Source organism: Puntigrus tetrazona, chromosome 5 (assembly GCF_018831695.1).
Source record: "Puntigrus tetrazona isolate hp1 chromosome 5, ASM1883169v1, whole genome shotgun sequence".
Taxonomy (NCBI): Eukaryota; Metazoa; Chordata; class Actinopteri; order Cypriniformes; family Cyprinidae; genus Puntigrus; species Puntigrus tetrazona.
Window position 1 is genome coordinate 5,486,957 of NC_056703.1, and position 61,766 is coordinate 5,548,722.

The 61,766-nt window shown below is 38.4% G+C and overlaps 1 protein-coding gene across 3 annotated transcripts; it reads left to right on the top strand.

Moving 5' to 3' along the window:
* Window positions 1-16,351: 16,351 nt before the first annotated feature.
* On the top strand, window positions 16,352-60,628 carry LOC122346030 (protein unc-13 homolog B). Of its 3 annotated transcripts, XM_043240679.1 has the most exons (37): window positions 16,352-16,783; window positions 21,282-23,701; window positions 24,341-24,363; window positions 25,336-25,379; window positions 25,484-25,559; window positions 25,766-25,771; window positions 28,125-28,199; window positions 29,255-29,474; window positions 30,039-30,266; window positions 30,427-30,568; window positions 31,696-31,865; window positions 32,568-32,683; window positions 33,120-33,283; window positions 33,938-34,088; window positions 35,689-35,757; window positions 36,624-36,713; window positions 37,084-37,224; window positions 37,984-38,177; window positions 38,258-38,343; window positions 43,739-43,865; window positions 44,128-44,224; window positions 45,163-45,306; window positions 45,764-45,841; window positions 45,949-46,026; window positions 51,885-51,902; window positions 53,319-53,345; window positions 53,498-53,536; window positions 56,276-56,364; window positions 56,484-56,630; window positions 56,868-56,991; window positions 57,312-57,356; window positions 57,443-57,514; window positions 57,822-57,969; window positions 58,078-58,134; window positions 58,399-58,491; window positions 58,639-58,798; window positions 58,899-60,628. In XM_043240679.1, exons 2-37 carry the CDS (start codon window positions 21,346-21,348, stop codon window positions 59,182-59,184), a joined length of 6,180 nt encoding a protein of 2,059 aa, XP_043096614.1. In that variant the 5' UTR covers window positions 16,352-16,783; window positions 21,282-21,345; the 3' UTR covers window positions 59,185-60,628. The 3 variants fall into 3 exon arrangements, with proteins under 3 accessions (XP_043096614.1, XP_043096615.1, XP_043096616.1); XM_043240680.1 differs by lacking the exons at window positions 51,885-51,902; window positions 53,319-53,345; window positions 53,498-53,536; XM_043240681.1 differs by lacking the exons at window positions 25,766-25,771; window positions 51,885-51,902; window positions 53,319-53,345; window positions 53,498-53,536.
* Window positions 60,629-61,766: the final 1,138 nt, after the last annotated feature.

Below are 61,766 nucleotides of genomic sequence, written 5' to 3' on the forward strand. Positions count from 1 at the left end.
GGAACGCCAATAACATCAACTAGGAAACTTCCTGTAACACCAGCAAATTTAACAAAACAGGATGGAATTACACAGCAGAGCTCAACCATTACACAACGAGTATTACCTACTACACCGACCTCGGAACAAGTCACAACAAGTATTTCTTCTAAGCTTTCTTCAGCATCTCAGAAACACAAACTGGCAAGACAGCCATCACAGTCGACACAGTCTCCTTCATCAGAGAAAGCAACACATTTTGATAGCTCTAAGACTGAAGAAGTTCCTTTGAAGCCAAAACCTTTAACTGTGATGTCAAATCAAAGACTATCATTGCCACCACCACAGAATTTACTTTTTAACAAGCCTCAAATGCCAGTTGACTCTCTTTTTTGTAGTAAACCTATGGATTTCTCTGGAACCTTGAGCAAAAAAGACAAAGATAATAATGAGAAAACTCCAACAGATTCTAATGCTGAAAGGTCTATTCAGGATATCATTGACTTTACCACAACAAAACTAAAAGTTAAAATAGAGAATGAAGAGACTTTTTGCACGGGTGAGACAGCTGCTGTAGATCTGACTGTTGAGTTAAATGAGGGAGTGAAAGAAATCAATGTCACATTTCCAGCTCTAGAGGTCAGTAATTTCTCCATGACAATGTCTGATGTGCCTCAGGGAACTATAACTGTTCCGGCCTCTTCAGTAAGAACACCACAGTACTTTCCTCGAGACAGTGGATTTCCCATACAAAAAGATGGCTGTGGTAATAAAGCGCCAATATCACCAAGACAGAAAACCCAGATTGCAAGACAAGCCTCAGATCAAGTGTCCCAGGCAAGCAGTATTCAAGTAAGCCCTGAAAGAACCCTGGTAGATCCACCTTTAAAGGTAGCATCAAAGTCAGCCTCAACACCAGTTAAACTTGATCACCTCGAGGGAGGCCCAATTAAGAAAATTTCCAAACCCAGCCAAGCACTAACTTCCATGCCTCAGGCACCATCACCTCAGATATGTCCTGAAATCAAGACATCACCTGTGTTAAGCCCGAGATTGCATATATCTGCTCAAAATAAACAAATTGGCCTCACAAGACAGACTTCAGTTGTTAGTGAATCCATCAGAATGAATCACATGACTAGACAGTCATATAATGAGAATACAGCTCCAGCTAATTCAGTCAAAGCAACACTGGATATGACTTCAAAGACAGCCAATAAGCATATGGGGACAGTGATCACTGAGACTTCAGCAACTGAAGCAGTACCCCTTGTAAGAAGCAGACGGGCATCAGTCACAGAAATTAATACAGATTCTGTTGGTTTGCCTTTGCTTGTAGAGTCCTCATCACCAGAGGGAAATTTTATCCTACAAAGACATCAGTCATTACCCCAGCTCTTATGTAGCAAATCCCGTTTTTTTCAGGAAGGTGCTGTTTTACACAGCCAAAACCACATTTCCAAGAGAATGTCAGGTTTACCATTGCATCATTCTGATTGTCATCAAACAGCAACTGCTCCAGCGAATGCAATAAAAGCTACATTAGATATGTCTTCTAAATCAACTACTCATTCGACTGTGGTTACTGAGGCAATTCAAAAGGAAGCACTGCCACTTTTGAGAGTAAGATCAACATCACTCTCAGATTGCAATGAAGAGATTGTTGGATTGCCTTTGCTTACTGAGCCATCAGTGCAAGAGAAAAGCCTTATCCCACAAAGGCGTCAATCGTTACCACATCTCTGTTCTAATGACTCTAAATTTTTCCAAGACCCAGTTTTACCCAGCCAAAATCGCCCTTATAGTAGAACTGCAAGTTTGCCAGTGCAGCTTACTTATTGTCATCAAATAGCAACTGCTCCAGCAAATGCGATTAAAGCTACATTAGATATGTCTGCAAAATCAACAGCTAGTTCAGTTGTGGTGACTGAGTTGGTTCAAAAGGAAGCTGTGCCACTTGTGAGAGCAAGATCAACATCCATCTCAGATGGCAATGAGGAGGTTGTTGGTGTTTCTTTGATTGTGGACCCGCCAACACAACAGCGGAAAAATCTTGATTCACAATTGCATGTTACACAAAGTGATTCTTTACAGCATATGGATGTGAAAACATCCAAGTTAATTCCAGTCTTAAGCCGACAAACACCTAGTTGGCAAGCACCTTCTGCTCCAGCTAGTGCAGTTAAAACAATTGTGGATATGTCCCCAAAGCTGATTGAAAAAAACTTAGAGGAAACGCAAGAATTATCTCCAATGCCATTGATGAAAAGAAAAACATCTGCTACTGTGATTGCCACAGGAACATCTGCTGGTTTACCTTTAATTGCAACACCCTCTAATTCCCAAGAAAATCATATTTTAGAGTCTTCATCTTCATCACAAGTGCAGGAAGCTCTAAAAGAAAAGAACAGCCAGCAGACCTCAAGCCTGCAGTCCCGTGAAGTTATCTCTGCTAAAGAGGGCTGCTTTCAAAGCAAAGGTTCTACATTACAAATAACATGGCAATCGTCTGTTTTAGGACAGCCCAACAGAATACCTACAGCACCAGCTAATACAATCAAGGACATAGTGGACATGTCGCCAAAACTCTTGTCAGATACACCAAAGGTTTGCGGAGAAGTTATGAATGAAGCCGGTGTGCTGTCACTTGTAAAGACAAGACCAACCACTGATGCTGAAGTATTAAAAGGGCTAGCTGGTGTACCTTTACTGGTTGAACCTCCTTTGCTTCCTAAAGTAGTTCAAGGGCAAAGCAAATTGCCTGAAAAAATGTCATCTTTCTCTTTGAAATCAACTATAGTTCAAGGAACAAATGGACCTTCAGCACCAGCTAACACAATTAAATCCACTATTGATATGTCTTTGAGCCGATCAACATCTAAAATGTCTGAAGGATCAGCAGGAGAAATGCTACCAAGTGGAGTAATGCCTCTTGTCAAAGATAAAGCAGCCATCAACAAACATTCAAGAAAAGACTCAATAGGAATGCCATTAATAGTTGATTCTTTTCCATGTTCTGAGGTCTCTCAAAAAACATCACCTTTTATATCATTACTAGATGAAAAAGGTAAACCACACCAAATGCAATTATTGAATGGACGTCATACTACAGAACCTTTGTTGTGCCAACAGATCTCTAGCCATCACGTGAATGGAATCCTCTCAATCTCAAAGATGCAAACTGTAGAAGCTCAGCCCTTCAGCAAACCAATAGACTTCTCAGTCACTGTTTCACCTACAAAGCGTGGCCACTTGACTGTTCTGCAAAATGGACATCCTGTGGATTTTACTAAAAGTGAAGAAGAGAAATCAAGGATTGGAAGCAGACATCCAAAACACTGTAGTAGCACTTTAAAGAAATCCTTTGTAGGGGCTGTTGATCTGACTGCTGACATAATAATTGACGTAAATAGAAACAAAAGTGATGATGATGTCAAAGATCTTTCATCTCCAAAGACTGCTAGCATGTCCACTCAGAACACCTCAGCATGTACAGTAGTTATGTATGCCACCACAAAAAATAAAGATTCTTATCAACTGTCAGGAAAAGAGGTCACATTGGTCCACCAATCAAAGACTGTAGCTAAATCTCAAGAATCATATCCATCTTTTCAGTCCAGTGTGCCTACACAAAGGGAAGATATATCCAATCAGATGAAAAGTAATTTGCACAGAACTGATTTGCATCTCTCTAAACCTTCTGTACAACAAAAGAAAGAACAAAGTGAACCTGCTGAACCAAAGAAAACTCATATTTTGAATAAAGAGCTTCCATTTGCAAGCAACACTGATGTTGATCCACATGGCTCTCATCTCTCTACACAAATCAGTAATTCGTTTAAGACGGTCACCTTCAGTGACCTGCCCGCAAAGTCTATGCCTCTCATATGTTGTTCAGAGCATACAACTCATCAGCAAGTAGCTCAAAGATCTATCATCAGTACACAGGTGGTAACACACCAGTCAGTTCCCTTGGCCTTACATGAGAATATAGCTACTAAACAATTTTTTACTTCAGCTGCTGCTGCTTCAACTATAGTCTCAAGGCCCAAAGGTATTATCAAACAATCAACAGTGGAAAGCTTTGGAGAAGATTCCACCTCTCAGAGTGTGACATCTACTTTCATTGAAAAGCCTTTATCATTAGCCAGTACACTTGTTCAAACTTCAGTTGTTCCAGTTGTATCAGTTCAAGATGTAACCACACCTGGCCATGGTTTGTCACCTAATATTGTGTCTACTGCTGCAAACCTGCCAATGTCAACTTCTGCCATTGTACTAGAATCAGTGGTTGCTGTACCCACATGTACAACAAACTCTCAAGTTTCTATGGCTTGTTCAAGGCTACTTTCAACAAGTCCTCCTGTCAAACCAAGTGTTATGGATAGTTGTCAGCTATCTTCAGATCAAGTCTCAAATTCAAGCTCAGCCCCAAAGATGTCAGTCAAAGGTTTGATATCAATGTTCGATGGAGCAAGCTCACGTCCAGCAACAACTATCTCACAAGGAAGTGATACAATGATACAATCAATTGTCAAACAGTCACAAAACGTTTGTATTGAGTTTAACCAAGAAATTAAAACTTCTCCAAACAGGTCAGTGACGAAAACAGTTGACATGTCAGTGATCAGTGGAACCGTACCATCTCCTGTTAAAGCACATGCATCACCATCCTTAGTTGATCCACCGACAGTGCATCTTCCAAGTCCAGTAATTACTACACCACCTTCTATAACAAGTTCACCTGTCAAACTAAATGAAGTTTCACCAGTTCCAGCTCACGTTTTTCCCATTGACCAAACTTTAACAAGAAGTACTCTCATGCAACATAATAAAATAGCTGTTCCTCAGACTGAGCCATCTCCTCAAAGCCCGCCTCCAACATTTAGTGCCACAATTTCTCAGCCAATTAATGTTTGTGCTCTTCCAGCAGAGACAGAGTCTCAAGAAAATACTTCTGAAAGGATCTCCTTTCATGAAGTTTCAATCACAAGTGATAAATCGATTAGCCCTTCTACATCTTCCTGTGTATCTGCAGTTACTCCCTTAGCACTTAAAACACAACTGAAAGAGATACCATTTATGGTTATGTCTGGCAACCAGAGTGATGCAGGCCAACCATATGAAATGTCAACTCATCATCATTCTGTTACAGTCAGTGGGTGTGATGCCCAGCATATGTCAGTTCAAGCCACTTCACAGTTCTCTGTACCTCAGACAGCAGCAGTGTATCAATCTGTTTCAACACAAGATACTGTGGTGGACAGTGAAGTTAGTCAAGTAGATACTCCCCAGCAGCTTGTTTTGTCTGAGATGATGTCTATTGAAGAGACACCATATTTCATTCAAGTTTCACCCACTGAGCTAGAGGGACGATCATTAGTCCTTTCTGGTTTGGGCCCAAGAAGGATGCTTATTCCTCAGATCATGATTTCAGAGGCTAGCAGTCCTGAAGACTGTCCTAGTGAGGAAGATACCATGACAGATGAACCTGATACAATAGAGAAAGATGATCCTGTCATTGACAAGACTCCTACGGAAAACACTGATGGCTCTCAAGACTACCAAGCTAACAAGTTTGTGGGATCTCAAGAAATTGACTTTCAGAGCATAAAAATGAATGTCTCTAATTTGGTTGCATCCCCAGAGGTTTCAGAGATTAAAAACGGTAACTCTATTGATGTACTGACCAATTCTGGTGTATTTTCAACACCATTAATACAAAGTACTGTTGAACAAAACGAAAGTATCTGCCCTGGGGCCAGCTCTTCTAATCTAGAAGATTGTGCAAACACAGAATCAACAATATTTGAAGAGAAAATAAAAGATCACGAGGTGTCCTCTAAAGTAATGTCTGACAGATTGAGTTTCATTTCTGTACCAGTGTCCTTGGGTACAGAAAAGCTTCCATCAGAAGACACTCTAAAAATCTCTGAAGTAATATTTGATGAACTGAGTATCACTTCTGGACCAGTATCTTTAGAAACAGGAAACATACCATCAGAAGATGCCCTGACAACCTCTAAAGTAGTGTCTGATGAACTGAGTATTACTTCTGAAACAGTATCCTCAGGAACAGAAAACATACCATCTGAGGACACCCTAAAAACCTCTAAAGTAATGTTGGGCAAACTGAGTATCACTTCTGAACAAGTCACCTCAGGAACAGAAAACATACCATCCGAGGACACCCTAAAAACCTCTAAAGTAATGTCTGATGAACTGAGTATCAATTCTGGACCAGTATCCTCAGGGACAGGAAACATACCATCAGAAGATGCCCTAAAAACCTCTAAAGTAATGTCAGATGAACTGAGTACCAATTCTGGACCAGTATCCTCAGGTAAAGGAAACATACCATCAGAAGATGCCCTAAAAACCTCTAAAGTAATGTCCAATGAACTGAGTATTAATTCTGGACCAGTATCCTCAGGGACAGGAAACATACCATCAGAAGACACCTTAAAAACCTCTACGGTAATGTCCGATGAACTGAGTATCAATTCTGGACCAGTCGCTTCTGGGACAGGAAACATACCATCAGAAGACGCCCTAAAAACCTCTAAAGTAATGTCCGATGAAGTGAGTATCAATTCTGGACCAGTCGCTTCAGGGACAGGAAACATACCATCAGAAGACGACCCAAAAATCTCTAAGGTAATGTCCGATGAACCGAGTATCAATTCTGGGCCAATGTCATCAGTAGACACTCTAAAAACCTCCATATCAAAATCTCAACCAAGTACAAATGAAGTGGAAGGGCAGAGTTCAGGGCCTGTAAAATCACATGAAGAGGCAACACCCACCAGCACTGAACCAGTTTCTTCTTCCACACCTGTTGAAGAGCAATCTGGCAAAGGCATATTCTCACTTTTTGGCACTTCATCTTTGGGTCAAACTCAACCTCAGAGTGGACAGTCCATACTAGGAGGGATACTCCCTGGGTCCTCATCCTCTAAAGAAATGCCAGGAACAGGATTATTCTCAATGTTTGGAGGTTCTGGTCCTCAAACAACACAGACCCCATCTGCATCTAAAGATCCACCTGGAAAGGGTTTATTTTCAATGTTTGGTGGATCTGTTGCTCAGCCTCAACCTGACCAGAAAAGTTCACCTTTGTCTGGCCCAAAAAATCTGCCTGTGGGACCAAGACTACCACAAATGCCTACTCCAAGGATGGCTACAGGACCCGGACCAAGAGGACCACCAGGACATGTTCCAAGAACTATACCGGGACCTGCCCCAAGGGCTCCAACTCCAAGAGGTCCCACTTCCAAAGAACCACTGGGCAAAGGACTATTTTCTGTGTTCGGTGGGTCTTCTCAGCCAACAGCACCAACGGGGGGAACTGCTGCAAAAACACCTGCATCTGGGTCCTCAATACTTGGAGGTATTTTGCCTGGTTCTGGGGTCAAGGAAAATAGTGGCCCCGGTTTATTTTCCATGTTTGGTGGAGGTAGTTCTCAATCCCAAGCACCAAATGATGCTACTGCAGCTGAATCTACCAATAAGGAATCAACAGGTAAAGGATTGTTTTCCATGTTTGGTGGGCCAAGTCCAGTTGGAAGCTCTGAACCAGACAGTCTCTTTAAAGTTCCTTCTGTGTTCTCATCAGATAAAACAAAATCTACTGGATTCAGCCTCATGTCTTTTGTGGACGATTCAAAACCTGCAGATGCATCAACTGTAAAGACAGATTCTCTGGCATGCAATATAACAACCCCGCCTTTAACTGATGCAATTAAAGATGAAAATAGAACAGTTGACTCTAAAGAAGTGGTTCCTGCAGAGATCACATTTGAACCTCCTGGCAAGAAGGATGAGAAACTGAGTGATGAAAAGAAGGAAGAATCTACGAATGATACAGGCAGTACTGATGGAATGCACTCTGCCATAAATGATGATACAAAGTCTGAAATGGTGACACTAATAAATAAGACTGAAGAGGTTGCACCTCCAGCAGAGAAACAAGCTGAAAAGGAAGAAACTTTAGCAGTTGACAAAATACATGAGGAACAAACCATTAATGAGAAACTTAATGAAGAACTGGACATGCAAAATGACAAAGAGACTATAGCCACAAGTTTGGAGAAAAGTGATTGTGTGACACCAATAAATGAAACTGAAGAGATTGTACCTGTGGCTGAGGTGCAGTCTAAAAATGAAGAAAGTTCTGTGGTAGACAAAACGTGTGAGGAACAAACCAATAATGAGCAACATAAAAATGAGGAACTGGATATGGAAAATAACAAAGAAACTTTATCCACTGGTCCAGATTATGGCAAAGATGTAAACCAACACATGCTTGAAAATTTATCTGAGCAAGAGAGAGTTTTAGAGTCTTTTGAGCATGAGAAACCATCAGAGGTCTCTTTAGAATCTAAGAAAAGTGAAGAGCCTGACAAATCATCTGAGTCAAAGGACCCAGAGCAGAAAAAAATGGAAGCAGAAGAAAACAGTCAGGAATCTAATAAATCTCTGGATTCTGAGAAACCTTCAGAAAATGAAACTCTTACCGAAGGAAAAGAGAAAATTGATGATGTACAAATAGCTGACAGAATTTCAGCTGAATCTGAAAAAAACACTGCATTGATAATTTCTGACAGCCAGCAAGCAGACATTAAGGAAAAACCAGATGAAATCACAAAGTCACATGAAACTGACAAACCGTTAATAGTGACAACCACACAACCATCTTTAGATCCACAATTGATTTCTTCTGTTCAGCAGCAGCAACAGCCTAAACAAGACACTATTATACCTCAGCCAGGTAAAATGGGTTTTCCTGCTCAGCCAGGACCAAGAATGGTGGGACCTTTTTGTCAGCCCAGACCTGGAATGCCTCAACCAAGAGGACCTAGACCTGTCATTTCCAATCAACCAAGACCAAGAATGCCTGCATCTCAAAGACCCCCAGAGCCTGCTGCATTTTCTGGGTTTATGTCAATGTTTTCTAGCCCAAGTGCTCCTAGCAAACCAGCGACTTCTAGTTTCTTCTCAGTGCCACAGACCTCTTTCTTCAAGTCATCGCCACCTTCTGCTCCAGCACAACCACAACAGCAGAAGAGCTCATTTTTCAACCTTCCAACCAGCTTGCCAACAGACTCCATCACAGGTGATCTGTTCGGATTGTTTAAAGGTACAGAAGCAGCAAAATCAGATGAAACTAAGCTGCCAGAGAATGTAGCAGAAGACTCTAAAGAGCAGATTAGCATCAATGTTAGTAAGTCAAGTGCCGTCTCTGAACCGGAGTCAACTGTGGCAAGCACTGAATTAGTAAATGAAAAAATGAAGCAAAATGAAGCAGAATCCTTAAATCTTGTTGAAGAGCAAGAGGTCAAATCTCCAGATGAAGCACAAAATGAAAGCAAGTACATCACTGAGAAATCTGAAACTATTCACGCAGATACCTCTGAATTGATTTTACCCTCAAAGGTACCACCAGGAGACAAAGAAACCCCACCATCAACACCCAAAGCAGTAGTTGAAGATAAACTACCAACCTCACCACCTTCGAAAGGTATCTTTGCTTTACCTGGTTTGTCAACATCCTCTCTTGGTGGTTTGATGTCTGGTGCAGCAGCAGAGACAGCCAAACCTTTCAGCTCTTTTTTTGGCTCTTCCACTCCTGCCTCTTCACAGCCACAAACAGAGAGCAGTGGTCTGCTTTCTGGTTTAAAAGGGTTGTCTGCAGGTCTCTTTCAAGAAGAGAAGTCAGCTTCTGCAACGGAAGAGACAATGTCTTCAATGTTTGGAAGGAAAATAGGCTTCCCATGGCAAGGTTCACCCCCTCAGAGCCCTCCTGCCACCCAGTCTAAACACCCAGACTTGAAGCCTGAAGAAAATGATGAACCAGAGGCTCATAAATTGTCACCTGAATCAGAGGTCACAGGAAGTGCAGATCCCAGTGATACAGAAGGTCCAAGTGACAACTCTTCACATAAGCAGCCAAGCTTTGACACAAGTCCAGAGAGCCCAACAGCATTTAAACAAGGGGCAGCCTGTCTGGAAGTAGAATATATGGAAAAATCGAACATTTTTGAAGATTACATAGATAAGGACCCTCCTGATACTGTTTCCAGTGCAGAAAAGCCACCAGAGAGCCTTCAACAAACCTTTGATAAAAGGCTAGTAAAATCATAATAAATTGCTATTCATAGGCCATTTATTATGGTTTGTTGTGTACATTGCCTCCCATCTTTGTAGTATATATTGTTTTTCATTAATTATTATGAATTTTATTTTGCTTTCTTATAGTCTGTCAAGACTATACATAAACCAAATAACATTACAAGAACATTGCTTATTCCTGTAATCATTAAAAAAACACTTCTTTAAACTGTACTTCCATTTAAACATTAGAATACACTGCTACTCATTAATTGAATATTCAACAATACCACACTGAGCTAATCAGGTCTTAAACCTGTGCACTTATTCTAGAATTCATATGATAATTGAATTTTTTGTGTTTCTTCACCAGCCCGGTGGACAGTTCTCGGTTTGGGTCTTCTGGTAACCTTAGCCAAGCAAGTTCCCAGTTCAGCTCTGAGCCAGAAGAACAAAGCTATTCAGATGCTCAGATCAAGCCTTCTGTTGTTGCTCAACCTCTTCCAGCCTCAGATGACACAGAAAAAGGAGAAAGAGAGATATTAGCAAATGTGGAGAAAGAAGTACAGGGAGAGAGTGTACCCAAGCCTGTTGCTAATCAAGGGAGAAAGCCAGAGAGGCAGCAGAGGTAAGTGTTGAATAGAGGGTGGGTACTAGGTAAGCTAGTATTTAAATGAATGTAAAGTACTAGTAAAAGTGTATTGTTTGACATTGACTGTAACTTAGTAATAATGAAACATTTGTTAATGCTATCAGAATGATGTTTTAAATGTTTGTTTCTGATATCCATCTGATGTAAATGCAATTAAATACAATCTTTTAGCCTTGAGACCATCTGTATGCTTCAAAGGTGACAAATTAAATGTAAATGCGTAATTTAGACTTCCGGGACATGAACCAAAAATGTCATTACACGCAAGTGATTTTAGCTACATGATTTTATGTCATTTTAATTGTGGTTTTTTTTTCAGTTTCTATGAGCATGGACCACCTCCTTTCTCTCCTTCCCGCCTGCGCTGGTTGAAGGCCATCAACAAAGTCAGAGCGAAGCTGCATGAGGTAGGAGGGAGAAAACAAAACATCTCTCACCTTTTTGAACAGTTAAAAAATAAATAACTTTTGTTTTTTGTCCTCTTCTTCCTCATCCTTTCACTTGCTTGCTCTCTTGATATTTATCTAAGCTCAACAATTCCTAGATCTTTGCCCTTTTCTTGTTTGGTTGATTGAGATTCACATGACAAATTCAAAGTCACAGACAGCTGCTGGGAATGAGAATAATGACATTTCAGTTATTTCTAATGTTTATTCTATTTAAATTAAAAAATAAAAATGTATATATTTATTTTTGAAAATTACATTACAGGTATAGAATTTATAATTTTATAATTTTAACAGCTCTTTGCTGTTATCATTTTTGTGTCTTGTATTTGTTTAGACTGATTCAGACTGATTGTAAACAGCCACTGAATGCATGTGTCATTTTAAATGTCTACCTATTTTCTTAAGCCATACTCTGGTTTGCTTTGGTAATTGAAAAAAAAAGTGTGCCACAGTATGTTCTACTGTTGTTTACCTGTGGAATTTGGATATGAGTTTAATTATTTTTTATTGTTAAATGTGCGCTTCTGGAAAGGCTGTAGGGTGCTTGTTGCTGTGACAATCCCTCTGTACTAGATGATTGTTAACCTTGTAGGAAAGGCTTTTTTTTCATGCAGTGTAAGGACTGTCAGGAGTTCCCTAACCCATTATACAAAATATGGATATTTGAGACACCTTCAAAAGGTCATTTTGAAGAATCTCCAATGGCTTCCACCAGTGTGGCATTCTGAGAAATGCCTCCCTTTCTCTCTCTTTCTCTCCTTTACTAGAGAATAACATTGTCAGTGCAGAGGCTGTCATATAGAATTAGCGTTGTGTCCTTGAGTGGTCTTTGGAGACAAAAGGTGGAGAAGGCAAGTTCATAGCTGTAAGGAGAGAGGAGAAATGGCAGTGACAGAGATATATCAATATTTAGCAACTGAAACCCAGTTTTAAAGCAATAGCAGTGTCAATAGAGATATCGGATAATGGGAGAGAAAAAATAGGATAAAAAACAATCAAACAAAATTCCATAAAAACTGTACAATAAATCTGTCAATATATTAAAGTGCCCTATTATGGATTTTGCACAGTGTAACAATTCTGAAACATCCTACAGAGGCTTAAATGTGAATATGCACAATGTATAAAGTTGGTTTCTCTCCAGTAAGTAGTGTGAGTAATTGACATGAGTCGTTTTTAAAACAATTGGTTTCATGTTGACATCAAAACGAAACATTAGCATATTGCCCGCCCACTTGTTTTTTTCCATTGGTCTAAATGAAAATGCAAATTCATTCTTTGCCACTAGGTGCTGCTTTTGGAGCGTTAAAAGCTCACAAACACTGCCTTAAATGAAAGTGTTTTTGACTTGGTAATCATGTCATCCTGGGACTCCCTGGGACTTTTTTTTGTTAAACAAACACAAACTAAATGATAACGTCGTTTTACCAGTAAAAAGGTAAAGTATTGAATAATAGACTGATAAATGTCCGTCTTGCAATTATTTGATATCACTGATTAGATAATCCACTAATCAGTGATGTTAATATCAAGGTCTTAAGTTAAGTACTAGGGGCACGTGTGAAAAAGGGACAGGCAAGATATCTATACATAATCCAAAGTGCTGAATAGTGCGTTTAAAATAGCCATTCTATCTCAATGAGAAATAATTTGCCATGGCAACTAAATGACATTACTATGGAAACACAACTTTGATTGTTGCATGTGGAGCCGCCCTTGGGCGCCTTTTTATGCATATTTCTTATAGTTTGACTCAATCCAGACAAAACCATTGATCATACTACATTTCTCTTTTTTAAGGACATTAAATGCTGGTTGAAATTGCTTTCAGCTGTCTCGAGAATGAGTTGAACCCGTTATTAACAAAGCTTAGCCATAGTGTTTTATTCATGTGAGTAATTTCATCCAAGATTAGGCAAGTGAATTTAAATATTCCTTTTTAGATAATTTGATAGATGTCATTATGCTGTCAACACATTTCCCCAGATTTTCATATTGAATTTATTATGCAAAGTAGGAGTCTGTGTGTTTTCTATGAGGTGACCTGAACAAAAGAGACTGGCAATGAAATTAGCCCGACGTAAGATTTCATGCTAATTAAAACTGAGTATCATCACTGTTGTTGTGGTAACCATTAGTATCCAGCTTTTTAGGTTTAATGCAAAGATTCAATGCGATGGCTTAAAATCACACTGTTTGCAGTGACCGAGGTTTTGTGGAAACATGTTGAATAATGAATGAATTAGTGCTGCTTTAATTTGAAAACTCTTGTGTGTTCAAATTTGTTAGCTTTCATTTAACAGGTGTTTCCAAGGCAAACTGCCATTAACTGATTGCAGGGACGCTGCAGCGACCCTAGGTTAAGGATCTTGTGCAAGGACAAAATACAACCGTAATAAATCTGGACTGGCTAATACTGAATGCCATTGTTGCTCACAAGAAATTCTTAAAGAGCTGTTTCACAAGGAGTTAGCGACTGAATTTCGTCATGAATGGCCGTTAGCATAGTGTACATTGATCATTTAAAGGAAGAAATTTTGTCATATGATCTTGTATGGCACATTGCTGAGATTAATTTTGAAACCTGACATAATTTAATTCCATTTTAAAGCCTGGTTAAACACCATCATATTCTTTTTTTTTTTTTCACAAACGACCTGTGATGAGATTAATACAGCAGCTAAATAAAGCTTTTTTTACACATCACACTTCATTGTAACATTGTGAGGGAAGGAGCAGTCTTTGTTGTCTTAAGGCATTTTTGACTCGAGCACATTCAAAATGATTGTTCTTTTTATATTCATGACTATATACGAGGACAGGAGAATGGAAAGATGACGCGAGCTGAAAGATGATGGGATCAGAATTGTCCTACAGGATTAAAACTGAATTTGAACAGCGGAATGATAAAGGCTTATTTGCACAACGCATCTGTCCATTTGTTAGCTCCTATAGTGTAAATTTCACATTTCCTCCTTACACGTTTAGTCAAGGCATCTAGTAACAGCACACATACAGCACTTTCCCCTGTAGAGTTAAAGCAGTTGAGTTATTTCTTAAATGATGAATGACTTTGTTCTAGTGGCTTATTTAATAACCACAAATATGATTATTTGGACATCATTCTACTTTGTGAGTTTAGTTCAAGAAATAAGGACGACTGTGCGTCATCTGTCCCTGTGATGACATTTGGCTAAGCATCACTTTAATAAAAGTTTAACAGAAGAATGACCTGATTGGCTTTTTGTAATATACCAAACATAAAGGCACACAAAGAGCTTTATGGAACATGGGTCTACTTATGTAGGCCAGTTTTTTTTTTCTTTGTCAAATTTTTTTTCTTTTTTTTTCTTTGTGAAATTGAGGACAGAATATATTTATTTATATTCCAGACCGGACGGACATTAATATCCTTCAGACTTCAAATCACTATGCCCATTACAATAGTCATCCTCAGAGCTGGAAAACCCTAGAGAGACGGAAGGAAGACGATGTGTCAAAGAAAATCAGAGCGATGGAGAGGGGGAGATAGAAGCTGAGCGCAAGGGAGAGAGAAAGAGAGAGAGAGAATGGAGCGAATGAATTGGATAAGGAAGAGTTTCTGACTCTGAGTAGTGAGTATGCACAGAATACTAACTGGAAGGAATCAAAGGCATGTAGGATGACATTGGCTGAAAGTCACCAAAGAAATTCACCCCTCCCAATCGCACCTCGGCTTCCTTTTCCTGCTTATTTCCCTACAGCGTCCACAGAACCTGTGATAACACTGTGACAGTCTTTACTTCTCCAGTGTTGTCTCCCTAATCAGAAGATCAAAGAGAAAACGCCTTGAGGGAGTGCGGATGTGAAACCATGTATGGTATGCCATCCAGTAGCTTGTGTATTCGGTCAATGGAGCATCGATCAGGCAGTAGAGAAAAAAATAATTATATGTGTATGGGAATATTTAATGTAATGTAATGTATTCTGCAATTGTGTAAAGATTAGGATCCTTATTTTTCTAAAAATAATCTTATATAAGTGACACAAATCAAATATAAGGGGTAATGTGCATAGAGTCAACCATTATCAGTTAAATAGACAAATTCAGGGACATTGAATTTTCTTGTGCCTCATGTTGGGGTCCTGTTCACCTACTATTTTATAGTAATAAATATAGCAGTTCTCAATTAGAGGCCCGAGGTACACTAGGGGGCCTCAGTAATCTTCCAAAATGGCTTTAAAATGATTTAAAAAATAAAATTCATTATTTGAATCATATTTAATTGCAATTTAATTGCATCAAAAATAAAAGCTTTTTGCATTTGTATATATATTTAAATTTTTATATTGTATATTGAAATATATTTAATATATAAACAGCATATTTTTCTTAAATGTATGCGCTTGGATTTATATATACATGATAAATATACACAGTACATTCATATGCTATGCAAACAAAAACGTATATTTTGGATGCAATTAATTGTGTTTTACGTTTTTTCTCACTGTGGTGTACAGCTTTGATCAAACTAAATTGGCAGGTTTTTAATTAGTCCCTTCAAGAATCATCAGCGCTTTTAGCAAATTCTGTGCTGTTTGTTTGTTTTTTTAATTTGCTCATCCATTAGTTTACTCAAAAATGACAATTCTAACCATTTACCAATCGTCATGTTGTTTCAAACCTTTACGGCTTTCTTTATTGCCGTGAAACTTTGAAAGAAACAGGTTAAAAAAAAACCCCACTGACTTTGATTTTGTGGGCTAAAAAGGATTAATGTTCTTGTGTTCCACCGACGGAAAAAAATCACACGGGTTTGGAACGACATAAAGGTCGATAAATAACGATGGTTTTGTTTGTGGATGAACTAATCCCTGAAGCAAAAAATTGCACGTAAAAACTTGCTGCACACATGATGCAACTCATCTATGACTTTGGACACCGTGACGAGATGATGTCATAGTGAGAAGAGGAAGAGTTGTGGGAGAGATGTGGAGTGTGTGCAAGCCTCCGCAAGGGGGAGGAAAAGAGAGAGAAACAGATGGATGGAGAAGTGAAGAGTGAATAAGGCAGAAGTGTGAGGGAGGGAGAGAGAGAGAGAGAGAGAGAGAGAGGAGAATGGGTGAAAGTGTGTGAACACTCACACACAGCTGAGGGTGGATGTGTTCTTAGCAACAAGCCGGAGGAGTGTAGGAGGAAGAGACTGGAGAAGCAGAGATAGAGGAGTGGAACACTGACACATATGTGTGTGAAGGAGCAGGAATAAGAATTACTCGCATATTTGAATGATGATTATATTGTGCCACTAATTGAAATGAGAAGAGGGCATCGAGGAGCTTGCCAGAACTGTACAGACTTAACTTAACTTGTGCTAGAACGGAGAGCATAAGCAACTCACAGTGTTTTTTTTAGGTTAACTTGTTGGAAGGTGCCTGGAGCTTTGGATAAAAGCTACATTTTCACATTTGTTTTGCCTTTGGACTTGACCAGTCCCTTTTTATGGACTTTCTACATTGGAATCACAATGTGGAGCTCTCGTTATAATTCCACTCTATTGGAAAATCTTTTGCACACACATGTGGTTTAACTGATCTGTTCACCTTCAGCGTGGTAAGTTTTCTTTAAATGCTAAATATTCTTGAATCGTATTTTCTGTTAGTTTTCAGACAATGTATGTGTTTGCAAGCCTTTACAACATTATTTTAGAAAAGCTTTTGCATTATTTTCTGTATTTTGTTAGGCTATTTAAATATATTATGCAATATTATGAAAGATATAAACTATTTGTCTATGATTTCTTCGATAGTTTTCGATATAGTTTTATGCAATTTTGACATAAACAGGAATTATGCAATCATCTGAACACTTTCCTCTCTTATCTAAGGTGTCCTGCTTCTACTAAAATAAGTTTGAGTGTAATCATGGTTAGTTGTACTTTATTTTAATGTAATTCATGTGTAGTGATATTGGAGCTGACTGGCTGTCTTGCTCTCATGTTCATTTAGTTGCAGCGGCTGTGCAGTGAAGTCAACAGGTTGTTGTTCCATCATTATGCTTGCGCTTCAATGTGTGGAAGATTTAAAATGGACTTAGTTTGCGTGCAGAAAAGCAGCCAAGTTAAATTGAAACTGTACCGTATACATATCGATCAACAAGCTCTTCAATCTTGACCTTCTGTGCGTTTCTGGCGTTTTATTCTTGAATGAGCTTCTGTGAATGCACTAAATAGGCATGGCATTGGAAGACTACAGAGTGCACAAGAAATGGGTAATGGTGCCTGTGGCTGCTTGTTTAAGTGAGTTCAGTATGACCTCTGTGGCAGGCAGCCAGAATAAGACCTTGTAAACATTGTTAACAATGCTGCTGCTTAACATCACACAGATTATTAAATTTGCCAGAAAGGAGAGATGATATTTTACTGTCACTTACACACAAACACACACACACACACAGACACACACACACACACACACACACACACACACACACACACACACACACATTCTATCCATAATTACTGGCTAATAATATCCCTAACCAATTCTGAGATCATTTCAGACTTTGAGCTTCTCATTTGGAGCCACTTTTGATGACATGAGAATGAAACTGATTGACGTGTAAGCAGCCAATCGCAAACACTCATTTTTTCTTACTCCTGGAAATGTCATAAAGCAAGCTTGGAGATTGGAGCTCTCAGTTCTGTGCACAGTTTTTGTGCATTGAGCATCATAGAGTCTATAAACAACACATGGGCGTGTCATCTACGGCTGACATGAGGTCTTATTTTATTATTTCTTTATTTTATACATTCCCCCACTATAATGAGATATATCACTTCCTTTCCATTCTTTGGTATGTTGTCAAAAATAATAAAATAAATCTTTATATTAAGTATTTTTCTTCTCCACCCAACCTGTTGTTTTGAAAAGTTCTTTCTTTTCTTATTTGCTTTGGATGTTTGAAGGAACATTTAGACACAGTATGATCAATAAAAAGATCGAAATCTGAAAATATGTAGCAGATTGCAGCAAAGAATAGATATGCCAAGGACTTTGTTTAGACTGTATGCAATTGCTTTTGCTTTGGTAGATGAATGTCTAGTGATTTTATTTGACTGCCTAGATAAAATCATTGTTAAAAAGAGAATGGGACATGGGCTAGTATGAGAGAAAATAAAATAGATTGGCACAGCAATTTTTTTATAATTGTTCATCATCCTATTGTGCCTTTGACTGCTGTATAGTTAGAATGATTTTCTATTTTGATTAAGATGCAATATTTTTACAATTAAAATTTCTGCAATACAAATTTGAATCTTCTATGTGTGTACTATAGAGTGGGTCTTCTGTATGCATCAAGGTCACAGTGTCTGGTAGTGACAGCAAAGACACTTGTTTGAACCGACTCTAAAGCTCAGTGAAAAGGAAGATTAATTAAAAGCCCTGGCTTTTATCACATTGTGCCCTGTACCTACAGACAATTATTCTGTTTCCCTTGTAATGTAGTACTGTACATGAAAGATGTAAGAAGTGGTGTGCAAATCTGTGAGCTCTGAAGGAGTCATTTGCCAATTAAAATTCCAATTAATATTGCAGTCACGAAGAAGCTGTTAATTTTAACCATCTAATACATTACATCTGTAGCAAACACTTTCTTCAGTTTGACGATAAAATGGTTAATTTGTGTTGATGACCATTATGAATTGTATTTATTTAATGCACTTTTTTGACTTTGGATCAGCACACTTATAAAAACGTTTTTTGCACCCGGTAAGCTCGTTTTAAAATTCAGATTATTTGCATGTAATGAAAATCGCTTAATGTTTTTGTCTAGAAGAAATATTGTAATTTTTAATCATTTATTTTAGAATTCTTTCTGAGAATTTAAGAATCGTAACGTGTAGCATCTTCTGGATAGCTGTAGGGCTGGGTAAAATGACTCTGAAATGATTTTAGCTGCCCCGAGTGGAACGTTCCGCAAGCACTCAGTGTCACAGACGCCTCACTTTGCCTGACACCTACCTCTTCTTTTTTTTTTCTTCTCGTATACCTTTCTTTTTTTCTACCTTCCTGTCTCGGTGTCTCAGGTGAATGTTCTCCACTCTTAAAAGTGGGTGTTGTGTGTTGCTTTCTCCTCCCAGCATCCCCTATGCCTCTGTTTGTTCTGTGCCTTTGTCTTTGTCTTCCACTCTTAGGTAGACAGAAAACGCATGCCTTGAGGATTTGGGCAAAGCACATACGTGTTACCTTTAGCCCTTGTGCTTCAGTGTTCTCAAAAAGCCACATTAGTGTGCTTCTCACTGTGCTTATGTGGATCACTCATCCCTGAATGCCCTTACCTACAGTGAATGACAGAGAGTGAGTGAGGAAAAGACAAGGTGAAAAGGCGAGACTGTGAGCCATGCAAGCAGACTAGTGAAGCGTAAGACTGTAAACAAAATGTGGCATAAAATATGGTTGCTTTTAAAGACGTGCGTCCAGTTGTTGCTAGTTATGAACCTGAGTATACCATCCAGACAGGAGATCCTCATATGAGTGATATAACACTTCTGCCTCAACTCACACCATGTCTAACACTGTGGTTTAACCACACTATAACTCATCTTCTCTGAACCTCACTGTCCAATCTAACACCACCTCAGAGAGACATACTCGACCGTGTACTTATTTGGGAGAGACTGCTAAATTATGCAGTTGGTGTCTGTCAAAAAATATATGCAGCATGCAGACTCACAGAACAAGGGTGTCAAAATAAGATAAGCAGAATAACTGACTCTCTCTTGGGTTATACCGGCTTAACATCCATTGGTTCCTGTTTGCCTGCTTGTGTAACTTGTCTTATTAAGTTGATGCTTTGGAGTATTTCAAAAGCAAGGAGAAACATAGATAAACAAACAAACAAAAAAAAAAACAGAAGATTGAGTTTTACGCAGGTAATTGCAATCTTATTGATACATATTTTATATAGAGAACCTGACTGCAGGTATGGAACATGGTTTCCATAGCTACTGATCCAGAGTCACGTGATTTTGCACAAACATGTGACATTTTCTCTGCTTAATTGACTCTCCACAAGGAGTCGATGAGCCGGCATGCCTCTTCAGCTCCCCTAAAAGTCCAGTTATTTTTATATATCGAAATCCAAAAATGAAATGAAATGTTCCAGGGTCTGTACCTTACAGATTTTCCATGACAAAATTGTATCTTGCTGTATTTCATATTTTAGTGCGCTTAAAGAATGAGACGGGCATAGCAAATAGTATGATGCACCAAGATTTACAAAGTGAATAGTTATTTGTGGTTTTAATGAAGCTCTGTTTTAAGCAAACACTCTTTTTATTTTTTATACATCTATATCTACTAGTAGAACTTGCATGTCATATAATGTCAGTGCTATTTTGCTTTTTTTTATTTACTGTTGGACTGTTGCCATGGATTTAAGTGAATGTTCTTAAAAGGTGTTTAGTCTATCTTTTGTAATTCGTATGTGTTGTATTCTTTACAGCAAAGCCAAAAGTGATGCGTTTCACTGCTAGAATGCTAGTATTATGGTACTTTATTTCTTTTCACTTTTATTTCTTTTTACTTATTTAGATATTTATTTGCCTCATTAATTTTGGCATTATTTAGGTGAACGTTTATGTGTGTTTATTTGAGATAAAAACAAAGGGATCTCTGTGTTTCTGAGGAGAAAGTGCTAGTCAGCCTGATGGAGTTGCTCATTTTGGCATGAATATAATTAGGGCACATTTCCACATAATTCCAAAAAATATTACCTCTGTCAATTGTATTTCGGACCAGGTAATGTGAAAATGAATTATTAGACACATTCAGTGTGTGCTACCATTGATCAAACTGCGCTTTGCAAATCAGAATATAGGCAGAGAATACATTTTCTGTGCTGTGGATTACTTTGTGTTAATGCAAGTGCATGACAAACTTTGATAAGGGAGGAAATTAACTAAAGGTATAGTACCAAATACATAATCAGTCATTTACTTTTCCTGACAAAACTGCTAAATTTGCACTGGTGTGATGCTTTAAGATGTACTTTTCCCCCCATTGTCAGGGATTTAGCCTGCTTGATAATCTCTCACTTATATCATCAGATGCTGTATTTCAAGCCTGAGTAATGTGATTCAGCTCTACAGCACGGCAAAAGGGAGGAAAACTATGTTCTCCCGCAACCGCTGCAATGGACAGGATGGCACAGGCATGCCTCAATATCCCCGACCCAAAAAGAAAACTTCAGCACCAAAGAGAAGGCAGCCTAATCCCAAAGTTGCTCTGGTGTTGCGTGGGAAAATTCATCGTTTCTTGCAGGGATCTGCAGATCATTCTGTCCAGCCTTCTGGTCTTTACTATGCTGGAATTGAAGAAGAGGATGAAGAGGGGGAAGAGGATGTGGAAAAGCTGCAGAACTACTACAGGAGAGGATTAGCTTCAGCAGAGGTCTGCTGCTCACCTCAGGTGCCGAACGGAGCGGTTTCCGGGGCAGCTTGTGTTGGGGAAGTGGAACTAAATCGAGAGGGAGGCATCAGAATTCCCTGCACTTTGCAGCACAACAGTAATTCGGCAACAGTTCAAAACCAAATGACCCAAGATCTAAATGGGACTAGGTTTTCATCTGGTAGAGGAATTGATGGTGAGCCTAAAAGTCAGGCGGAGTCTTTGCTGTGCAGGTTAAATATGGCGATGTTGGATGAAGTCGTGGAGGGGAATAACGAGGACTGTCAAGAGGAAGAATCCAGTGCTATTGTTGAGCACATTCTGAAGGAACTGCGAGGGATCAACAAAATTCAAGAGGAGATATCAGACTTGAGGGAGTACCTGTCATCTGTTCGGGGCTCTGTCGAGGAGGTCTCTAGCTGTGTAGATGCCGTCCTAATGGAGATCGAATGCATGCGGTCTGGAAACAAATCAGGGGTAGAGACTTGGCCAGGAGCAATGGGTGGCACTGAGAGTCACTCCCACCACACGCACAAAACAAATAATGCTGTTAGTATAGGCTGCTTCACTGTTGAATCCTCGAGTAGCTGTGGTGATATACTCTCAGATTATCAAGTTGTTGATGGAAAACACAAAGAGCTATCAAAGCGGTCTGCTTTCAATAGTGTTGAGACCCCAAACCACAATGAACGTCATCCTTTTACACAAGAAGCAAAGTCTGATGTATCTCAAGGTGCAAGGAGAAGGAAACTTAGCTTTGGTTACCTTGAGCGCCAAGATGGACAGGACTGTCCAAGCACGAGTTCCTTGTCTTCAGGTCAGAGTTCCAAGTCTGAATCTGATCCAGAAAGACCAACTTCTGGACACGGCAAAGCAAGCGCTGAAAGTCAGGGCTGGAACCCAGCAGCTTTAAAACATAGTGGTAGTGGAGAGATCGGTTGGAGCGAAGAAGATTCTTGCTCCAGACAAGGCAGTTTTGAAGAGGCAGAGTGCTGCACGGGTGAAGTGGACAGCTGGGACCCATCGAGAGCTATAAGTACTTGCACGATGGGCACCTCAGATCCTATTTCCATAGTCTCTGGTAAACACTACAACTCTCCTGTTAGTACAAGCAATAGAGAAGATTGGAAGCTGTATGATGCAAAAATGCTGCCTGAAGAACCTGGTTTGGGTTGCAGTAATTGCAAAGCAGATGGTAAAAGTCCTCAGAGCTCTGTTTATCAGAATCACGTGTCGTCGTCTTGTGAAAATTGCGTAGTTAGATTTAAAAGTGAGTCAACAGAAAGTGTGTTTGGTAAACCATCCAGGAGCCTTTTAGATTTAGGTACATATAATCTAAATACCCCTGATTGGAAGCCAGACTCTGCTGATGACAGTAATGTGGCGTTTAATGTAAAAAAGTTTGGTAGAGCAGTTCTTGACTTCAAAACTGCCTTGCGAGGTGCTCTGAAGAAGATGGATGGGGCTAGTGATGCTTTGCCTGATGAAAAGGTTGAAGTCCATACGCAGATCTCCCTGAGTCAGGAACAACAAGGAATGGGAAAAGTTGTAACTACTGAGACACCAAATATAGACAAGCCTGAAACAGAGATTGAGACTGCACAAATAGAAACTGAGCAGCCTCAAGGCATCGGTACAGACAAAGGCTACGTAGAGATACCTCAATGCATCTCCACCAAAGCAAAACCTGAATCGCCGCCTCACCAGCAAAACATGGAATATTCAGAACATCCAAATTCTCCAGGATTGGACTCATCCACCAGTAATGCATCAGATGCTACATCTGGACATCAAGTCAATGCTCATTTACCACAGTGTTTCTCTACAGACATTATCCCAGACTATTTTTCTCCTGAGGATCTAGCAGTAGAAGAGGAGCAAAGAACATTAGCGGGGGAAACACAGCCTTTCACCGATTCCTCTACAGAAGGAGGTAGTGAAGCAGAGCTTAGCCAGCAGGATGCACGCCGTCTGAAGTGCCTCAGGAGTTTCCAGCAGATTCTAAGGGAAAAGAGAGAGTCTAGAAGACAACTCAGTATAGTGACCATGTCAACATTTTCTGAAGATGATTTGAACCCAGGTATATATATTTAGTTTGGAGGCTCTAAACTTTCCTTGTCATTGTTTGCCTTCAATGTCACGTGTTAGAACATTTCTGTGAACGGAATCTTTTGAAATTTATGTCAGAAAAGGATAGTAAATCATTCTGATGTGCTCTTCCATGGCTATGCACATCAATCGTGTCTCACAAACAGCATTTAACACTTTTTATATTTGTAAAATATCAGATCTCATCAGAAACTAGCCAGTGGGTGTTTGGTCCTTTCCTGCAGATGTATTAGCAAGCGTCCTGCTGGGTGTTAAACTAGTCTCGTTCCCCAGGCTCAAACAAACTAATTACATTCATTGAATTGAAATGAAAACAAATCTGACATGAAAGTGGAGTGCAGCTGAAATTTAGGGGCCATTATAAATGAATAACACAGCTTAGTGAAACTTTTATGAACTGTCTAGATCAATTGCGAAATCCTCACAGTTATTCACTTCATGTACTCGGTCCGTAAACACAGGGTTGTTAAACTCCCTGTCTGCAGATGCAAATACTTTCTTGGACAACACATTTAATTGTTTTATAATGTTACGTCTAGTTAAAGAGTGCTGTCTAGTTCTGGTTAAAAATGGTTTGATAGCTTGATGTGCTGTTTGTTGTTATTTTCAGATGGAAGCCAGGATGAAGATCAGGTTATATTTTTTCCACTTGGTTTAAAAAGTGCCTTGATGTTTTATGTTTGCACTGCTAGTGATAAATAATGCTCTTTGAATGTCTTTAGTGTGCATGGTGCTAACAGGCTCCCTTAATTTGAGTTTCCTGCATTATGTCTACGTTTTATTTCATTGTTTAAATCATGCCTTGTTCTCATGGCTTGTGGTCTACAATGCATTGTAAACATTACACACATTTTCAGTCTGTGTTATTGATTGTGGCTCATTAAAGTATCCCTCCCGGTTATACCGTATAAAATAGAAACTGTGATGGCAGATTCATTTTAAGGCTTAGAGTTGCTGAGTCAGTGTTTTGTAAAATTTTTTCCTTAGCATTTTTGTTTTGAGGGGTTTGGCATTACAGATGATTTTGCATAGGCATTTTATTGATTTTGTTGCAGTTACATTAACAATTAATCTCTTTTGGAGTAAGATTTAGTGCACAGCCTGTTGCCAAATAATAAGTTAAGAGATAAAATGGTGTGTTTTTTGACAGCACATAAATGCTACATCAATCATTTGTCCTAATTATATAGCAAATAAAAAATGTATTCATTTAATTCATTTCTGACTTTATTTTATTTCCAAATATTTATAATAATTGCTTCTGTGAAAGATGAGACTGTTCTCTTGTTAGATTTAGGTTACTATTGTGCATCTTGAAGGTAAATGAAGTTGTGATTTCCCTGACAGGAAGTTACATCAGAGAGTTCTGAGCCTTTGCATGTGTAATCTTGTCTTGACGAGAAATGTTCTCATGACTAGAACATTCTGCTTGTATATTCATGAATATAGTGGTGAAAATCAATCAACCAAACAGCAGGGCTTTCTCTATCGTCCTTTCTTCCCATTTCCCACATTTTTTATTTGGTGCTGATTTTGTTGTGTGTGTGAAGCTTAAACATTTTAGATTTGTTTTAATACATCACAATTTGATCGACCTCCCAACAGAATATCAATGGAGACCATAACAAACATCCATGGGCCAAGCCTGGGTATGATCTTTTGCTCGTTCACTTTCACAGTTTGAACCCTGTTTAGCGGTTCTTCACCAGACATTCATTTTCATTTACTGGAATATCCATATTATTATCTTTAGGGGAGGAGGAATATTTGGCATTGATAGCATGCCTGATCTTAGGAAGAAGAAGCCTATCCCCTTGGTTAGCGAAGTGGTGAGTGACTTTTTCTCCCCTCATATTGTTTGATATTGAAACGCAATATATTGTGACATTTTTTGTTATATTTCCCTGTCTACTAATTATAGCAAAATATTAGTCATTAATATTTTCAATTGTAATCTAATTCTTATCTAATATAATTGAAGGTTTATCTGAAATCTGATCTGATGTTTTTCCTTAATGCTTTCCTTCATTACTAGGCTATGGTAAGTAAAAGTTTATATTAGTGAATGGTTTGTGTGTGTGTGTGTGTGTGTGTGTGTGTGTGTGTGTGTGTGTGTCTGTGTGTCTATGTGTGTCTGTGTGTGTGTGTGTGTATAGTTGAAAAAAACCTTAATATATAATATATTAGTGCTGTCAAATGATTAATTGCGATTAATCACATCCAAAATAAAAGTTTTTTTTTGTGTTCTGTGTATATTATGTATTTATAAATACAAACATATTAATGTATGTATTTAAGAGAAATATGTTTATGTATTAAATATATTTATATATAATATACTCTAATATAATATAAATGTGTATAGATATTTTCAAAATATACACGTGTGTATTTATATGTACATAATAAACATACCCTTTACAAACCCATATAAACAAAATAAAAACTTTTATTTTGGATATGATTAATATTGATAAATCATTTTATATCACTAATATTTAATAGTTATTTTCAGTTTCAGTTTAGTTTTTTGAGCCTTTACTCAAAGCAGGCTGAAAGGGCATCTTATGTTATACACATCGGCATATGTTTTCATTTTTTAGATCAAATTTTTTATTTTAGCTATAACAATGTGTCCTAAAAAGACATGATGCAAGAACTGACAAGCAATTTGTCTGTCCACACTGAAGGCAAAAGCTCTGTATTTTTCCCCACACACACACACACACACACACACACACAAAAAATGATATAGATTATATAGATGTACATTATTTGTCAGAAATGATTTGTGCCCAGTTTCATTTTCAGTGTGTGATACCATCATCTTTGATTCGCTGCTGATTCTGGTGTGGTCGCAGTGAGCAGTAATACTACATCACCAATGAATGACCGTATGACATCCTGTCTCGGAAGGATTTGATGTTACAAGTGGTCTATTTTTGTTTATAATGGATTTTGGTGTTCATGTAAATGTAATTTCCCAGCCATCTCGTAATTGAATGTCTTCTCTGCACCCCTAAAAAGGGACATCTTATGTGACTGGTGCATTAAAAACCAGACAAGTATGCGTACTATTGAGAAACGTAGCTCTATTTGAAGTGCTCATCTTCTCCTCCAGTTCGCTGTCATGCCCATGAGTCAGAAATGGGGAACCTTCATCAATCAGTTTTTGTTGCAAAACAATAAATCTGAAACCCACACAGATACATTTGACATGCTGTGGAGAGGACAAAAAAAACTTTTGACTTGTACGTCGATTTTCATGCCATCAGATTCTTCTTCAACAGATATTCGTTTAAATATTGGTGTATGTGTATTTATATATATATATATATATATATATATATATATATATATATATATATATATATATACATAACTAATATAAGCAGTACATATAAATGAGGTAAACGAAAAAGTTTACTTTGAATGCGATTAATCACTATTAATCATTTGGAAGCACTAATTAAAACACATTTTTCAGCACAAGTTCATATATATTAGTTACAAAGAATAGCATTATTCAATAGTGCATTATGCAATAATAATATATTCCATAATAGTGGTGTTTATTGGTTAAAAACATTTCATATCTTTCCATATTTTCAAAATATGTTACCCACAATTAAAGCTTTTAAGAATTTTATGCAAGTGATAAATATTATATGTTTTACCCTTCAATCTCTCTTATCTAAATTGTAATACTTTTTTGCTAATAATAATTTAGATGTGCCATGATATATAAGGGAAAAAAACTCTTATTTGCAACTTGATTTTTTCTTCTTTTCGTTTGTAGAAATGACATTTTCTCCTAGCAGTGAAATATCGATCCATGTAGTTAGCTTTCAGGCCTTTTCTTATTGACTGAACCTTGACCATGACCTGCCAGCCCCCTCGCTCACCCTGTGCTACAGCTTACTTGCTGAGCAATTGGTGGTTTGAGAAAAGATAAAGCCAGGCCATTTGCGTGTTTTGAATCACTGTCATTACCTATGAGAGGCTAAATTGTGCTCTTATCTCTGTTCTCATGGAAAATCAATCTTCGGAGTATTGGTCTGCCCTCAGCTATGTAACATTCACTGAGAGTTCAGCATGTTGTATCAGCGGTCTGTCTAGGCTGGTTTTTGTTGGCACTGCTCTTTATTATGGTATTTCTTTATTTACAAAGTTAGCTTTGAAATGCTAAAAGCTATTTCATTAGACATCGGCGCCCTTAATGGCCGAATAGTGCTTGGCTTGTTAATGTAGTAGACGCAAGCATAGAACAACATTTAGCTAACGTTTTTTCGCTGAATCTACTTGGGAGAGCACAAGATGTGTAATGAGTGCTGCTATTGCTAATTGTTAATAATTAGGCGCATGTTCATATTCAACCTTTGTTCCCGTCTCAGTCTCTTGTGCAGTCCAGGAAAGCGGGGATCTCTCATGCATTAGCGGCGCGCTCTTCGCTGAAAGACGAAGAACTGGTAAGAAATGCAAAATACACAAGCATCTGTAATCTTTCTGCATCTCACTTCTTCAAGCCGTTCGTGTTTTAACAAGAGTTGAGATAGAGCTTTTCTTCAGCATGCATTTGGAAATGCAAGCTGAATATATGGAGAGCAGGACTAGATGCAAGCTCACAGTAGATTGGAAAGGTCCAGCATATTTTATCGGAGGGAAGAAAAAAATTAGATGAAAGATGCGCGTGGATAAACTATTCAGATTATGTGTTAAAAAAAAGAGAGGATGCGTTTATGCAAAAAGAACAAAATAAGTTACTTCTCACTGAAAAGACTTGATTGACGTCGTAGATGAACAGTGTCATGTGGACCTGTATTATAACCAATAACCATGTGACAGTTTGAATGTAATTTTCAGTGAATAATGATCTTATTTGTGTCATACGTCTTCATTAAGAAGTACTCTCCAGATATATAAATAAAAAAATAATAATTATGCTTTTCAGCAGACTTTCAAAAATAATAGAAAGTAGCACACCAATAATTTGTGTAACATTATGACATTAGCAGCTCTTTTTGTCATTTTTATAGCTTGACAGCATCTGTCTCCTTTTAATCGCATTGCATTGTTTTTGTTTCGTGATGATAATAGAGTAATTGGTGACATAATTCCAGTTAATATGTCTTTCATTACAATGTAAAGGTACCCTTCAAAATGCTCTGGACTGAATGTTTTTCAAACGTTTTTTTTTTTAAAGAGAACAAGATGTATGCCACCTACACTTTATGTAGATAAAGATGCGATGTGGCTTTCATTTGGTCATCAGTTTGACACCTGTCTGCCCACTTCTGTAACTACACCTACAACACCAACCAGGACCAGAATTGATAAAGAACGTCTTTGTGCTCTTACCTTTTTATTTTTTTTCTATTTTCTTTCCGAACCGTTCGTAACTACTTTTTCATTTCAACGCGTCCTACATGTGATCTGGGGTTTGTTTTGAAATGTCTTCTTCAGGGTTGCGTCTAGGGCCCGTTTCTGCCAGAAACTATTTTCAGTGTATTTTCTCTCTCTGTAGAAGAACCACGTGTACAAGAAGACCCTTCAGGCTCTGATTTACCCTATTTCTTGCACGACACCCCATAACTTTGAAGTGTGGACGGCCACCACGCCTACCTACTGCTACGAGTGTGAGGGTCTGTTGTGGGGCATCGCGCGGCAGGGCATGCGATGCTCAGAGTGTGGAGTCAAATGTCACGAAAAATGCCAGGAGCTTCTCAACGCAGACTGTTTACAGAGTGAGTCAACCACTAGATACTGAAAAACAGCCAACAACAAAAAAATGATCATGTATTATTATGTTACTGTTCATACGAATACAGGTAGATTTTAGTTTTTACCACTATCCCCATGAATGTTACATTTGTGCTTTTAATGAAAGTAACCAACTCGGTGGTAAAGCTTGTAAAAATGATTAAGAAATATTTTAAGATCTTTATGAAAGATTAGTACTGTGTATATTTATGTATATTAATACATATACAGTACATACATATATATATATATATATATATATATATATATATATATATATATAGTACAGTATATATATATATATATATATATATATATATATATGCATGTGATTGATTAATATTAATATTAATTAATATACACAGTATGCACATGTATTTTGTAAACCTTTATTTTGAATGTGATTAACATGTGATTAATGTGTTGACAGCGCTAGTACAAATATAAAATAGAAACCTTTCCACTAGTATACAGTATTTGTCATGCTTTCGATCCCTGTTTTATTTGCGATTAAATTATATCATTAAACACTTCTCTACTTTTGCTAGGAGCTGCCGAGAAGAGCTCCAAAACGGGAGCAGAGGACCGAACCCAGCATATCATATCGGCCATGAAGGACCGCATGAAGATCCGAGAGAGGAACAGGCCTGAAATCTTTGAAATTATAAGGCTCGTGTTCAGTGTGACTAAACTGAACCATGCTCAGCAGATGAAGGCCATCAAACAGACTGTGCTTGACGGAACATCAAAGTGGTCTGCCAAAATCTCCATCACGGGTACGGAAGCAGGGACAGCTGTTGCTCTGATGCCTTTCAGTAATCAAAATGGTCAAGGAATGGTTGGATAAATGCAGATTTTTAATGGAGCAGCGGAGTGCATTTTTACTGATTGTGGGGTAATTTTACAAGAGACTGTGTGTTCGTGTGTGTTTTCCAGTGGTGAGCGCTCAGGGCCTGCAGGCTAAAGACAGAACTGGTTCCAGTGATCCGTATGTGACCGTTCAGGTTGGCAAGACTAAGAAGAGAACCAAAACTATCTACGGTAACCTCAACCCTGTGTGGGAGGAGACGTTCAACTTGTGAGTCTTATTCAATATTTTCATTCGCTTGAAATCCAGTCTTCAATCTGCTGTGTTCTTATTCACATTACTTTTCTCTCATTATTGCTTAGGTGTTGTTATATGTCATCACCTTTTCTCAGATATTTCTCCAAAGGCTTCTTAGACGTAAAAATAGAAATAGGAGTATAGAGCTGTAAAATAAACGTGAGTAGCGTAGCTCAGGTCATTTGGTTGGTACTGAGTTCTCGGAGATTTAGGATTCAGCATGAAAATCTGATCACAGTTCGTTTTTTGATTGTTCAGATCTCTCAGAGGAAATGCATGAAATTACTGGAGATTTTGCTCGGGGCAAAAAAATCTGAAAAGCAGGAAGCTTCAGCAAAAGTGTTATCATATTGCAGGCTACGAGAAATAATTAGGTGTTAATATAAGATTTTAAAGAGACCTCACTGGCATGTCTCGCAGGCATGCAAGTGAAAGTTTTCAGGTTACAGTGTAATAAGTACAATAAAATTCTTACATGGGGAGCCTTTTTGCAGAACTAAGACAAACAGCAAATGATTAACAAAAAATTTTAAAGGAAGATTTTAAAGGCGAATTTTGTACTAGTTTGTAAAGTACGCACCACTTTTAAAATGTTCTATGCAGGAATTAAGTGCTGCATTACATTATGCAAATAATATAATATTGTATAATACAGCAGAATTGGAGCAATAATCTTTAAAATAATACAAATATCTGTATTTAGTAACTTTTTGTTTTATGAAAGCAATAACTTATTTTCAAGAATGTTGGTAACCAAACAGTTGCTGGTAACCCTTAACTTGTATAATTAAAAGTGGCTACCAACAACCTTTAGTGGTTTGGTTACCAATAGAAGGAAAACCTTGTACAGATTTGATGATGAGGAAATGACACAAATCAAATTTATATCCCTTTAAATAGTTTTTTATGAAAATGACCAGACTTAATGACTTAATTGGGGCCAGTTCTCCTCTGACCGAACGCCCAGCACTTAACTTCCAGTTCAATATATATATATATATAGAGCAGCTTGTGTTAATATTGATTAGTCGTTAAATTTGTTAAAATCTATTTTATGAAGCAGTTGTTATTTGTTCTCAAATGTATCTTTTCCTCAATAGTGAGTGCCACAATTCATCTGACCGCATTAAACTGCGTGTGTGGGATGAAGATGACGATATAAAGTCTCGCGTGAAGCAGCGTCTGAAGAGGGAATCCGATGACTTTTTGGGTCAGAGCATTATCGAGGTCCGAACCCTCAGCGGAGAAATGGATGTCTGGTACAACCTTGGTATGTTCCTCTCCTTGTGTACGTTTCATTGTTAGGCGTTATTTGATTTCTCCTGATATACAGTCATGACGTCGAGCTTGAATTCGAATGTGCTGTGCGTCCCCTCTGGAATTTTGAAAAGATTTTACGTTTTGTTTTACAAAATAAACGGCGCGCTGTTACGTGCACTTTATTGCTTTAGTGCTTTAATGCAAATTGTAAAAAAAATGAAAGCCGAAGTTGCTCCAGAAGGGCTAATGAAGATGTTTTTTCTCATAAATCTAAAACTGATATTTGAGAAACCCATTAGAAATTCTTAAGGGAAGCCATGACTAGACTGTGCTAACTATAAATGTTGTAGTAAGTCTGATCCCATAAAAATCCTGTAATGGAATGATTTGCATGCATTTAGATGGAAAAAAATAGATACAGTGAAATATGCAAAATCTTGCTTTATCTGTTCATGAAAGCCTAGTACAAATATGTTCTGTAAAATGGTTTCTAAAACAATGCATTGTTTCTGATGGAACTATTCAGTAGTAGTATTCATTTTAAAATCTGGAGTTGGGTGTCTTTACATACTGTATGAAGGTACTGTTTGTTTTCTCTTGGAAATTAATTGTTGCTGCATGCACTACTATACTTAAACCAGTGGTCACCATTACAAGATTTGATAAATGAAGAATTGTCTTTCATATCAGATGTTTTGTCGAACTTTTTCAGAAAAACGCACAGACAAGTCAGCAGTATCAGGGGCCATCAGACTGCAGATAAGTGTGGAAATTAAAGGAGAAGAGAAAGTGGCCCCTTATCATGTTCAGTACACCTGTTTGCACGAGGTAAACCTCTGACCACTGACAAGTGTCTGCGTATGACCATAATGACCGTCATAATAAATATTTCAATTTGAAATAAATGCTGCTGTTTTGAACTGCTCGTTGAAAAATCTATCATGGTTTCCACAGCAGCGCAACTCTTTACAACAAAGAAAATAATGCTAAATACTAAGCAGCAAATCAGTATTTTAGAATGATTTCTGAGGGTTCAGACTGGAGTAATGATGAAAATTCAGCTTTGCATCATCGTAATGAATGATGTTTAACTGAAGTCTGCATCACATAAATGCAGTCTTGGTAAGAGTAAAGCTGAGAAAATCTTACTAAAATCTTACTAAAACATAAATCATACCTAATAAATGAACTGCATTCTTGAAAGTAAAATCATTCCTATAGCGAAGCGCATCGCTGAGCCTTTCTCCCTCTCTTTTTCTCCCAGAACTTTTTCCACTTTGTGACAGACATTGAAGGGCAAGGTGTGGTGAAGTTGCCCACGGCACGAGGAGATGATGCCTGGAAGGTCTACTTTGATGAGGTTGCTCAGGATATTGTAGATGAATTTGCCATGCGCTACGGAATAGAATCCATCTATCAGGCCATGACGTAAGCCCTGGAGCATTTTGTGTGTATTCTGACAGTCCTTTGCTGTGAATAGGAAGTATCTGCTGGTAGCATTGTGTAACTACATCAATTATCATCAATAATGAGTCGGTCTTAACTAATAAATCCTATTAAAGCTATTTATTTCGGATAAGGTATTTTAGCGGTGGGAATGTAGCGATTACTCATCCTCATGTTGTTCCAAACCTGTAAGAAGAAATTTTTGTTTGCACATAAAAAGCATTCACGTAGCTATGGTTGAACTGTTGATGTCACATTGACAGTTTTAATGTTTTAGGCCTTGAATTTGGTAGTTGAATAGATGGTTGGAAAGCTCTGAGATTATATCAAAAATATTTAAATTTGACTTATGTCTTTGGAGCATACAATGACTGTTATAAAGAATGTTAATCTTTATCTGTTCATTTAAATATTTAGGATAAATAAATCGATAATAACCTAGGCTTTTGTCTATTTAATAGTGTTTTGCTGAAAGGCAGTGCATCTCAATAGAAGGACTGACTTATTGTTTTTGACATGAGAAGTTCAGATACTGTATTTATTAAAGGAAATGAATAACATATCACTTTTAAAAAAAAAAAAATAATGAAAGCATGCTCAGTTTCTTACAGGATGTATGTGTCTGTCCACCTGTAGGCATTTTGCGTGTCTTTCCTATAAGTACATGCTGTCTGGTGTTCCTGCGGTAATGAGCACGCTCCTGGCCAACATCAACGCATTCTACGCTCATCCCACCTCGGTCACCAATGTCTCCGCCTGTGACCGCTTCACCGCCTCCAACTTTGGGGTAATGCATACTTAGCATCGCACACAACCAACATATGTAGCTCAACCGGAGGACAGTTTAAGGTTTGATTATTCCATGCATTCATCAACAGTAAAGCTGTTATGATGAAAAATAGTGATGCAGCTTCGCTTTTTTTCATTACAAAATTAAAGGGAAACTTGGGTATAAAGACTTGTATGGCTTAATATATAACATAAATGATGTCCAAATCTGTAGAAGAAAACCCATTAATTGTTTATGTTGTTAAAAAAAATTCACATCGTTTAATGCATGTTTTAGACTGTGTTTGGCGGCATTATTCTGATGACGTAAAATGGTTGCACTCGGTGAGCTAGACAACTCAGAATACACAATTGGAAAATAAAATGCTAATATAATGACTACAGCTAATGAAAGAGCTTACAGCGATGGATATAAGCATAGGATTAAACCATAAAAGCATCTTAAAATATGTGTTGCTATTTCCACAAAAATGTTAAACTGTTTTCATCATTGGTAATACAAAAATGTGTCTTCAACACCAAATCAGCATATAAAGAATGATTTCTGAGTCACATTAAAGACTGGAGTAATGGCTCCTAAAACCATAATAATAATATAATTAATATAATTAAAATTATTATTATTATTATTATTATTATTATTATTATTATTATTATTATATTAAAATATAATTAATATAGACAGAATAGACATAGATTAATATTAAATATATTAAAACTGTTTTTAAATAGTAATGTTCCTCTAAAATATTTAAAAAATAATTAAATGTAAAATATGATACTTTTAAAAATCAACCTTTTAACCGTAGTCTAAACTGTTGAGCAATTTAATGACGCTGATACATAGGATATAATCTGAAAAATCCCCACAGCTAATGCACGGACTAACGGATTATCTGCCTTGAGCATGCAAACAAAAAAGCGGAGTGGTACACACATTGAAAAACCTAAATGCCAGCTCTTTTGCAATGTTGCTCAGCCAAATTCAAAGACTGTAAATACCTGTTGTATAAGATACGATTTGATCACAGATTGATAGTGAGTTTGTTGTTGTAATCAGAGTCACATAAAACCTTCGATCAGAAATGCACCGAGGCTTTCACACGACACAAGATGCTATCGAGCCTGCTGATTCGATCGAAGCATAAATACGGCTGCTTAGATTTGTTCACAGCACAAACTCTCCAATCCCCTCCTTTTCTTGTACAGGCCCCTTTTGCTGTAGGAGCATTGCTCATACAAAGATTTTGAACAGATAAAACATGGTGAATAACTGAGACCTTGTCGGTGTCCCTGAACCTTTGATTCCCTTTCAGGTTTCTCATTGCCATCAGACGGATTTATCCAAAACCTTGTCTGTGGTGTGTTTGTTCAGTATGTTTTTGTTCATGTGTGTGTGTGTGTGTCCATGCTCTGAGTCCTTGGCTCAAGGTCTAGATTCCATTCGAAGTGAGATTGGTGTCAGAGAAGCACATCTTTTGGGGCTAGTTTTTGCTCTGACTCCATAACTAAATCGTACTTTGCCTTACGAAACAGAAAGAAATTCTTTTTCGTTTGTTAAATGTTATTCACCACCATTTCTCTCTCCGTTAATGCAGAAAGATCGCTCCGTTAGACTGCTGGATCAGCTCCATAACTCTCTCCGAATTGACCTGTCAACATACAGAGTAAGTATTCATCATGTTCATTAACTTAAGATAAACTACAGGCACAGTCGATGCAGTTTAGGATGGTGTGGTGTAAAACGAAGTACAGATTAGTTGGAAAATGACGCACATTAAAAAATATTTAGTTCACACATATTGTTGTTTAACTTTTGTTCTTTGCGTCTTATACTTCCCAAGTTCTTCACAAATGTTGTCTCCTTGGTAAACTTTTGAAAATGTGAGGGGCATAATTGTAGGCGGTTATTTATTTATTTTAATACTGATTGATCTTTTGTCATTAAGTCATTATTTTATGATCATCGGAATCAGCAAGACGTATATTTGCACATACAAGGAATTTGTTTTGGTGACAAAAGAAGCTTCCAGTACACAGAGAAACATGATAAAAAAAAAATGTGTGAGTTAAATATGTGTATATTAATGAAATAAATTAACAGCATAGACAAGATTTGTATGCTCAGGTGTTCTGTCCGTCCATCCATCCATTCTTCAAGCCTCTGTAGAGTCACAAGATGCTAGAGCTTTGGTTATTATTAAAGGATATTTATGGTTTTACATTGAAAGCAGGGCCATGGAAATTTATTGGGCATTTCTGTTTGAATGTTACCTTCATTTTTGCACAAATCATTTATTCATTATTGTGTCGATTCAGAACCATATTCATTATAGTGTAGTCTGAGATGCAGGTGATCACAGTCAGGTCTATATATATACATTTATATATACATAAGATTTGTTCAGTAAACATAATGCGTGTGCATACATAATTGATGTTTGTTACTTCTCAAGTATTAATTTTACCAGCGTCACATTATGCTTCTCACTCAAGCTTCCTGTGATGTTCATTCTGTCCCTTTGATCTCCAGAATAATTTCCCAGCCAGCAGTAAACCACGTCTAGCAGATCTCAAATCCACAGTGGATTTGCTGACCAGCATTACATTCTTCAGACTGAAGGTAAGATAACGTACCTCTAATAAATCAGACCAAGCAATGGCATGCAAGAATGCTTTTCTTGTTGTTTTATGCCGGGATGTAGGTCTTGTTTGTGATACATATATTGAGTGACAAATCCTATAGAGATGAGTAATTCAATTGTGTTTCATATATTCTTGAGTAAACGCTCAGTCGTTTCTTTCTGCCTGAGTTCATGCAGTAGAAGAAGATAATAGAAGGTTTGAGATGAAGATTGATTTCTTTGTGCTGTAAGAGAGAGGCTTTTGTGCAGACTTTCATAACAGAGATTAGTCACTATTGATTTGTTAGCGGGTGTTACGTTATTTCATATAGATTCATGTTTGTCTTCTGTGGCACCTCCTGTGTCCAGGTTCTGGAACTGCAGTCTCCCCCGCGTGCCGCCCATGTGGTCAGAGACTGTGTGAAAGCATGCCTCAACTCCACGTATGAGTACATCTTTAACAACTGCCAAGAGCTGTACAACAGACAGTTCCAGCCGGCCGCTGAGCCTGTGAGTAAAAACATTTGCGTCACGCTCAGGTGTATGTTTGCATACACACAGATGGGATGCGTACGCTTGTGTTTGACAGTAAGTTTGGATATTTCTGTTTAGATGATGTCATTATCAGAGGTTGAAATTCTCATGGGTAATACCATTATTTTAACATGGGACATCGGCCTGAAATGAGTAATATTTCATAGAATATTTCATAGTTACCATAGAGACCACTTTTCTTCATAAAGGTCAGGCCCATGAATCATCAGTACAATTCTGAGTTTCTTTCATAGACTTTTAAATCTATCTATCTATCTATCAGTCTACTCATCAATATATCTATCTAGCTATCAATCTATCTATCTATCTATCTATCTATCTATCTATCTATCTATCTATCTATCTATCTATCTATCTATCTATCTATCTATCTATCTATCTATCTATCTATCTGTCCTTCATTGCATCTGTCTATGGTTGTGTTTGTCTAACATTGTCTGTTGTTGTGTCAGTCTGTTTTCTATATTTCTAATTTCTATATTCTGTCTATTCTGTTGGTAATTTGTTATTTTATCTGTTGCTTTGTCTGATTGTCATCCTTTATATATTCTACCATTTTGTCTGACATTTGATGTTGTTCCTTGCTTGTTTTGTCTGTTATTTTATCTGTTCTTCTGTCTACCTGTTGATCTGTCTTTATCTCTCCGTCTAACTCTTGTTCTTGCATTCTATCATTCTGCAACTGTTTAACAAGTGCATCCTTCTAAACAACAGAAACCACCAGAAAAGAAAGAGGGAGAAGAGGGTGAAGAAGAGGAAGACAAGAAGGATGAGAAGGAGGAGGAAAATGTTGCCGTGGAGGAACCAGGACCAAGCATACAGAATTTGGACTTCTGGCCCAAACTCATCACCTTAATAGTTTCCATCATAGAGGAGGACAGGAACTCTTACAGCTCGATCATAAATCAGTCAGTCACTGCACAGAGGCACATGATATCACACACAAACACGCTGAGCTGTTATTTCTGACCTGGTATGTCCTGTGCAGGTTTCCCCAGGAGCTGAATGTGGGGAAGGTCAGTGCTGAGGTCATGTGGACGCTCTTCGCTCAGGACATGAAGTATGCTCTGGAAGGTATGAAGAAATATGTATATGTAAGAGAAGCGCGTGTGCCCATGAAGGTGTCATGGACAGAGAAATCAAAATTCTCTTAAAAACATCCTTTAAGTTTCGAAACTGTTGCTAGCCTAAAATCAGCTTATATTGAAACCAGTTTGCCCCAACGACAGCTTGTATGACTCTTTGATATAATGGTGTGGATAAGCGATGATCAACACCTGCTTCTACATCGCTGCCTGTTTAGCCCCGCCCACTGATTCACAAACATTAGGAAATATGGATGAACTTTATTTTTAATGAAGATCCAGACCACGTCAGCAGGAACTTTGTTCACGTTATATTACTACAGATTCGCACTTCAAATGTAAGCAAAAAACAGAAATAGATAAGCCTCATCTACAACAAGCAGAGCATACCACATTACACAATGACATAACAGCACTGCACAAACCATACCACCTAACAGGGAAAAAATTAAATACAACCACAAACAAATTGTAGCACAAGAATATAATATAACAACCAATATATCATACAATAAGCAGTATAACTTCATTTATGCATATATGGCAGGTATAGTGAAAAGAATGCTAATCTGAGACCTGAGATTGTACCTATTGTTTTCTACAAAAGAGAAGCAACAATCCTATCACTGCCTTATAATTATAGATAAGCCAGTGATCCTGTCTGCATACTTCGAATGGAGGCCAACCTGATAAACAGTACAAACTACAGTGATGTGTAGAATACTCAACCTTAATGACGAAGCGTAAGGCAGAATGTCTTTTTAGAGTTTAGCACCAATTTGAATTTAAGTAAATTTCTTTTGTAGAGTTGTGAAAGCATCCTGTAATTTCTTTAATGCCTGAAGATCTAGTGGTACTGCATACGATAGTATCATCCGCATAGAGGTGTACAGCTGCATCTACATTTGTAAAAATATCATTTATATAGATTGTTAACAACAGAGGACCTATTATGGAACCTTGATGGACTCAGGTATAAGGTATTAGTTTAAGAATAATGTTAACCACATATTTCAGAAGGAAGGGTCAAACCCATCAGGCCCAGACTTTTTTTACAATTTAGCTTTTACATCGCAAAATAAGACCTTCTCCCTTAAAATTGGCTCAAAAGTAAAGTGGTCCGACTTGGAGCCCCAGGCATTGAGTGAAATAACCCTGGAGATGAAAGATGTTCTAGCTCCGGCTTAAAAAGGAGTCCGGCAGAGGCAAAGTGGTTGTTAAAGCAATCAACAATATCTTTTTTACAGTTTATTACTTTTTTACGTTATTTACATTTACAGCTTTAGAGTTGTAAGAGTTTTGTTTTCACTGAATTGATCATTTGCCAAAATTTAGCTGGGGCTTTTTGTCTCGTTGACTTAGCTTTACGTATTTCTGTGTTGCATTTATTTTAAAAAAATCGGAAATTGACCCAGTCATTTTCCTGTCCAGATTTCCTTGGATAAGGTATTAGAAAACCTTTATTAGAAAATTAGAAATTAGAAAAATTATTCCTCACTTTTACTTTGAACTCTCTCATGGGTGCATGTTTATTTAAAATATACTGTGACGAGTCGGCTGCCCCTCCTCTTTATTGTCACCATCACCCCGTCCTTTATTCGCCGCCCTTCACCAGGCTCCCGACGGGAGTGGGTGTGTTCGAGAGGAGGGGCGTGGTATCGGCCAGGTCTGGCGGCGTGTGACGAGGCACACCTGAAGGGGATTTAGCCTTGTCACCGCCGCCGTTAAATGCCCTGCGCGCCTCTCCTCGGGAGACCGGTCTCTTCCCCCGTGCATGCACGCTGGTGTCCTCGTGGGTCCAGGAAGGGTGCGTGAAGGAGCTCGTCCCGCCGCTAGACAAGCGCGTCGTGGGACCCCGTACAGTCCAGGCGACGACTGCACCCGGATACGGCTGACGGGCCAGGATGCCGAGCCGTTAAATCCCCTAAATCTCTGACGACCGGAGGAAAGAAGCGACGGAGATGCCGCGGAAGAAGCCGCCGCCCCTCGCGCCCCCGAACAGGAGAGGGAGCGCGCGTGACCGCCGGACTCCGCCCCTTACCTGGACCCTGCCCCTGGAACACTACCTGACCTTCCACAATCCCAGAAGCACAACGAGGGCACCAGTTTCCCCTTTTATTTGGACACTTTTCCCCCTTGGACACTTTATTTTGTACTATTTTTGTTAATAAAAAGCCTCTCCGAGGCCTGACGCCACGCCCACTGTGTCTGTCGTTGGCTCCTCCCGTCACAGTGGTGGAGAATGCGGGCAAGGCGGAGCTTAGACGGCACAGTTGGGCGACATCTGATGACGTCATCCCCTCTCGCTGGTACCCATGCCGGACGGAGGAACAACGGAGACTCGCTCCCAGCCACCAGGAAGGGTAAGTGACGCTTGCTTATTGTCATTTACCCGGTGGCTGGTTGAGCATTCCGACTAATTCCCGTTTCTCTGTCCCGGTGCGAGAGGAGTTGCCCGGAGAGGAATCCCTGCCCCGCCCACTCCGACTGCTGGAGCCTGGTTGAGGAAGGTAGCACTCCTGCGTGGCGGCGACCGCCTGACGGGGTTGACGGCAGGGAGGGGAATGTGACGAGTCGGCTGCCCCTCCTCTTTATTGTCACCATCACCCCGTCCTTTATTCGCCGCCCTTCACCAGGCTCCCGACGGGAGTGGGTGTGTTCGAGAGGAGGGGCGTGGTATCGGCCAGGTCTGGCGGCGTGTGACGAGGCACACCTGAAGGGGATTTAGCCTTGTCACCGCCGCCGTTAAATGCCCTGCGCGCCTCTCCTCGGGAGACCGGTCTCTTCCCCCGTGCATGCACGCTGGTGTCCTCGTGGGTCCAGGAAGGGTGCGTGAAGGAGCTCGTCCCCGCCGCTAGACAAGCGCGTCGTGGGACCCCGTACAGTCCAGGCGACGACTGCACCCGGATACGGCTGACGGGCCAGGATGCCGAGCCGTTAAATCCCCTAAATCTCTGACGACCGGAGGAAAGAAGCGACGGAGATGCCGCGAAGAAGCCGCCGCCCTCGCGCCCCGAACAGGAGAGGGCGCGCAGCGACCGCCGGACTCCGCCCCTTACCTGGACCCTGCCCCCCTGGAACACTACCTGACCTTCCACAATCCCAGAAGCACAACGAGGGCACCAGTTTCCCCTTTTATTTGGACACTTTTCCCCTTGGACACTTTATTTTGTACTATTTTTGTTAATAAAAAGCCTCTCCGAGGCCTGACGCCACGCCCACTGTGTCTGTCGTTGGCTCCTCCCGTCACAATACCCATGAATGAATCCCTAAAATATGACCATGCCAGTTCAACATCAAGAATTAATCAAAATGAAAATATCACTTTATCAAAATAGCATTTAATCTACAATTTATGAAGATACAGATATGAATTGCGTTGTCGGTTATTGACAGAGTAGTCGGAGTTGTCAAGTTTTCTCTTAAATGGACAGATATCATAGCTGCGATCACTCAACATTCAGCATTGTTACTATAGAAAGGAGCGTAGGGACAAAGACAGGAGAACTGAGGTTGAACAAGATGAGGTAGTCCAGACTGCAAGCATGCTGCCATCTTGGATCGGATGCCTGAGATGCTTCTTACTACTGCTTTGTTTCTTATTACGGCCCGTTTGATATGCATTTATCACAGTAGCGTCCATTTGTGAAGGATGTAGGCCTTCAAACACAACAGTTTCCAGTCATAGCAGTGAGCGTTTCCTTCTGAGTCTACAATCAGCCACACTTATTCACACAGAGCGTTCAAAACATCTTTTACCTCGACCTTAGAGAACTGTACAAAATAATGAACGTTGCAGTTCATGACCCCTTTGAAGTATGTCTGTGTTCGCTGCAAATGCATTTGCGATTATTCCTAACATCATTCCCATCTTACCTTTTTATCTGTCCCTGTCTCCAGTTCTGAATCATATCGTCCACAAACACTGGAAGAATGGTAAAGGTCATAATGCTATAAGGCCATTTGGAGTCGTGAGAGTGTGAACTTGGGCATACATGTTTTGTTATAGATGCAAGATAATTGCACCTCTCTGTTAAGTAATATGTTCCCACAAAATAGGCATAATCTACATTTTTAAATGGACTTTTTTGTTAATTAACATTTCTTTGCATATATTTTAGTTTGCATGAAGGTCCCCAGCTCTTTCACCCTTGCTGTTTTTACTACTGTACCTTTTAGAAGTAATGTGAATTTGAAATATATTCCGATATATTAGGCACTGCCTCGTGCTTCAAAACATCTTCTATAGCTATGATACCAAATGAAATATTAGATTAAGCTCAGTATCTGCTTTCCTTACTATCTCACCACGATTATGTGGGCCAAATTGCTGAGTACTGAATAATAAATATGTCCGGTGTTATGTTAATGTGCTCTACTTGTGATTATGCACATGTTTTTACAGCTTCGTTTGAATAATTTTCAGGGTGGGCAGGGAAGGGAGCTTTGCATTGTTAAGGTTTCATTTCAAAAGAGCAAAGCAAATCCCGTTTGCGATGATAAAACCCTTTTAAAGGTTCAAAGCACTCTTTTGGTCTCAAGTCCTCACTCTCTCATTTCTACAGCCGAGTTAGAGAATAGAACCCTCTGGTTTCCTTTTAGATCTTCCAAGTAGGAGTAAGCTAGAGTTAGACTCCTCATTGAAAAAATGATCCTTTTCTTTTGATGCCAGCATCCCTTTCTTTTGAAAACACCACTTTATAGCGCACCTGCACTTTTTTCTGTTCTTCCTCAAGTGTTCTTCATCTCTCCGTTCTCTCCTGCCTTGTTTTCTTGATTTTAGCACCTGCCACATTCCATATTCGCAGACTTGATTTTTATGCTGGTAAGACATACTGAACGGTGTTTTAAGTCTCTGTGAGAGTTTATGTGCGCACATGTACGCTAACTACTGTTCAAAAATGTTTGCAGGTTGGTGAGATTTTTTAATGTATTTAAAAAAGTCTCCTCAAGGCTGCATTTAATTGATCAAAATTAAATGTGTAATAAAAGTCTTTTTTGTTATGTTAAAGCAGAATTTGTAATTACTTTATTTTTTATTATTGTATTTTTTGTTTACTTTTTATGATTGTTTTTAGCAATGATATTATTATTATTAGTGTTGAAAACTTTTAGTTACTTTTGATCAGTGCATCCAATGCAAGTATTTTATTTTAATCATATAGCCTTCATAACCTCCGAATCGTAGTGTTTGTGTGTAAAATGCATTTCTTTCTTTAGTGAGTACAGCTCGGGACTTTCAGATAGATAAAACAGTTCATTCTTAGTTTATAGCTTGTTGAAGAATAAATATGTTAGAGAGTAAATGTTTATTGGGTGAAGTTTTACCCAACAAGGTAAGAAGAAACTGAATCCATTGGCTTGCTTGCTTGTTGTTTCTCCAGAGCATGAGAAGCTGAGGTTGTGTAAAAGTGCGGACTACATGAATCTGCATTTCAAAGTCAAATGGCTCTACAACGAATACGTCCATGACCTGCCTGCCTTCTCCGACACTGTCCCAGAGTACCCATCGTGAGTCACGCTGCTCCTAAAACTCCTCTTTAGCCAAACTTTTCTCTCTTTTCTTCAGATTTTCTGCAGTTTGTTCTTCGTTTGAGTAGTTTTATGTTCTCACTCACACACTGTCATCACCTACACTCCCAAATCGACTAGGATGCCTAGTTGATGCTTTCCTGTGTTGTTTAAATGTTCTTGACCGCTTGCTGCTCCGCTGCCCTCCTGTTTTATTCCTCCTCCTGCTTCTCTATATTTCTTTTTCATTTCCCGTCTGTAGGTGGTTTCTGCCATTTGTTCTCCAGTGGCTGGCTGAGAATGAGGAAGTGTCGATGGAGTTTATGCATGGAGCCCTTGAGAGGGATAAAAGAGAGGGGGTATGGTTCAGAAACTGCTGTACAACCTTTCCGTGTGCTCCACACTCTTGTATATGGCTTCTTTGCTCTTGGTCTACCAGGCTTTAAAACAAGCCTGGTCAAACAAAATTACTGCTTGCTGTCTACTACCTGTGTAGTAAGGATGATTTTTTTTCAAATTGAAAGACTGTGATAGATGATTGTGTCTTGTGCTCTCAAAGGATGCATTTATTTGATTAAATATATGGTGAAAATACTTTTTTGTAACATTGTAATGTTATATTGCCACTTTTGATCAATCGAATGCATCCTTGCTAAATAAAAGTATAGTTTCTTTAAAAAAACAAACAAAGAAGACCGCTATCTACAAAGCATGGGTTTTCAATTCCAAGAGAAAGAGTATGCCTGAAAATAATTATTTTGTGAAAATTAAAGATGCATAAATAATTTATTTATTTTTTTTGCATATCTAGTGTTCAACTCACTTTTTGGGCCTTGTCTCAGACTTTCAATCCTAAAATATGTAAATGCATCATAAAAAGAGCATTTCATGCTTTAAACTATATCAAAGAGTAAATATTAATATGTATTGTGTTCAAATATCTAATTTATTAGTTTACACCACACAAGCCATTTTGCCCCGTGTTTTTTCCCCTGAAAATTAAATCAAGAGCATGCTTAAGTTGAAATATGAAATCTGATTTGTGGGGAAAACAAAAAATAGCTTAATATCACTTTTGAACAACTATAACAATATGATTTATTTCTGTATATTTAAGATTCATAAAATGTTGTTATTCATTGCATAAGTCTCATGACTTTTGGACATTTGGATGACATTAAATTAAATGATTGCACATTAAATAAAAACAAACATCCAAAAGACACTGGGGAAAAAGTTCCCGCAGCTAAAGAAACTACTAAAAACAGTCAAAAAACTTCTTCTGTCTTCTCCACAGTTCCAGCAGACATCTGAGCATGCTTTATTCTCCTGTTCGGTCGTGGACATCTTCACTCAGCTCAACCAAAGCTTTGAAATCATTAAGAAACTAGACTGTCCTGATCCTGCAGTGGTTGCCCAGTACAATCGACGATTTGCCAAGGTGAAGATCAGCAGATTTAAACCATACTATACACTACATACCGTTTCCAGAGAAACTGGAAAATGCACAAGCAGAGACTGACAGAAAGATAATAAATGGAAAGTGGAGGCAAGAAGAAGAAAAACTGCTGGCACACTGACTGTTTGTTTTTAGACCATCACCATCTGTTTCTTAGCCTGTGAGTCATATTTAACTTAGACGTCTGACGCAGAGACATCTTTGTTGAAGCCTACACAGGTTTTGTAGGAGCTGAGATGCATTTACATTTTATTCGATTTTAGTGACTAAATACCAAATGCAATTACCTGACATGATCGTAATCCTGGTATTTTCTACAAAAGTTCAGCATATTGAGGTCTATTTCAGGGAATAAAAACACCTAGTTTGTCGAGTACTTCATTTATTCTACATACGGTTTAGGTGTAATAGTATAATAGTGTTCTTTCTTTTCAATCAGACTATCACCAAAGTGCTCCTGCAGTATTGTGCCATTCTGTCCAAGAGTTTCCCCTCGTACTGTGAGAAAGAGAAGACGGTGAGTCTTAACAAACACTATATTTACCACATTTTGAACATATTACCATATATTAAGTTCTGTCTCTCTACATGTGTACCTGTTTGCTCTGTCTGCCTCTGCTGCAGCCCTGTGTGTTGATGAACAACGTTCAGCAGATGCGTGTGATGTTGGAGAAGATGTTTGAGTCTATGGGAGCCAAACAGGTAAGTGAAACATGAAGTTGTTACAGGCTTTTAAAGCTTTTTTTGGCTACGGATGCAGCACTATTACAAAAACGTTCTGTGGTGGTAGGGAAGAAGCCATTCAAAAATCCAGCAAACTATGCAATTTGTGCAATAAATGCTGCTATGATTCAAAAATATGGGTTTATGACGATTTTTCTTGCATTTTTCATCTTATGCTGATCAAGACTGCATTTATTTAAACAAAAAATACAGTTAAATACTGTATATCGGATACAGTATTTAAGTATATTTTTCAGTATATTTTTTTTTTATATATTTTAAAATATGTGATTTGTTATTTATTTTGCAAAGTAGCCTTTACTCCATTTTTGTCCTTTTTTCAAAGAACAGCATTTCTTTGCTGTCTCTTTTTAATTAATTGAATTCTTTGTAAATAACAGTAAAAACAATACAGACCATTTGAACTTTTGAACGGTAGTGTACCTCATATAGCAAAATCTAAAATTGCATCACGTTACCTCTGGATGCACGCTGAATTTGCGCATAATTTTTGTGTTGCTTGGAGTATCGAGTTGTTTGTGCAACTGGAGAAACTAAAGTGTGTGGTTTTGGTTGGATGACGTTGGGCCTGCTGGCATTTTGTGCATGATATATTTGTGGTGAGCAATGAACTGAATGTTTATCATCTGTCGCGAGTTCATCCAAATGGTCCGCATCTTTTCAAAAATACCGGTGAATCATCTTCTGCAAGACACGAATATGCCGTTTCTATTTTTTTTACGTTTTCTGTGCGTATTTTTCTGTAGATGCGTGTGTGTGCTCAATATTTGTAGTAGCTGAGCTAACATATGCCTTTTTTTTTTTTTGCGCGTGTGTAGTATACTGTTGAGGAAGAGCGGGTAGGTGATGAGTTTTTCTGATAGATTATCCCTATAAACCCTCTGTGTGGTTTGTGTGCCTTTAGTAGGTGTTGTGTTTAGACTCTTTCATTAGGTTGCAATGCCCTTTTTGCACCACCCAAATGATTCGGCCCTCCGTAGTTTACTTCCCTTAGTATAAAATTCCTAAACCACTCTAAATCAACGTTGATCTGTGTTTTCACTCCCAGCTTGAGAATGAGGAGGAGCCTGAGGACGATGAGGAAGAGGTGTGTTGAGAGTGTTTATGCAAATAATAAGTGAATAAAGAAAATGTGATCTTTTTTTATTATGGTGCTATGGAGCTATATTTTGGTCTTCAAAACTATTATTTAAACATCTTCCAGTTAGACAAAGATGTGCGGTTGTACACGAAGGTAGTCTTGTTTTTCAGCGTATATGTTCAAAGCTAAAAACACCATATTCTGTTTCTTTTGGTCTTCCTCTGCTCAGGCTATCACTGATGATGAAGGCAATGAGGTCTGTGCACTGAACACTGCAGTACAGAGGAGTGTGTGTGTGTGTGTGTATGTGTGACTTGTGGGTGTTTTGCAAGATTTTTTGTAAATCAACAAGGCAGTGAAAGTCTTCTGCTACTACCTAGCACCTTCTTTCTTTTTTGTTCGTTGCGCTCACTATTACTCATCTTGTTCTTTATTTCTCATTGCCAGTCGGATGAATCAGATGCTAAGGTGAGAAGCAGGCGTACGTCTCACCTGATGTGCTTTTTATGAAGCTCTTTATCAAACATATGAAACATTATAATTGGCTGTTCCCACTGACAGACATATTCAGTGACAAAGCGAGCGGATGCGAGGCAGTTACCATACACTTTACACCTACTAGCAAGTCACTGACAGTACAGAGATTTTCAACAGAGCAGATAGTTGAACTACAGCTAAAAGGTTTAGGGTCTTGTTTTTTTTTTTATTAAGTAATAAAAATAAAGGAATATATATATATTTTTATTATTTATTATTTATTTATTTATTTATTAATAAATAATAATAATAATAATAATAATAATAATAATAATAATAATAATAATAATAATAATAAATATATATACATATATATATATTATTATTATTATTTTTATTTTTATTTATTTATTTATTTATATCTAATTTATTCCTTTTGTTGGCAGAGATAATGTGCGCAGCCATTACTCCAGCTTTGAGTAATGAAGTCATTCTAATGTTGATTTCTTGTGCAAAAATATTTATTATTATCAGCATTAAAAAACAATGCATTTCTAGAAACTGTTGTTTCTTCAGGAGTGTACATGTAATGTTCAAAACAACAGATTTTTTTGGTAACCATTTAAGTCTTAGCTCTAATTTTTTGATCAATTTAATACTTTTGATCAATCTTTTCAAAATTAACATATTTTTTTTTTCCAAACAAGAAAAAGATCAGCAGTATGAATGAAGCTGCATTTATTTTATTTTTAAAATTTATATATTTTTGTGTGCATCATTGTTTTAATTGGTTATTATTTTTGTCTGACTTATGTGTCTACATCTCTTCCATCAGTCTGGCATTTCGGATTCAGAAGGATCTGAGGTATGTTAAGACATTATAGCCAGTGCTTTTTAAAGAGACGGACTGAAATCAAAAGCTCAGTTGACCTACAGTACAGTCGTGTGTCTGGTTTTCATTCGCTCATTCATTCATGGTTTGTTTTTGTGAAATGTAATAACAGAAAAATCAAATACAAGTTTGAAACAATGGAGGCGAGTAAATGAGGACAGTGTTCGCTTTTGGCTAAACTGTCTCTTTAAGAATAAAGGTAGTTAGTTAATTCTGATCTGAGCAGATGTTCTGATCGCACACATTAAAGCCTAATTGACCCATTAATTGCGACTAGATCATTTAATGTAGCGCTTAAGCTTTTAAAAGAATCAAAAGCTTTCACTTGTACAGCTGGGATTTGTGCCTTAATTGATTCTTGCATCCAAGAGCAGTGAATCTGAATGAGAGCATGAGTGAAGAGTGAAATATGTAGGTTCTCTGTATTCATATAAAGAACTAAGTAGTCTTAAATGCAAATTAAAAGATATTGATTAGATGCATACAAATGCTATATTTTGTATTGAGTGTGTGATGTCTCCTGTGGAGTTTGTGATCTAGACTCCAGCTGTGATGTTAATGATTGCAGCTGAGTTAACATCAGCATCATTACATAATACAGACTAATTAAAACACGGCTCCACGTCGTAAGTGAACTGCAGGGTTACACCATGAAAGATCTGTAAAGTCCATCGAATAGAAAATCATACTGTAGGGGTGAATTCTCCTAAAATTGATGCACTTTTACACTAAATGTTCACCCAAAAATCAATATTTGTTGAAGATCTACTCCCCCTCAGAGCATCCAAGATGTAGATGAGTGTGTTTCTTAGTGACAGATTTAGAGGAATTTAGCATTACATGACTTGTTCACCAACGGCTGCTCTGCAGTGAATGGGTGCCGTCAGAATGGAGTCCAAACATCACAGAAATCCACACCAGTCAAGTCTTAATGTCTTGTGAAGCGAAAAGCTGAGAAACAAATCCATTAAGGCATTATTTGAATCCATAATCACATTCCCTCCCGTTATTATCATGAATTAGTTTTCTTTTTATCAATTGTTTGGCGGTGGCACCCATTCACTGCGGAGGACCTACTGGTGAGCAAGTGGCGTAATGCGATTTTTATCACTGCGCTGTAATTTGAGAATGTATGATTTATTTTTATTTGTAGATTGACAACAAAGAAAAGGAGAATAAGGTTGGTTCTGCGAAGATAAAAGTCAGCCCATTTGACTCCAGTGGCTGTTTTGTGTGTGGTGAAACCCTACTGGTTGCATACCTTTTAATAGTTTGTGTCATGTGCTCCTGTGATTGTGGTTTAGATCAGTTTGCCATGTTTTTCGATCATCCTCAGCATTTTATAAAAAGTGGTCAAATAAAGATGTCGGTTATTTGTTGTGTCCAGGCATTTTGAAAGCCCCAGGCAAAAGCCATACGGGCATTTTTCAATTAATTCTGCGTTTTAAAGACGACACTGAAGTGATGACAAATATTCTGCTTCTGCTGTCCTTGAATCAGGTGTCCCGGTCAGGGTCCGTGGTAATGTTCTTTAACAGTGTGGGGAGAAACAAGTGATTAATCGCATCCAAAATATAATGTTTGTTTACATAATACATATGTGCGTACTGTGTGTATTGATTATGTATGCGCATGCATGTATATTTGTATATTGAATATATTTATACATAATAAAAATGATATACATGTATTTTTAAAATGTATACTGTATGAGTGTTCAAATAAATATACATAGTACACACATATGTTATGTAAACAAAAAAATATATTTTGGATGGGATTTAATTGCCATTAATTGTTTGACCGCGCTAATCACGTTTAAAGGGGTCATATGATGCTGCTAAAAAGATTTAGTGTATATGGTGTAATGCAATGTGTTTATGGGGTTTAAGTTAGCAAAAAAACACATTATTTTCCACATACTGTAGATTATTGTTTGTCCTCTAAGAACCTGCCTTTCTGAAACTTTTTTTATCATAGCGAGCCTGCTATCATAGCTAACATAGGTTACTAACATAGGTTACTACTACCTGTTCTGGAACGGTGTTGTAAATACAACTTAACCACCGATTTCTAGTTGTGTCCTTCCCTGATGGAAGTAGTTTCAGTTTCGCAACAAAACACAGCATCTTGTGTTCAAGCGAGAATAATAGCTCTGCCTTCTGTGTATATATTTAGTTAATGTTATGAAAATAAACCCACATAGTGATGTAGGTAAGTGGGGGCGTGTTTAAACGAGTCGTTTTAGGAAGGTGCGGACAAGTTTTTCTTGTATAAAGAATACCTCTTTGGTATTTGAGATTTTAGCCTTTGCAGCTTTAGTATCTTATCTATGCCCTTGCAACTCACAGCTTTGAAAATGTGAAATCGCATCATATGGCCCCTTTAATACCCACGGCAATACTGTGCATTTAAAAATAAAATTAACTAACACTGCAGTGTTTCTATGTTTAAAAAAAAAAAGTTATCACTGTTTGCATTGTTTTTTTTTTTGGAAAACATACTGCTAAAAATTCAGCTTTTGCCAGAATAAATAACATTTTTTAATATATCCAAATTGTTATTTTAAACTGTGATATTGTTTCACAGTATTACAGTTTTTACTGTATTTAAATGGCATTGGTAAGCTTAAGAAATATCTTTTAAATAACATGAAGCATTACTGATGAAACCGGTCTATTAACAGATAGATGCTGTACTAGATTGCCAGTTTTTGATCAAACCAGTCTTAACCGGGTGGAACCATAAAACCTAACCTGCTGCGACTGCAATAAGTGTTTTGACATTTAGTTGGTTGATTTCTGTATATTAAACATCAGGCTTGTTTTGATTACTGTCATTGTCACATGGCACAGCGGTTTTGTTTTCCGGTTGCCGTGGTTAGGCCGGTTTTTCAATCCACTGTGTCTAGATTTTTTTTAATTCTGTGAAGATGAGCATTCGGCTGCTCCTCTTTAAAATCTCAACTTCCTTCTCCCCGTCACCCTCACCCCCTGCCATTCATCCATCTGTTATTGACTTGTTTCTCCTTTCATCTGTATGTACAGCTCGACAGGCAGAAGGTGGGTTTGTGTGAGCTAAATGCTTGAGTTTGATGTATGACAGTCGTAGTGAAGTAGTCAGTGTCGTCGTTTTAGATGCTTTGAGCAGATGAATCAAATATTTAGGGAGCCAGATTCTTCTCTTCTATTTAACTTCTTCCTCTTATTACCCAGTAGAATTATTTATCTAGATTCTTCTTTGCTTCCCTTTCGATTCTGTGTGGAAAATATTGTGGTGTTTGAGTTGCTGTATGTGCATATTTGTTAACTTTTTCTTTGCTGTCTTTCATTCTTATTGTCTATTGTTCGTTCTTTCTTTTTGCAGGCTGTTAAGAAAGAAAAGGTGTGTACACTGACTGTAGTAATATTAGTACTTAAAGCCTGTGTGTGTGTGTATATATATATATATATATATATATATATATATATATATATATATATATATATATACACACACACACACACACACACACACACACACATATATATATATATATATATATTGTGACGGGAGGAGCCAACGACAGACACAGTGGGCGTGGCGTCAGGCCTCGGAGAGGCTTTTTATTAACAAAAATAGTACAAAATAAAGTGTCCAAGGGGAAAAGTGTCCAAATAAAAGGGGAAACTGGTGCCCTCTGTTGTGCTTCTGGGATTGTGGAAGGTCAGGTAGTGTTCCAGGGGGGCAGGGTCCAGGTAAGGGGCGGAGTCCGGCGGTCGCACGCGCTCCCCTCTCCTGTTCGGGGGCGCGAGGGGCGGCGGCTTCTTCCGCGGCATCTCCGTCGCTTCTTTCCTCCGGTCGTCAGAGATTTAGGGATTTAACGGCTCGGCATCCTGGCCCGTCAGCCGTATCCGGGTGCAGTCGTCGCCTGGACTGTACGGGTCCCACGACGCGCTTGTCTAGCGGCGGGCGGACGAGCTCCTTCACGCACCCTTCCTGGACCCACGAGGACACCAATAATATTACATGCACGGGGAAGAGACCGGTCTCCCGAGGAGAGACGCGGTCAGGTATTTAACGGCGACGGTGACAAGGCTAATCCCTTCAGGTGCGCCTCGTCACACGCCGCCAGACCTGACCGATACCACGCCCCTCCTCAACACACCCACTCCCGTCGGGAGCCTGGTGAAGGGCGGCGAATAAAGGACGGGTGATGGTGACAATAAAGAGGAGGGGCAGCAGGAGTGACTCTTGCATATATATATATGAATTATTAAATCTGATTTTTTGGGGTCAGGAATATATATATTTTTTTTTATATTCTCACTGAATTAATCAGAAGACAAAGACATTAATAATATTACAAAAATATGATTATAATGAAAATAAGGATCAATAAACAATTACGCAGAAACATGTTTCAATATCATTAAAAATAATAAAAACTACTAACAACTTGCATCACAGAAATTAATTACATTTTAAATTATAGTTATGTTAATTGTCAGTAATATTTAACAATACTACTGTTTTTATGCATTTTGAAAATATTTATTGTATTTGATTTAGTATTATTCATACAGTACATATAACTAATAGTTATTTATATATGTATATATTATGTATATTTTACATAGACATGTAAACATATTTTGCATCTGTCCCAGGTCCATGTTTGCATTTATTTCCCTTAATGCATCATTATATGCACTTATTTACATTTAGCCTCTAAGTGCCTGTATTTTCTATCTCACGTGTTTTTGTGTGTGTGTCTATGTTTCTTTGATTCATGTGTTTGTTTCCATGTTCTGGCATCAGGGGGAAAAGAAGGACAAAGAGAAGGAGGTTTGTGTACACACACACACACACACACACACACACACACACACACACACACACACACACATGCTGTTTGCCTGTGGAAGTGTTGCCCCATAGTCTCTGGATCAACAGGACTCTGTGTGATATTGAATGTAATTTTGTTTCTCTGTCTCAAGGATGAGAACACGACCACAGAGGTGGGTGATGGAGCCGAGGTAATAAGCCGATGCACATCTGTGGGTGTGTGTGTGTGTGTGTGTGCGGTACTTTCTGAAACATGATAGAACAAGGTCTCATTAGTGTGAGGAGCAAGTGTGTGTATAAAATCTGATGGGAAGGAGAGATGTGTGCTGTTTGGCTCTGATCCTGTCCCCAGGGCTCCAGTACCTCATTGTCAGAGCCTTGTTTTTAGGTGGAATAGGATTCTTGTGCCCTGATGTGACATAAAAACAATTACCCATAATTCAAAGCTTAAATAATGGTGCGCCTTAGGCAGATGATATGATTTAGCTGTCGTCAGTGCATAAACGATCGTTGTTTTTATAAACACAGTAACAGATGCTTATTAAACTCTTTTTTTTCTGCTGTCTTGGAGTGTTTTTCTAGAGCTCAACTCTAGAACACTCATTAGGACAATCCATGTGTTTTATGGGTGGTTTAAAGTAGTCTCGTGTCGCCAGGTTTTTGACTGAAGTCTGGTCAACTTTGCTACTTATTTTGGAAGTTTGGATGGATTTTAATGACTTGAGTCTTGGGAACTTTTTTCAAAACATTTTCCATAGCCAAAAATTCTCACACACCACATAAGGCAACCGAATGATACATTTTTCAGTCTTTAATTTGTCATACAAGATGCTAACAACATAAACGTATCCAGAGTATTGTTCCAGAGTCATCATATATATATATGTGTGTATATACATATATAGTGACACTGGAGTTATGGAGTTTCTGAAAATTCAGCTTTGGTAGTCAAATAAGCAAAAATAAAATAAAATTGTTAGCATTTCACAACATTGCCGTTGTCAGTGTGTTAGAGATTAGACCACAAGAGACTTCTTTCCAGCACTGTGTGAATATAATCACACTAAGCTTTCCACACATTATACAAAATTTAGATATTTTTTTTGCTGACTGGTGAAACGGTGATATGCGCCGTGTTATCCGGAGCTTTCAGATCGCTATCACCGTTGGTTTGTTATCCAGTTTGTTTAACTTAGTGTCCGCTGTGGCGAGTGATGCCAAACACTGATGAATGAATGTGAGATCAGAGAGGAGATCAGATATCTTACATCTGTCAGACTGAAATTGAGTTTGACTTGGAATGCTTTTCCCATTCATTCTGTTCATATTTTTTTTTATTTCATTCTTCAGCTCAAAGATGAGGGAAAAGAGGTGTGTGGTGTTCATTTTGCAGTTTAAATGTTATCATTCCTGTATTTGTCTCAATCCTAAGCATCTGTCGAGGATTTGCTCAGCTGTGTCATTTTCTCTCTGTGCCTTTTCTTTTTTGTTTTCTCTTGTTATTTTCACTCTCGGTAGAAAGAGGCAACAGTCGACACAAAAAAGGTGCGATAATCATCATGGATGTATGTGAGCGTGAGCGTGAGTGTGTGTGTGTGTGTGTGTGTGTGTGTGTGTTAGTGAGACTGTGTCATGTTGTTTTGCTAGAAGCCTGGCTATCTCTTTCCTCCTCCTGAGACGTCCCCTATCGCTGTGAAGGCATAGTGAAAATAGACATTCAGACAAACATGCATTTATGATCAGTTCTGGGCAATCACTGGCCTCAGTCCAAGTATTCGCTGACGTAAGCCACAATTAAAAATATAACAATTTCCACTCAATTTTATAACCAGAAAGTGTTTAAATAAAAATATATTCTTAAACGTTAGCTTACTTGTGTACCCCTATGATGGATTATGAACGATTTATAGTTTGGTTTTAGGCGTCCCAAACTATTGCAAGGTCAAAAAACAGTTTTTTCATAATATGCATTTATTTTTACCTTATTTGTCCCAAACAATTCATTTAAATATACATTTTTCCAAACCCACCGCAGTGATTGGTCGATTTCATTTAAAGCAGTGTTTTTGAGCTTTTAAAGCTCTTAAGTTGGCGGGCAGTATGTTAATATTTTATGTTGTCATGAAAGTGCTTTAAAAACGTTTCAGAGATGTCAGAGCCGACTCTTTCTTTTGAGAAACTTTACACGCGGTGCATTTTCAGGTTTAAAACTTGGCAGGATGTTTTCATTCACTTGGAGCCGTGTTACACGCTGCATGAAAGATCATTTTCAAAAATCCCTAATAGCGGCGCTTTAATATAATTAGCACTTGTTTTGACACTTTTTTTTGCGAAGATGTTCACACATTGTGGTGCAAGTGTCCAAAAACATCTTGAAGCCACATTCTTGTGTAAATAAAGGATAAAAAAGCTATTGTTCTATATTTTGTTGGTGCTTGGACAGAAGCAAACAAAACCTACTTATAATTTTTCTGTTTTGCCACTCTGTATCAAATCTACATCCCTTCCTCTCGATGCCGTGCAGTGTTTTAATTGTCCTTTCTCAGCAGCATATAACTTGGTAAACAAATGTTTCCAATGTTCATTATGGGAATGAAAGCGTAACTCCTCCACTCTTTGTTTTGGTGTTTTTACTCCTGCTTTAATTAAGCTGTTGTTGGATCTGTCAGATATATTGCGGATGATTTACCGTTGAAAAATGACTTTAATAGAGAATGTTTCCAATTTGTTTTACTTGCCTGATTCTGATGTACTTGCAGAACCATGACAGATAGAAATGGTGATGCCCACCTGCATCTTTTCCTTGCCTCTTTGCTCCTCAGCTTAGTTTAAGTTCAATATTTTCTATCAAACTAACACTTCTTGTGTGTGTGTGTGTGTGTGTGTGTGTGTGTGTGTGTGTGTGTGTGTGTGTGTGTTACTCTCAACAGCTTGATTCAGAGGCTGCAGATATCCTCAATGACCTACAAGGGAAGCTTAATTCTGTTCTGGATAACCTGAGTGGCGTGTTTGCCAAAAGGTAAACCTAATTTTCAGAGCCTAAATTTCTGACTTGTATCGCTGTCTTCTTGCTTGTTGGATTAATTTTTTCCCCCATATCATTCCTATCTCCTTCTCGCTCTTTCTGTACGTGTATAGTTTCCAGGCCCGTATGAATATATGCGTGCGTCAGATGGCGGAGATCCTGTATCAGATTAAAGGACCTCTGAATCAGAACACTCGTAACACGGCGGAGGCTGACGCGGACAACGCGCTCCGGCCGCTTATGGAGTTCCTCGACACACAGTCAGTTCAGCTCAACTTACTTTAGACCACTTTCAGATCAGCTGTCATTTTTAAGGTCTCCATGTACGCCCATTTCCGTTCCTTGGCACGTTTGGCATTCTAGACAAGAGCAGAGAAAAGTGAAATAATAACCTGTCGTCGTTTGAATAGCGCTGTATCTCATAAATCCCCCTGGGAAATTCCCCCTCGGCTGCCGAATGTGAACATTCACGTGTCTGTTCGCGTCGTGTGTTGCAGCCTCAGCATCTTTGCGGACATATGCGACAAGACCGTGTTGAAGCGGGTGCTGAAGGACCTCTGGAGGAACGTTCTGATATGCATGGAGAAAACCATTGTGTTGCCTCAGAGCAGCGACAGTATAGTGAGTTATATTACGTGTACATGATTTTTAGGCACCTAAAAACTAAAGTACTGTGATTCTCTGTCACCATGTGTGCTCTTTTACTGCCTTCATTTATTTAAAAAATAGCCACATTTTTATTGCTTTGAGACAGCCTTTTTTTCTAACTTGTCTTTTCTAATTTGTTAGACTGCGATTTCCGCTGTCTTTTTAAGTTAAAGCTATTTTTTAATTGAGATTGTATCTGCGCTGCTTGTAGCAACTTGTTGAAATAAAGATGTCTGGGAGATAAATGTTTGCATAGGATTAGACTTATGCTTTCTTTTTTTTTGTTATTAAAGGGAGCTCAGCTTCTTACTGCTGCTAAGGAACTGTCTAAACTAAAGGTACCGACTATAAACACAACCATAAAAAATGCATGATGCATGATCAATAGGAAGTGGGTGTGGCTAATGCTCCTCTGTCGTTATAGGGAGGGGTGGAGCCAAAGAGCTTGTCACCAAGGCAGTGTGTGATCATGGAGGCAGCGCTGGATTCAATCAAGGTGTGTTGGTGGATATGGCGTGCCTGCTGAGTTACAGCACATTAAAGTGTCGAGTGTCTGCTTCAAAACTGTCACACCAAGTCAACACATTGCGCGCGAAGCGTTTGGATTCTTGGGGTTGGTGTGTCATTAAAGTGTGTGGGAAGGAGTGAGAAAGTGAAAGAGACTGAGAAAGCTGCAGCACATGCATGACTTCTCACACGTAATAATGTGGTCAGACAAAATAAGTTACTGTGAACTGTAGCACCTTTTGCAGATGGAAATGCATGCTAATTTTCTCTCTCTCTCTCTCTCCGTATGTAACTAGCTCTTCTTCCATGCCGGTGGGAACGGTTTAAAGAAAGTGTACCTGGAGAAGAGCCCCGAGCTCTCTTCTCTGCGTTATGCTCTCTCTCTATATACGCAGACCACAGATGCTCTTATCAAGGCGTTTGTGACAACACAACATGCTCAGGGTGGGATGCATGCACCTGACTTTTATCTGCCCTTGCACATGTTTCGTGTAAATTATTTGACATTTGCAAGGCTCGTATATTTTTTAAATGAAACATTTCTTCTTGCAGTTCAAAATGGTATGGGCATCAGGATCACCCCCAAGGAGAGCGTTCGACCCGACAGAGGTGGGCTGAAGATTCGTTCATTCTCGACTAGAAAGACACAGAAAGAGATTGATTGAATTAATAAAATAATAATGCATAATATTTTGACCACTAGTTTTACTGTATCATTCGTAATGGCGCATTTTATAGCGTTTCATCAAAATCCGTTCCTTAGCATCCGATATTTTGAACCACTCTCGCTATATTAAGTGTGAAAACAACATATATTTGAGTGTAATATGTTGAATACACAGTGTGCGTGAAATGAAGTGGTTTGATCGACAGGCTCTGGGATTGAGCGGCCGATCGGAGAAGCGGTGATTCAGCTGGATTTGTCGCCCCCAGCTGGAAACACTGAGCAGAAGCTCGGCGTCCGAGGTGAGAGCACTACAGCAGAGAAGAGCTAAATTTAGCAATCGTATCTGTGCATTTAAGTGTCTGGTGAGATAATGACGATTTAATCAAGTCTTAATGCTGAAAGCCCCCGGTCTCCTTTTATGAACTCTTTATCTCTTTCTCTTTCAGTGATTGCCGTAAATGACATGAAATGGCAGACCTCAGGGATGTTTCGTCCATTTGTGGATGTGAACCTGGTCGGCCCACAGCTCGCAGAGAAAAAACGAAAATTCACAACCAAATCGAAAAACAACAGCTGGACTGCGAAGTACAACGAGGCCTTTCAATTGTGAGTAAAACCTATTAAATAATTTTCTATAGGCCTACTGGCTGCAAACCACGCGTATTACTGAGATATGTGTGTGGTTTCCATCCTTTTTCTCAAACAGCGTGTTGGGTAAAGGCGCGAGTCTGGACTGCTATGAGATTCAGGTAACGGTGAAGGATTATTGTTTCGGTCGAGCGGATCGGGTGGTCGGGATCGCGGTGATGCAGCTGCGAGACGTAGCAGACCGGAAAAGCTGCGTGTGCTGGTGTCCCTTGGGTCCTCGCATCAACATTGATGAAACCGGGACCACTGCGCTACGGATCCTCTCCCAGCGCTCAACTGACGAGGTCGCCAAGGAGTTCGTCAAACTAAAGTCTGAGACCAGACCTGCCGAAGAAGGGAGGTGAAGATGAAACTCAAGGTTGACCTCATTGGGATTAAAGGGACCGAGTAAGACACAAGAGACTTTAAAAATACAAGACAAATGAAAACACTGACAGGCAAACAAAGTTCACAAACCAGGACCTACACTGTTTATAAAGTTGTGTATGTTTATTCAGAGCCTTAAGAGTCACTTAACTGGCTTTGTATCACTCTACATGATGGGCAACGACTGACAAAAATGAGTGCTAGCATTGAGAACAGCACGGGGAGATATCAGGGACGTTTTTTAGCCACGAAAAGTCATGGGAATGTTTAAAAAAAAGGCAATTGATTATTTAATGATAAATCTCAGCATTTTTGTTTTACAAAAAGTATCTTGTTAAACAACTTGAAAATCCGTGGAAAATTGTAAAAAAAGAATTTTTAGAATTTGGAATTTGCGAGAGCAGTCTCTGCATTTTTGTTTTGTGAAAATTATCTAGTTAAAAGACTGGAAAAGTTGAAAAATCTTAAGCCAACACAAAACTATTTTGTTGGCTAGAAATTTATTTTTAATCTGCCTTTTTTAACAACTTTTAAACGACTGGAAAAAGTCAAAACTAAAATAATTTGTTGGCTAGAAATTTGCAACAGTGTTTACAAAATGATCTAGTTTATCAGACGAGTTTTGGTAAAGGTGTGTGGCAGCCCTGTCAGAAGAGAAAAGCAGAACGCTATCCGTTTTACTGAGCACTTCGGTTTTTTCAAGCGCATTTGTGATGAAAGGTATAAATGACGTTACAAAAAAAAAGTAAGATGCGAGAGTTTTGCCAAACTTGAGTCTATGGGCTCGTTCCACACGTTCTTCGTGGCCTTCTGAATGGGAGGAGTCTTACAGCAGGGGGAGTGGTCTAACAAAATTAATTGGCAGCCTATTGTTTGATTGACACGTACAGATATGCACACTTTTTCTCTTGGTCTCGTTCACTGATGCGTTCCTAAAATCGTATCTGTCGTACGTTCGGTTACATTCATCACCTTTGTCTAACTTGAAAGACATTTCTAATAATCCGACCGCTCCAAATGCTCCAAAGATGATGGTTATCCCCCCTAGTGTCTTTATGGATGTCTCCAAACCAATAAATACGCAAGTATATAAAAAACAAATATAGACCAACCAGTAGTGCCAGCCAATGAGAAGGGATGTACTGTAAACTTTGTTTACCTTGTGCCAAGTAGTTTGTATGCTCTCTTATTTGAGGTGTAATGGAGTTATGTTGTTTTTTTTTGTAATATATGCACAACCAAACAGATATAAACAATCTGTAAAGTAGATTACCACTATGTGCATGTATTTATTGTAAATTCCAGCTTTTTGGTCATATGTTTATTTATGTTTCGTCGATACGTGGAAAGCTATTTATGTATGGGAGAGATCACAGATGGAATCGTTATTATGAATTTGTTTATAAATGATTTATGAATTAATGTGTGACTCTGATCTTTCTTTCTGATCCGCATTTGGATGCATAGATCGGCGGTTGTAAACTACAGCTTTCTATATGACTACGCTTCCTCCTAAACCGTTTCCTCTCTTCCTTTGTCTTCAGCCTTCAGCAGCAGAAATGTCGTTTTCAGTGTTCCTTCTCTCTTTAGAAGTTCCTCTGGAGGGATACGATCCAGATATGACAGGTCCAGCCTTGACGAGCTTGTTGTTCAAAACCACCAGGCCATTTCGCTCCTTTGACCTCTGCCTTTAATAAGGTGATTGGTTTATAAAAAAAAAAAATGTATGTAATACCGGTGTATTTTGATGTCGAATGCTGATATTTAATGGGTGAATTACATTAATTTAGTGGCATGTACTTTTTTACATCTAAAGAAAAGCTATTTACATGGAAAAGAGTTTAGTAACAGGGAGGTGTCTGTGTGTGTGTGTGTGTGTGTGTGTGTGTGTGTGTGTGTGTGTGTGTGTGTGTGTGTGTGTGTTACGAATGTTTAATAGTTTAGATTAGTTTGGTTAACCTGTTTTCTTTTCTTGCATTTTTCTTCTTTTTTTAATGGGTTTTATAATAAGGTTACGTACAGTCATTTCCTCTGAAGTATGTTGCATGCCTTTTTGAGAAGTGTTGTATCAGGAGTATTTTAATGATTTTTCACTTACAGGATGGAAATGAGTCATTGGCCAAGTTATATACTATATATATATATATATATATATATATATATATATATATATATGTACACTGTATATATATATATATACTCAAGGGGTGTACATATATGAGGACTTGCGTGACTGTGTAACTGATTATAATTTGGTTTCATGTAAAAAAAGAGGTCTTTGTTTAGATGGTTAAGTAGATGTGTGTGTTTAGTCTCTGTGTGGCCTTGTGGTCATAGTGAACATGCTCAATGTTGCTGTACTTTGTTAGCGGTTAGAGGAATGGGGAAAAAAATGGGTAGCTTCCTTTTTTGCTGTGCAGGAAATCGATACTTTTCTAGCAACTAAGTGGGTTTGTGTGAGAGAGAGAGAGGTGTAGAGATCTTACCAAAAGTTAAGATCTCTGAGTTTATTGCACAGGAAGACCAAGAGTAAAGTTTACCTCAGAGTGACTATCACTAG

Excerpts from the sequence above, each read along its gene's own strand:
- LOC122346030 (XM_043240679.1), top strand. The coding sequence starts at position 21,346 with ATGTTCTCCCGCAACCGCTGCAATGGACAGGATGGCACAGGCATGCCT. Across the intron at positions 28,200-29,254 it reads CGCTGAAAGACGAAGAACTG|AAGAACCACGTGTACAAGAA; the intron begins GTAAGAAATGCA and ends CTCTCTCTGTAG. Across the intron at positions 33,284-33,937 it reads TCCATCTATCAGGCCATGAC|GCATTTTGCGTGTCTTTCCT; the intron begins GTAAGCCCTGGA and ends GTCCACCTGTAG.